This window comes from Gossypium hirsutum, chromosome D02, assembly GCF_007990345.1.
Source record: "Gossypium hirsutum isolate 1008001.06 chromosome D02, Gossypium_hirsutum_v2.1, whole genome shotgun sequence".
In the NCBI taxonomy this organism is placed as follows: Eukaryota; Viridiplantae; Streptophyta; class Magnoliopsida; order Malvales; family Malvaceae; genus Gossypium; species Gossypium hirsutum.
In genome coordinates, this window is record NC_053438.1 from 11,526,816 (window position 1) to 11,598,904 (window position 72,089).

General features: G+C 35.3%; 3 protein-coding genes and 2 long non-coding RNA genes across 8 annotated transcripts in view; 1 reads left to right on the forward strand and 4 right to left on the reverse strand.

Moving 5' to 3' along the window:
• Positions 1–10,667: 10,667 nt before the first annotated feature.
• LOC107910401 (uncharacterized) lies at positions 10,668–24,837 on the reverse strand. Of its 3 annotated transcripts, none has more exons than XR_005910194.1 (5): positions 23,872–24,837; positions 23,663–23,728; positions 23,445–23,543; positions 23,224–23,335; positions 10,668–10,968 (listed from the first exon to the last, which is right to left on the reverse strand). It is a non-coding gene; the product is annotated as an uncharacterized lncRNA (long non-coding RNA). The 3 variants fall into 3 exon arrangements; XR_001687629.2 differs by lacking the exon at positions 10,668–10,968 and adding an exon at positions 20,015–20,310; XR_001687628.2 differs by lacking the exon at positions 10,668–10,968 and having other exon boundaries at positions 22,893–23,335.
• Positions 20,124–20,733, forward strand: LOC107910402 (inosine-5'-monophosphate dehydrogenase 2-like). The gene is made up of 2 exons (XM_041088433.1): positions 20,124–20,351; positions 20,459–20,733. The coding sequence occupies exons 1-2, from the start codon at positions 20,124–20,126 to the stop codon at positions 20,528–20,530; spliced, it is 300 nt and encodes a 99-aa protein (XP_040944367.1). The 3' UTR covers positions 20,531–20,733.
• A 16,605-nt stretch (positions 24,838–41,442) lies between the features above and the next one.
• Positions 41,443–41,961, reverse strand: LOC107908028 (tropomyosin-like). Its single transcript, XM_016835307.1, has one exon. The coding sequence runs from the start codon at positions 41,959–41,961 to the stop codon at positions 41,443–41,445; it is 519 nt and encodes a 172-aa protein (XP_016690796.1).
• Positions 41,962–44,191: 2,230 nt separating this feature from the next.
• LOC121214614 (uncharacterized) lies at positions 44,192–44,777 on the reverse strand. Its single transcript, XR_005910195.1, has 2 exons — positions 44,745–44,777; positions 44,192–44,453 (listed from the first exon to the last, which is right to left on the reverse strand). It is a non-coding gene; the product is annotated as an uncharacterized lncRNA (long non-coding RNA).
• Positions 44,778–68,864: 24,087 nt separating this feature from the next.
• Positions 68,865–72,089, reverse strand: part of LOC107910400 (uncharacterized) — a 6,286-nt gene continuing 3,061 nt past the window's right edge. The window contains exons 4-8 of one of the 2 annotated variants that reach the window (XM_016838226.2): positions 71,300–71,502; positions 70,810–70,871; positions 70,265–70,313; positions 69,461–69,528; positions 68,865–69,217 (exon numbers count right to left, since the gene is read on the reverse strand). In XM_016838226.2, coding sequence (XP_016693715.1) covers positions 69,107–69,217; positions 69,461–69,528; positions 70,265–70,313; positions 70,810–70,871; positions 71,300–71,502 — 493 coding nt within the window. In that variant the 3' untranslated portion in view covers positions 68,865–69,106. The remainder of the gene's footprint in view (positions 69,218–69,460; positions 69,529–70,264; positions 70,314–70,809; positions 70,872–71,299; positions 71,503–72,089) is intronic. The other variant, XM_016838227.2, reaches the window with a different exon arrangement.

Consider the following 72,089-nt stretch of genomic DNA (forward strand, 5'->3'; position numbering starts at 1 on the left):
CGAATACCATATCCGCGAGTGCTCATCGTAGATTTCAAATTTTATCTACATTATAAATTTTTATGTATCAATTCAAGTATTTATTAGCAGATATTTTATGCATAAATAATCAGAAGTTCAAAAATATTTTTCGAGGTTTTAGTCTCTAACTAACTCAGTACAGTTTCAAAAAGTTCTATCTATAGTATTTTTAGAGTATTCTATCTAAATTTAAAATTGCTTACAGAATTGGTGCAGGACACTCGGTGTACCACATACTTTCTCAAATTATCCAAATGATTTGAAAATCAATTCTTTTTAAAACACAATTTTGAAACCCAAAATTCACAGCCCGAGTTTTGCAAATTGACTCTGATACCACTAAATGTAACACCCAGAACCCAGCCTAAACGTTATGGCCGAATCTGGTAATGTTACCATAAAGGAGTTTTGAAAATGGTGTAAATTCATTAAAGCTTTGTAACCCATTTTTGTTTATACAACTTTTATTGAAATATTATTTAATTAATTTATTTTGCCAGAACACAATTTATAGTGGAAGTTTAATAAATTTGTTATATTTAAGTAGTTCAGTTTGTATTTTTGGAAAAACTTTAGTTTTCGTAAAACTGCGACTTTAGTCAAATGTCGTAATAAAGGTTAAAAACACCTTTGAAACCACAAATAAAATTCAACAGTCTAAAAAGTCCAAAAATTATATAACTCTCAGAGAAACTCTACTTAAAATAATTAAAACCATTATTAAATCAATTTACATCTCGTGGTTACTGTGAGACTCCATTACACCGATCCACCTAAGTATGTGGATTACCTGAACAGAAGAGACAAATATATGTGAGTTTTTGTAAACTCAGTGTGTAACCCAACAGAAATAGACATACAATACATACAGAATTCACATATACAGTCAGATTCAGATTCGGACCTAAGTCCACATATACAAATCCCACCCCAAATACAGATATAGAAATAACAGATTTAACATACCTAACATGCTTGCTTAAATAGTACAGTCAGACATGCATTTAGTATCTTACTCATATCAGTCTATCAGAATACCATAGCACACAAAATAGGGTTTGGCTAGCCCTTACCGACCCTACAGTAAACCCGCAGTCAATCAGAACGACTCGTGCGACCCTAGAAAAAATTTAAAAAATAAGCACCACTAAAAAACGCCGCAAAAAACACCGCTAAATTTTGCGACATTTATGTAGAAAAATGCCGCTATAGAATATGACCTTGAGCGGTGCTTTTCTCACAAACGCCGTTAAAGAACATGACATTTAGCGTTGATTTTCCACAAATGACGCTATAGAACATGACCTTTAGCAGCATGTTTTGTAAAAAGCATCGCTAAAGAACATGACCTTTAAGGGAGTGGCACTTTCCCCACAGACGCCACTAAAGAACATGACATTTAGCGACGCTTTTACCAAAACCGCCGCTAAAGGTCATGTTCTTTAGCGGCATTTTTAGTAAAAGCGCCGCTAAAAATCATGTTTTTTTACTGCATTTGTTGAAAGCCGCCACTAATTAGCAAATTTTTAACAACCCATCTTCATTCATATAGAACCCCTATAATGTCAAATCCAACCAAAAACTACAAATCTAAATAATACTTCAAATCCAAAAGAAATATGCATATGATCTAAATTAATAAATGAAATGACAATATATTATATTCAAAAGTTATATTGTTAAAATATTCTTACTAAGATAGAATATATATACCTAATACAGCAAAATAGAACAAACACACATCAAACAATCACCTTTAACCATAGTAATAGTATATATATACCTAATACAGCAAAAGACCCAAATACAAACAAAAAAAATAATGATAGAATGCATACTTTAAGATCGGCAGTTAGCTCAAACAAGCGTCACTATGCATGAATTCAGCCCAAATTTTCTAAGACACCAGGAACATGAGACACCTAAGACAGTTGAGTGGATGTACTAGCAACAGACAAATTTTCTGTTCCAGGGGCACAACTAACTTCCGTTTGATTGTAATAATCATCCCATTGCTTGTAATGCTGCTGATAATGGAAAGAATTTGCACCTGCATTACCAGCGACATAAGCCCCACTTGAATCTTGAGTGTAGTTTGAATATCGATGAGTAGTATAATTTGAATAATTGCTCTCATTCTATGTGGTAGTCTGATGAGTGTAACTACTGCTTGGGCAACCTCCAGCTGTCTGATAATCACCAAGATTGTAGTAAGTGCTTGAATAACTTGTAGGCCTAGCATAAAACCCTGTATTCTGAAATGAGAAAATAGGCTGATATGGAGCACCTGTGTTTTGATATGCTCCTACTGGCTGAGTAAGAGGGGTTAGGTTGTTGCTGATAACCACTATAGTAACCTTGGTAACCTGCGCTCCCATGTGAATAGGTACCAGCAGAATTTGAGTATGAAGTATAGCCGCCATAGTCTAGTTGTGTATGTCTCTCCTAAGTTCGATGAAGTGGCAAGAGGTGTTGCATTAGACCCATCCTGAACGGTTCTCGAGGATGGCTCGCTGTGCTGCACATGGTGGTAAGTGGAATTTGAAAAACCTCCACTTTCTGCAGAGTGGTTTTCTACACTATACATGTTCCATGATGCAGCTTCTGAACCAGTTGTTGAGGGAACATATAAAAACGTTTGCCCTTGACTTGTATTAACAACATACCAATTCTGAGAAAAAGAAACAAAAGTTAATGAATAACATATTAAGGCAAGAACCAACCAAAATAATAGAATCAAATTCCAGTTATTATGAAAGTAGATAACTTATCTAAGATAAGGTTCTTCTAAACTCAAAATCCTAAACCAGATTAATAATAAAATATGCAATTAACTTGGATGTAGTATATAAAAGTAAAACCGAAAAAACTTTTTCTTCTTCAAAGAAAACTGTCGAAACCATTTTTATTTTTGGAAAAAAAACAAAAATTAGTTGTCGATAAAAATTTGGAGTCGCCACCAATATTTTATTAAAGTGTGATTAGGTCACCTAAAAACGACTTTGGTCTACGAATTTTAGAAAAACGGGTCCGCGAGTCGGTTACGTATGAGGAAGGATTTGCACCCTCATTACGCCCAAAATTTGGTACCTAATTAGTTAGTTAATGTCTTAATGTCGAAAATTTGAAAAATATAATCCTTAGCAAAACTTAAAAACGTTACGTATTAAGACCCTTATCATTTCAGAGGAAGAAAATGCCACACCCAATGCGTTAGGACACGACATTCTAATTTCCTCAAAAATGAATTAGGCCAAAATACCCGAGTAATAAAAAATTAAAAGAATATCCATTTATTCAAGATTTAAGAAATCGCGGCCCAATACGTTAGGGCACAATTCCTCCAAAATCCCAAACTCGGAATATTTCCTTTATTATTTTTTAGAAAAAATCTTCATTTCGAGAAATCAATGCGTCACGTCCAATACGTTAGGACACAACGTGTTGAATTCCCAATAATGAGTTCTTATTTTTTTAATTAAAGAGAAATGCTCGATTGTTAGATTTAACGAAGAAAATCGGAACCCAATACGTTAGGGCTCAAGTTCCTTGAAAATCCTAAATACAAGCATTATCTCAATTTTGAAAATTTTGAAATTGAGTAAAAAAAATGATATGATGCTACATTAAATATACAATGCAATAATAAATATTACGATGGCATAGAAATAATATGAATAAACAAAATCGATAACAATAATCCATGACATGCAAAGTATCAAATAAATGAACAAAATATAAATGAAAACATAAATCAATAAACAAATGAAGGACATAAAAAATAAAAAAAGTACAAAATATATACATTGAAATTATGAGGAATAAAAGACAAACATATGATTTACATATAAAATTTTGGATTATAGATTTATACAAACAAAATACATAAGAAAAATATATAAATATATATACATATAAAATATATTCATGCATTTACAAAAAAATGAAATATATAAGTATAATATAAAAACGTGGAAAATATTTATAATAAGCTTTGAATGGAGTATAAATATATGAGTACATATTACAAAAATGTATAAACATATAAAAATCATAGAATATGGTCAAATGTATAAATATTATGAAATATAAATGTGTATACATATATATATAAAACTATGAAAATAAAATAATAATAAAGTATGTATATAATATGTATATATATTAAAACGTTTAAAATATATATGTATAAATAAGTAAAAAAAATAATCGAAAAAAAAAAGTAAGCCACCTTTAAAAACTGCCAATCGTTCTCCCTTTTTTTTTCCTCCTTTTCTTTTTTTAAAATGAAGGGAGAGGCCTCTATTTATAGTTGAGCCTCCCCAAATCCAACGGTATAGATCAATTACATCAACGGCTAAGATTAAAGGGTATCTACAAATTAAATCTCTAAGATTACAAAATCATATCTTCTAAGATTGCATATCATATCCAAGATTGCATATATCATATCTAAGATTGCATATCATATCTAAGATCGCATATCCTTGAAGATTATGTTTTCATATGTGAGCCCGAGCTAAAATTGGGTATTACAAAAACATTGATGTAAACTCAAACCCAATTCACAATAAGAAAACTCGACTCCTAAAATATCACTGTAAGGTATCTAAACAACATAGAAACTTCAAACACAATTCATTACTCATTAAAAACAAATCCTTTCAGTTTAAGATTTCAACACTTCTATAATCCAACTGTAAACCGATCTAGTTCATAACAAGAAAATTCTGCCTAAAAAGAAAGCCTATGAAACACCCCATACCCGACCCGATCACTGGGTCTGAGTTACAGTGTGCTACATTCGTTGTCAAGGAAACTACAATAATTTTAGATACAATCACACGTCACAATCTGCATAAACTTACTTATGAGCATATAATAACACTATTAACCAAATTTAATATCTACTAATTTGATTCTCAAGTTCATATAAACATAAAGATATACTAACAGTGACTCAACTAGATAGGTACATGCCAACTAAAATAGTAAAAGTTTCACCAACTCAATGAGTGCAGTATTTTCTAATGGATGTTGAAAACAATAATTGTATATGATTGAACATAACTTGCACACGAAAAACAAACTGAACGTTGAGCAGCAACTTTATATTTATTCTTAGACAATAGTAGATTTAATTTTTAATTTCAATCATTAATTAAAACAAGTTGTTTTGAACAGCTTTTAATACATTTATTTGAACCACCTCATTATGCACAAAATGGACTGTCTGTTTATACACATCGAACAACATTATTGTTGACACCATTTTTTGGATGAAAACGGGGTCAACTTGGGTTTTGAAAAATGAAACGGGAGTCGCCACCAATCCTTTTTTATGAGGTGTGATTGGATCACCTCGAAAAATGGTTGTTTTTAATAAACGGTTTGATTTTATTAAAACAACAAGTTTGGTCCACAAAATTCAAAAAAACGGGTTCGGGAGTCGATTACGCACGAGGAAGGATTAGCACCCTCGATACGCCCAAAATTGGTACCTAGTTGATTACTTAATGTCTTAATGTCGAAAATTGAGAACTTTGAAGAATTTTAAAAATACGATTATTGTATTAAAACGTAAATTTTAGGGAAAAGTAGCATATTTTACGTTAATCGAGAAAAAGAATCGTATCCAGTGAGTTAGGACACAATGTCTCAAATTCTCGATACGCAAATAAAAATGATTATTTAAAATATAGTTAACTATCTTGGATTAAAAAAAGGGATCACGACCAGTAAGTTAGGGCACGATCCTTTTTTAATTCCCGATATCATTTAAAACTTGAGTTTGAAAAGATTCTTGCAATAAAGTTTAAAAGAATATTCAATTGTTTAAATCAAATGAAAAAAACGCAACCCAATACGTTAGGGCACAATTTCTCAAAATATTAAACATTGAATATTGCATTTATTTCGAAAAATCATCGTCTCGAGAAAACAACGTGTCACATCCAATGCGTTAGGACACAACGTATTGAATTCTCGATAACGAGCTTTTTATCATTTTTAAAAGAGTAATCTCGATTATTTAAATTCAACGAAGAAAATCGGAATCCAATACGTTAAGGCTCGATTCTCTCGAAGATCCAAAATACCGAATATTACTTATTTTTAAAATTTCTTTTTTGAAATCTAAATAAATAAAAAATGGGTGTAATGGAATGATGATAATAATAATACGAACAATAGCATTAAAGATAAGATAAAAAGACAAATTCATAATATACGAAACAAAAATACAAACCAATAATATTAAAACATAAAAATAAAGAAGCAATAATCATGAATAATAATAATAATAATAATAATAATAATAATAATAATAATAATAATAACAACGTAAATAAATGAATCAAGAAAAATGAATAAGATTATAACAATATAAAAAGATATATAAGTGCATATATGAAAATTAAAAGATATGTATATATATAAATTCAAGCATGTATATGTATTTATGAAAGTTAAAAAAATGTACATGAACATATAGACATGTGTATAAGTTAAAATGGGTATATATATATAGATGTACATGAATTAAAATATATGAATATATATATGTTTGTACATGTATGTAAAAATATGAGTCAAGAAATATATATATATTTATAACAAATAAAAATATATGCATATATATATAATAAAACTGGAAATCAAAAGAGTACATAGTAGTAATAATATAATATTAATGATGTTATGCAACGGTAGTAACAATATGAACTAATTTAGAAATAAAATAACAAGAATAACAAATGAAGGGTTAAGTTTAAACTTAAACGAAATTTGGGGCCAAAATCAAAGAAAACAAAACAAAAACGGGTTAAATCAGGTCGCACGGAAAAAGAGGAGGGCCAAATGGGAAATATTCCCATGTTGACTAAACGGTGCCGTTTCGGAGAAGTATGTGTGCATGGCCTATGGGTCAAATTGAAGCATAAACAAAATGTTATGGCCAAAATTAAATAAAAATTGAAAACTGCATTGAAAATGCTACAAAGTCAGAGGGGCCAATTGCGCAAATGACCCCATAACCAAAAACACGCAGATCCTTCCCTTAGGGTCGGGTCACCGCGCGGGTCAGGGCCGAAACGACGTCGTTTTGGCACCTGACCCCTAAGAGTAAAACGACGTCGTTTCATGTTTAGTATAAATATTAAAAAAAACCAAAACAACCAGTTTTTCATTTTCTTTAAAAAAACAGAGAGCAAGCTCTCTCCCTCTCTCGTTCTCTCCGGCCAAGGGGCCGGTCTAGGGCTCCGGCGAGCCTCCGCCGAAGCGCCACCGCGTGTGGCGGCCGGAGGCTCAAAATCGGACCTTTTTGGTCCCTTTTTGAAGCCTATCGCTTCTAGGCCACGGATCTGGGGCCGAAGCACGTGGAACAAAAGCCGAAGACCCGAGAATAGAGGGAAACTGCTCGCCTTCCTCCTCCTCCGGCGCGGCGCAGGTAGGGTGTTTTCTTTCTCTTTTTTTTTTTTATTTTTGTGCTCAAAGAAAATAGAAGAAATAAACTTGTAAGAAAAAAAACAGTAAGCAAAAGAAAAGAGAAAAGAAAATTCAGCAGATGGTTCAACCTTTTTCTTTTTTATTTCTTTTTTTTCTGTAATAATAAGGGCCGAACCCCTTTACATGATGTTTGAACGGCTTTTTATAGCCATTATTTACAAGTTTTTTTTCTTTTTTACTCCATTTTTACTTTTTTATGTTGAGTGTTAGGTAGAGCAGGTGAGGACGACGCGGTGGTGGCAGCTGCTAATGATGCGACAAGCGTGCGGCGCGGGTCAGAGGCAGATGAGGGTGCGGCGCTAGGGTAGTGGCAGAGACTAGGGTTCTGAAACCCTAGTTTCCATTGAGTTTGGATCCTGTTATGTGGGTTATTGGGCCGGTTTTAATTGGGGAGAAGGTTTGGGTTAAGTTTGTTTTAATTTTGGGTCTGGTTTGGTTTGATGAGGCCCGGGCTAAATTTGGGCTGTACAATTGTTATGTAATAAAAAAACAAGTCAACATTAACGCCACATATAACATCTAATTGCACAGCTTAATATACTCAATACATTAGCATAAATAACATCCCATTGAACAATGAATTTAACACATTCGAATAGATCAATTTTAAGCTCACTAACGGTTAATTTAGCATGTGAACAACATATACATGTTTTGCATTTACAGCATGGTTTAATCAACTTTAAGCAGGAAATTAAATGCTGCGAATTTCCAGCATTCAAGATCATATATGGACAACATTAATATGAGATTTTCGAGCACCTTAAAGACACATTTGGAAAATTTGAAGAACCATTCGAACAGCCACATTCGTACATCTTAAAGACAACTAAATTTTGTCTTGTTTTGGACAACCTTACGGGTCAGCAAGGAATCTATAAAACTACGCCTAACATGTTAATTTCATCATGCATTGAACAACAATAAACAACCATTAGGCATTATATTAAATCAACTCTTTAACACATTCGAACAACTTAAAATATATTGTTGACACCATTATTTTGATAAAACGGGGTCGACTTTGATTTTGAAAACGAAAACGAAAAAGAAAAATGGGAGTCGCTGCCGATCCTTTTTAATAAGGTGTGATTAGATCACCTCGAAAAGTGATTGTTTTTAATAAACGATTTGATTTTATTAAAACAATTATTTTGGTCCACAAAATTCAAAAAAATAGGTTCAGGAGTCGGTTACATACGAGGAAGGATTAGCACCCTCGTAATGCTCAAAAATTGGTACCTAGTTGATTAATTAATGTTTTAATGTCGAAAATTAAAAAATTCAAAGAGACTTAAAGTACGATCCTTAAAAAAAATCGAATGACATGGATTGAGATTTAAGAGAATATTTGCCTATTTGGTCAAACGGGAAATCGAAACCCAGCACATTAGCGCACACTTCCTCGAATTTCTAAACACAAAATATTGCCTTACTTTGAAATTTTAAAAGGATATTTGGCTATTTGGTCGAACGAGAAAAATCAAAACCCAGCACATTAGGGCACGTTTTCTCGAATTTCTAAACGCAAAATATTGCCTTACTTTGAAATTTTAAAAGAATATTTAGCTATTTGATCAAATGAAAAAATCGAAACCCAGCACATTAGGGCACATTTTCTCGAATTTTCAAACGCAAAATATTGCCTTACTTTGAAATTTTAAAAGAATATTTAGCTATTTAGTCAAATGAAAAAATCGAAACCTAGCACATTAGGGCACGGTTTCTCGAATTTCCAAATGCAAAATATTCCCTTACTTTGAAATTTTAAAAGGATATTTAGCTATTTGGTTGAACAAAAAAATCGGAACCCAACACATTAGGGCACGTTTTCTCGAATTTCCAAACGCAAAATATTACCTTATTTAGAAAAATTTTCCTTTTTTGAAGTAAGGTGTTAATATGCATAATGTAATAATAAATATGATAATATGAACAAAAATAATATGAGCAAAAACGAATAAGAATAAAAAAAGAAAAAATCATTCATGTATATACAATAACAAGTAAATAAAACTAAAACATTAAAAAAATAAACATATAAATAAATAAATAAATAAATGATCATCAAGTAAAACAATAATAACAATAAAGAAACTAGATAAAAAATATAAAATATAAAAATAGATATGTACACATAAGGGAAATATATATATGTATGTATATACATAAAATTATGAAAATATGAAAAATATATATTTTTTAAAATTATTAAATATAAAAGTTTATGAAGTATGTATATACATGTATATGTATATATAAAATTATGAAAAATATATAAGTATTTATATATATTTGTAAAAAAAATGTATATAGATGTATTTATATATATGTATTCGTGAAAGAAAAAAAATGTATATGGATATATATAGATATATATATAAAAATTATAAAACATATAAAAAAATGAGTATGTATGTATATATTAAATAAGCTATACAATATATACGTGTACATATATATAAGTAATTATATAATAATATAACATAATAATAAGACACATTGATTTTAATAACAAAATCAGCAAAATAACAAAAAAATGCTAAATTAAATTTTAAAACAAAGTTCGGCGCCAAACCTATAAATAAATAAAAGAGGCGGGACTTCGTTGAACGCGCAAATAACATAGAGGAACTAGAAGGGCAATTTTCCCTTTAACTCTAAAACGGTGTTGTTCGAATAGGACTAAATTGAAATCAAAAATAAACTAAAGGGGCAAATTTAAAAATACAAAAAAAACTGATTGAGAAAGCATTAAAAGGCGAAGGGGTTAAAAGTGAAATTTACCCCTCCGTATAAAAACACGCAGATCCTAGAGCAGGCGGGTCGAGTCGGTCCAATCCAGGTCAAAACGACGTCATTTTTGGTGTTTTGGAGCTAAGCCAAAACGGCGCCGTTTCGCAATGGTATAAATATTAGTGTTTTGAGAAAAAAATCATTTAAACACTTAAGAAGGAAAAAATACAAAAGAAAGGGTTTTTCCTCTGAACTAAGTCCAGATTTCGACCAAGGCCCGCCGCACCGGCATCGCGCAGGCACCTCGTCGACCACCGTGTACGGTGGCTGAAATTTTCAAAAAAGGTATTTTTTATAATTTTTTACGAATACAAGTTGTTCCTTAAAAAAAGAATAAAGAAAATAAAGATAAAAATAAATGAGTATAAAAAGAAAAGAAATGCAAAAATGAAAATCACCTTGGAGTGAATCTATTTGTTTGTTTTTGAATCTGATTTGCATTTTTCTTGCTAAAGTGTTCCTACAAAATCTATATAAAAAAAAGAACCCCCCAAATTACAGAAAAAATTGGCTTTTTATAGCCGATTCTCCGCATGTCCTTCTTTGCTCTATTGCCTTCTTTTATTACTTGCAAGTGACTGATGCGACAAGTGGGCAAGTGGTGGCAGATAATATGAAAATGGCAGTGGGTCGGTGGCGACTCCGCTGGGGATACAAAATAAAAGAGTCAAGCCATGAGTTGATTATTTTTTGTCAAAAATTAAAAACTTAGTTTAAATGTATGATCCTTTCGTTGCATTTTATCGATCTTTATTACAATTTTCATCGTTGAGGTTTATAATTGATGTGTTAGTTTAAGTTTTGGTATCTTTCTGCATTGCATTGCATGACCATTTGTCACACCCTTTTAAGTGGGAGTGAGAAGCTAATCCTTCGTGAGGTTTTCACCTCCATGCAGGATAGTGGATCGCTTTCGGGATACATCCGTACTTATCTCTTCGTAAGATTTTCATCTCCGTGCAGCCATAGGGAAATGTATTCCCCTGAACCAAACTCGGTCCGTATAAGCCTATAATGGGTGAGGATTGAAGAATCTGCTGGTTCGAGTACCTTTCCTTTAAAACCAAACCACATGTAGTGAGCCCTAAGAGCCCACCCTAGGTAGAGCCACTTCAAACCCTTAGTGGTTACCTCAATAGGTACTCTATTTTTCTTATTTGCTTTTGCTTTGTACTAACCCGTTTCGTTTTCATCATAAGAAAGAGGTGTTGATTCATGTTCATTTCATACATTTGAATTACATGACATCATGTGCATTAAGGACCATTAAAAGACCCTAATTGAGTAAAATTATTTCAGTTAATCTAGAAACCAAAAAGAATCCACCAACCAAATATTACTACGGTACTCACCGTACAACAAAAGCAATGGATTTGAGGTTAGAAAGATTGGAACAATTGCAAAAAGAGATACAAGATCAGATGCAGGAACGACTGGATAAAATCCAACAAGACATTCAAGAGTCTCAAAGAACTATGATGAGTCAATTGTCGCAGTTATTGGTTAGAGGGAATGATAAAAGAAAAAGCATTTTAGTTTATTCTGGGGTTGATCATGAGGGCCCTGTTTATCCTTCAGGTTTCACCCCGACGAGTACCCCGGCGCAATCAGAGATGTGCCCGCAAAGAATACTTGTCACTATCAGACCTCAATATCAGGCTGGTGTCTCGGCATCAATGAACTTTCAAACAGGCTTAGGTTCCAATCCGGAGGACAATCCAACCAATCCTGTAGTTCCTGATCTAAATGAAATAGAAAAAGTAAGTGGAACAGCCAAAACAACTTGAAGATCGGTACAAGTGGTTGGAGGAAAAACTTAAAGCAATGGAAATTGCTGACTACCATTACGGGGTTGACGCTAGGGATCTAAGTTTGGTCCCAGATTTAATACTGCCACCAAAATTTAATACTCCAGAATTTGAAAAGTACAATGAGACTAATTCTCCTGAAGCTCACATCAAGATGCTCTGTCGAATAATGACAGGATACGTTAATAACGATCAATTGTTAATTCATTGCTTCCAAGATAGTTTGGTCGGGTCGGTTGCCAAATGGTACAACCAGTTGAGCCGTGCTAACATCCACTCATGAAAGGACTTGGCACAGGCTTTTATGAAACAATATAGTTATGTAAAAGACATGACACCTGACAGAATTACACTGCAGAATATGGAAAAGAAGCCAAGTGAGAGCTTCAGACAATATGCCCAAAGATGGAAAGAGGTTGCGACACAAGTTCAGCCACCTCTTTTGGAGAAAGAAACCACAATGCTTTTCATCAACGCTCTGAAAGCACCGTTCATTAACCACGTGTTAGGAAGTGCTACCATTAGCTTCTCAGATGTAGTGATGTCTGGTGAGATGATTGAAAATGTAATAAGAAGTGGGAAGATAGATGCGTGAAAAGGCGTCAAGAGATCAACCCTAAAGAACAAGGAAAATGAGATGAATAACACGAGTACATATAACAAGGGTTATTCAAAATCAATTACGGTGAATCAGTTAAGAAAAATGGTCGCTAACCAACAAGGTTCATCAAGATAAGAATCTGGAACAAGACAAAACACTGAGAAGTTTCAGTTCACGCCAATTCTGATGTCGTATAAGGAGCTATATCAAAGCTTATTCAATGCGCACATTGTTGCCCCTTTTTACTCAAAACCCCCACAACCTCCGTACCCCAAATGGTACGACGCGAATGCACAATGCGATTATCATGCGAGAATTACGGGACATTCTATAAAAAATTACATTTCCTTTAAAAAAGTGGTTGAAAGGCTTATCAGCATGCGCGTTGTCAAAATTGATGATTCCTCCAGTGTAGAAAATTCGCTACCCAATCATGACTGATAATGGAGTGAATACAATGCATGAAGAAGTTAAGAAATGTTCACATCAATGTTGTTTGTGAAAAAACTACTGAAGAATGAACATTGTTAGATATTCGCCTTTATAAACCTGAGAGTATTCTAAATAATGGGACTGCAAAAGAGACCCTGTAGTATTTAGAGCCTACTTAGAGTAATATTCAAAACACACTTGTTGCTTTCAGCTTAAAGGCAACAAGAACTCTTTTGTGAAATAGGCTCATGTCTGAACGTCATTATTTTAATGAAATATATCTTTGCAATCATTTTTTAGCCAATATTCTTTCATTCTTTATTAATAATTTTTTTATTCTTTCATACTTTCTTCCAAATTATTTTTTCATTCATTCATAATCATACTGTACAGATAATTATTCTTAAATTCATACATTCCTTGTACTTACAATAGGTCCTTAGATATCAACGACATGAGTGACACTGCTACAGACTTAGAATCTCCTTTTAAGCAAGACATGTGTTTAGAGGGATCTCATGACGTTCAGACATGAGCCTATTTCACAAAAGAGTTCTTGTTGCCTCTAGGCTGAAAGCAACAAGTATGTTCTGAATATTACTCCAAGTAAGCTTTAAATACTACAGGGTCTCTTCTGCTGTCTCATTATTTAGAACACTCTTAGGTTTATAAGGGCGAATATCTAATAAGGTCTCTTCTTCAGTAGCTTTTTCACAAATAACATTGATATGAATATTTCTTAACTTCTTTATGCATTGTATTCTCTCCATTATCAGTCATGATTGGGTAGCATATTTTCTGCACTGGAGGAAACCACTTTTTTAAAGGCAACGCAATTTTCTATGGAATGCCCCGTAATTCTCGCATAATAATCGCATTATGCATTCGCGTCGTACCATTTGGGGTACGGAGGTTGTGGGGGTTTTGAGTAAAAAGGGGCAACAATGTGCTCATTGAATAAGATTTGATATAGCTCATTATACGACATCAGAATTGGCATGAACTGAAGCTTCTCAGTGTTTTGTCTTGTTCCAGATTCTTGTCTTAATGAACCTTATTGGTTAGCGACCATTTTTTTACCGATTCATCGTAATTGATTTTGAATAACCCTTTTTATATATACTCATGTTGTTCACCTCATTTTCCTTATTCTTTAGGGTTAATCTCTTGACGCCTTCTCCCGCATCTATCTTCCCACTTCTTATTGCATTTTTAATCATCTCACCAGATATAACTACATCTGAGAAGCTCATGGTAGCACTTCCTAACATGTGGTTAATGAACGGTGCTTTTAGAGTGTTGATGAAAAGTATCGTGGTTTTTTTCTCCAAAAGAGGTGGCTGAACTTGTGTCGCAACCTCTCTTCATCTTTGGGCATATTGTTTAAAGCTCTCACTTGGCTTTTTTTTTCATATTCTGCAGTGTAATTCTGTCAAGTATCATGTCTTTTACATGGCTGCATTGCTTCATAAAAGCCTGTGCCAAGTCCTTCCATTAGTGGATGTCAGCACGGCTCAACTGGCTGTACCATTTGGCAGTCGACCTGACCAAACTATCTTAGAAGCAATGAATTAACAATTGACCGTTATTAACGTATCCTATCATTCTTTGGCAGAACATCGTGATGTGAGCTTCAAGAAAACTAGTCTCATTATACTTTTCAAATTCTGGAGTCTTGAATTTTAGTGGGAGGATTAAATTTGGGACCAAACTCAGATCCCTAGCGTCAACCCCGTGATGGTAGTCAGTAATTTCTATTGCTCTAAGTTTTTCCTCCAACTACTTGTACCGATCTTCGAGTTGTTTTGGCAGTTCCACTCTTGCTTTTTCTATTTCATCTAGATCAGAAACTACATGATTGGTTGGATTGTTCACAGGATTGAAACTTGAGCCTGTTTGAAAGTTCATTAGTGCCGAGACACCAGCCTGATATTGAGGTCTGATAGTGACAGGTATTCTTTGCGGGCACATCTCTGGTTGCACCGGGGTACTTGTCGGGGTTTCAGGGCCCTTATTATCAACCCCAGAATCAACTACAGGGCTTTTTCCTTTATCATTCCCTCTAGCCAATAACTGCGACAATTGACTCATCATACTTCTTTGAGACTCTTGAATGTCTTGTTGGATTTTATCCGTTCCTGCATCTGATCTTACATCTCATTTTTGCAATTGTTCCAATCTTTCTAACCTCTGATCCATTGCTTTTGTTGTGCGGCGGGTACCGTAGTGATATTTGGTTGGTGGATTCTTGTTGGTTTCCAGATTAACTGAAATAATTTTACAAAATTAGGATCTTTTAATGGTCATTAATGCACATGATGTCATGTAATGCAAATGTATGAAATGAATGCAAAAACGAGACATTGATTCTTGGTTTAATTCTTATTAGAACAACTTTACTAAAAAAATAAATCTCTTTACATAAAACGGATGCATGTATGGCCTCGCCCTCATACTCCAAGAAACATCGATTTTTCCCTTTGTCCGGATGTTTAAGATAAATCTCACAAATTTTCAATGGATGCCACTACTAGCTCTTTCTTGCCTAATCTTGGTTGCAATCCATCGTTTGCCCATCCTCGTAATGCTCACCAATTTCTTTAAGGAAGTCAGAATATCGATGACTCAAATAATTAGCTTGAATCCTTGGGCCACGAAATAAAGTCATGTACTCTTCCATCGTCCTTCTTTTGCTGTGTTTCTTAGGGATATATTCGGGCAGCCGTATTGTAATCCACTTTATCAAGAAACCCATTTTCTTATGATAAGCTCTCTATTTAGCAACTTAACGTGAATCAACACCTCTTTTTTATGATGAAAATTCAATACAATCATAAACAAAACAAAACGAAACGGGTTAGTACAAAGCAAAAGCAAACAAGAAAAATAGAATACCTATTCAAGTAACCACTAAGGGTTTGAAATGGCTCTACCTAGGGTGGGCTCTTAGGGCTCACTACATGTGATTTGGTTCTAAAGCAAAAGTATCCAAACCAGCAGATTCCTCGATCCTCACCCATTATAAGCTTATACGGACCGAGTTCAGTTCAGGGGAATACATTTTCATATGGCTGCACGGAGATAAAAATCTCACGAAAATATAGGTACAGATGTATCCCGAAAGTAATTCACTATCCTGCACGAAGGTGAAAACCTTACGAAGGACTAACTTCTCACTCCCACTTAAAAGGGTGTGACCAATGATCATGCAATGTAATGCAAAAAGATACCAAAACTTAAACTAACACAGCAATTATAAACCCCAACGATGAAAATTATAATAAAGATCGATGATATGTAATGAAAAGATCATACATTTAAACCAAGTTTTTAATTTTCGACATTAAAACATTAATTAATCAACTAGGTACCAATTTTTGGGCGTTACGAGGGTGCTAATCCTTCCTCGTATGTAACCGACTCCCGAACATATTTTTCCGAATTTCGTGGAACAAAATCGTTGTTTTAATAAAATTAAATCGTTTATTAAAAACAACCACTTTTCTAGGTGATCCAATCACACCTAATTAAAAAGGATTTGTGGCGACTCCTGTTTTTCGTTTTCGTTTTTAAAATCCAAGTCGACCCCGTTTTATCAAAAAAATGGTGTCAACATACATCATTTGAATATCATAAATCACAACTTTCAGACACCATAATTGCAGCATTTAACACCTAAACTTTTAGCTTATTAACATCTTAAATTCATATCCATTTGGACATCATTAGTTAACATTTAACAATTTAGTTTCACATTGTTCAGACCATTTTAATTTCCTGGTCACTTGGATGATCTTTAATTATTATTTGGACAACAATAAACAACCATCGATCAGACCACCTAAATTGATAAGAAATTAGACAGCATGCATGCAAACTGCATGCTTCAACAGCTCCCTCGACAACTAGAAATTTCACTCAAATTTCAGTTAATTCCATCATTCGTACCAGCATAAAGATGCAACAAAACAACCAATGAAGAAAAGGTAAAGAACTCAGTATCATTTATTTAATTAATTAATTAACATATGCAATTGTTGCATTTTTAGCAAGTTGAAAACATCTTTAAACAAGGAAATTAAATGCTGAAAGTCTAACATTTGGACAGAGGCCAAAATTGGCATTTAACTTCTCATAATTCCCATTTATTTCAATCAGTAGCAGTCCATCTCCTCAACAAATTTAAGTATATTCAGTTCAACAATTTCATACTTAAAATTGAGAATTCTTAACAACGGTCATCAAAAATTAACTCAACATTTAATCTCTTTAGTTTTTCTTTTATCCTGAATAGCACATACATTAATTTCAAACAAAAGGTATAAGAATTTAGGAGAATACCAAGCTCCAAACGAGCCGTTGATCAAGTCTGTCAAGCTAAATTCATTTATCCAAAAAAAACAATATTTAGTTATCCAAATACCAGCTTCAGACATGATAATTTGCAGCATTTAAATGCCTAAAGTTTCAGCAGTCAGATAACATGGTTTACAACATATAACACTTTAGAGCATGTTTGGTTGGGTGTAATGGCATAGCCATTACATCCCTATTACATGGGCCTCACCTATTCATATGTTTGGTTGGGTGTAATGCTCTATTACATCCCTATTACATTACATATTTATTACTGCTATTACACCGACTTCTATTCCCTGCCCAAAGTTCAGTTTAGCTTCCATTTAGCCATCTTGATTTTTATGCCCTGTTTTACCCTCTCATTTTCCCAAGCCGAAAGCCACTTCCAGAACTCTCCCTCCCAACATCATTTTAAGTTGCCAGCAAAGTCACCTCCACCGCTTTCGTTTCACTTTCACCTCCACCACCACCGCTCCCTATTTTACGGGATTTTGTCGACCAAAAATAGACTTGTGTTCTTCAAATGCAGTGAGTAGGGAAGTCTCTTGTATCAATCCTAAGTATCTCCAAATAAACCCTCAACAAAACCTTTCCGATTCAATCAAGGTAAACATTGTCTGCCCTAACATTTTTATGTTTCTTTCAACGTGTTTTCCCTTTTATGTTTAATGTTTATGATGAAAGATTCAACATTTCTAGAAATTGAATCATGCATTCACCTTTAGTGGCATCTAAGGTTTCTGAAAACTAGGGCTTAAATCCCAATTTCAACGATGAAAGATTGCACTTTTTCGAAGTTATAATTCAACTCAGAAAAAAATTAGAAGTTTGAATCCCAATTTTCGTGATCAAATATTTAATATATTCATAAAATAAAACTTTAATTCATTTGATAAAGAATTAGAAGTTGTAATGGCTGCGAATGAGTTACAGGGGAGTTCTTCAAGTACGGTTAAGAGGAAATCTTCGAAGGGTAAAGGGAAAGCTGTTGTTTCTGGTTCTGAAAATAGGTTTGAGATTTTGAATGATGAATGTGAATTGGAACAGATTGATCAAGGTCAACTGGGAGACGATTTAGTTAATCCTTTTTTTGGAATGTAAGGGGTTTTAACAATTCCCTCAAATAGATTAGTGTTATGAATAGAATGAAGGAGTTGAGAGTTGTAGTTTGTTTGATTAAAACTAGAGTAAAGGAAAATAATGTGACTGTTATTGGAAAAGTGGTTTCAGGGTTGGAGGGGCATTAACAACTACAATGATGCTGAGAATGGAAGATTATGGTTTTTATGGATGGACTTTTTTGGAGGTTACAGAGGTTGTTAACACAAATCAGACTATCACATGCATGATTAAAAGCTCTAATCAATTCTGGTATGTTTCTAAGGTTTATGGAAGTACTGATGGTTGTGAAAGGAAGAGGTTATGGACTCATTTGGAGACTAAGCACAATGTTGGTGCTTCTCCTTAGTTAGTAGCTGGGCATTTCAACGTGATTGCCAATCCTCAAGAGAGCTCGGATATTTCAGGAATTTATAATTAAAGTACTGACATTAAAGAGATAGAAGTTGCTTGGAAGAGCTTGAGTTAGATGATTATATGTTTAGTGGGCCACTTTTCACTTAGACTAACAATCAACAGCAGAGCTTCTTGGCAAGGAAACTTGACAGAGTGCTTGTTAATTCTGCTTGGTTGCAGATACCAAATTACATTGTTGAATTTCTTGCGCCAGGTGTATCTGACCACTGTTGTTCATTTTTGAATTGGACAAGCTTAGTCACTCACCTCCTAAGCCTCTTTGATTCTTCAACTTTTGGTCAGCATCCTGATTTCCTAAGCATTGTTAAGAATTCATGGCAGCAACATGTTTAGGGAGATCCTATGGTATCTTCGTTTCTCAATCTCAAGAGGCTGAAAAATGAGCTTAGGAAATTTTACTTGAAGTGTTACAGAGATATTACTGGAAAGGATCAAAAAAAAAAGAAAGGAGTTGGAGGAGATACAACTAGCAACCCTGTCTGGTAGTGTCAATGATAAATTGGAGATACAAATTTATTTTCTTTGTTTTTGCTACCTCTCAGGCAACAGCTGTTTACAAGGTGTCATCTATTGCGGCACAGCATGGTGTGCCTGTTATTGCTGACGGTGGCATTTCAAACTCTGGACGTATTGTCAAGGCTTTGGTTTTAGGGGCATCTACTGTGATGATGGGAAGCTTTTTAGCCGAAAGCACCGAGGCTCCTGGAGCTTACGAGTATAAGGTATGATACTGCTTTTGTTTTCTGTAACTTTAGGCATTATAGTATAAATTATGGTGCACTGCTCACCAGACAGGAGTTAGTGGGAGTCTGATTCTTACATATGCGAGTCTTATCCAATGACAACTTTTCTTCTTTACTTTTGGTTCTTCTTTCATTGCCTTATGTAGTGTTATTGCTTTAGTCATCACTTGTTTCGCATATAACACACACTCTTTTCTACAAACACAAACACAAAGAAACATATATATATGCATTTCACATTTAATTTAAATCAATCCTTTTCTGCAAACCCTCATGTTTTGTTTTTATTAGAATGGTCAACGTGTCAAAAAATATCGTGGCATGGGCTCCCTAGAAGCAATGACTAAGGGAAGTGATCAAAGATGTTTGGGTGATACCGCGAAGTTGAAGATCGCACAAGGGGTTGTTGGAGCAGTCGCGGATAAAGGCTCTGTACTAAAATTTATACCTTACACAATGCAAGCAGTCAAGCAAGGATTCCAAGATCTCGGTGCTTCCTCTCTACCGTCTGCACATGAACACTTGAGATCAGGCACACTGAGGTTTGAGGTATGATTAATCTCCTTTATAAGATCCCATGTCTTTTTTTTTTCTAGTTTGTGATTTGATTATTGTTGCTTATGGTACACTATCATGTTGTCCTGAACCTGGAACAGGTTCGAACCGGTGCAGCACAAGCTGAAGGTGGAGTGCATGGTTTGGTTTCTTATGAAAAGAAGTCGTTTTGAGATTTTCCCGCAATTGTGCCATGTTGTTGATGGCATTCTGGTTTTCCATCTAACGTTTATAGAAACTTGGTTGATATGTTACCCTTTTGGGGCTAAGGTTGTTTATATGTACACATTTATTAGTATTGCTTTGAGTTAATTTTTATGAAATTCTTAAACTACTATTAATAATATGACTTTTAATATGTTTTTTTATGGGATAATATAATTTTTGGCCTTGAATTTGGCAACTAGGTTGGTTTCAGTACCTATAATTTTTTTTTGTTAACTTTGGTACTTGAATCTATTTTGATTATTGAACTTGAAAAATATAAACGTTTAATCAGATTTTTTAAGATTATTTTAAATTATTGCTTAAAAATTTAAAAATTTATATGAACTTTCAGGTAAAAAAGTGGTATAATTTTAGAGTGTCACATTCAATATTTTAATAATCAAATCCGCGATAGAATATGTCGAATATGTCAAAACAACTGTAGGTTCTTGTTTGGGAAAATGTTGGCAAAAATTATATTATTATTTTTAATTATTAGAGAAAGTTGAATTATTTGAGTTTAATCGGATGAGCCTCCTTTCCATCAGATATTTTTAGTTTATTCAATCATGCTCAAATGGAAATTTTTGATTTTTTTCTTAAAAACTAAATATGTAAAACGTTAAACTTAAGCATTTTCGGTTAACACTTGAATTCAATCTTTAATATAAAGAAGTTTTAAAGGATATTTTTATTAACATTTATGTATTTTATAATTCTCAAGTTATTTATTACTGCTAATATTTTTTTATTATAGAATAATTAAATTATTTGTTCCACTAATGATATTTTAGCACATTAAAATATGTATTGCAGTTTAAAAATAATAAAGTAGATTATAAATTATATTTAATAATTATTATTTTAAATTATATTTTATAGTATTATATATTATGATTTTAGTAAATTCATATAAGAATATTTAATATTAAGAATTTTATTAATTATATTAAATAATAATTATTAAAAATTATATTTTATAGTATTATATATTATGATTTTAGTAATTTCATATAATAATATTTAATACTAAAAATTTTATTAAATTATATATTTTTGTTAAATTATATTTAATAATAATTATTTTAAATTATATTTTATAGTACTATATATTATGATTTTAGTAAATTTATATATTTTATTAAATTATATATTATTATTAAATTATATTTAATAATAATTATGTTAAAATATGATTAAATTATTTATTATTTATTATTTATATTAATAATCTTATTAAAATTTAATAACAATAACAATAATCATCTACCAACCAAAAATTCTGCTAAAGGTATTCTAGTCATTTTTGTTTTTTTCCTTATGCCATACATTACACCTCTATTCCATTCAATCAAACACAAGAATACCATTACGCCTATATTCCATTCCATTCAACCAAACAAAAGAATTACCTATTACGCCTCTATTCCATTTCAACGAACCAAACGTGTTGTAAGTTTCCAGCTTTCAAACTTAATAAATTTCAGCATTTGAACATCATCTATTTACCATTCAGACATCATAATTTACAGTATATAGCACTCCAAATTTCTAGATTCCAAACATAACAAATTTCAGCATTTATTCAATAGCATATGCAAACTTTAAAAATTTCAACTGACCGTTTTCACACATCATAAAGTTCATTCATTTGCACCAAGTTAATTACCGATAAATTAACTCAATACTGCAATATTTAATCATCAATGTAATAGCCACAAACATCGGTTTTTTTTTTTTTTTTTGCATTTCTCTAGCTAGCAGCAATTTAAATTTCATACAATTTAATTCCTTACTTCTCTTCGACATATATAGCCTTTTTTTTTTCTAGCTTCAACATTAATGTTAAAACATTACAAAACCTGATTTTTTTTACAGCATTATGATCATGTCGAACAGCATGCATGTTAAATTCAACCATCATTTTATTGTGCTTATTTCACCACAATGCAATATACATGCAAGCCGAACAGTAACTCCACTTAAACAATATCATTAAATTCTCTTTATCAATCGACTAGCCAAGGTATAGTCCCAATAAACTTCCAGCCAAAATCAACAATTTTTAAGTAAATGAATGCACAAAAATTTTAAAGATTTGGATTCAAGAACTCACCAAAAATCATTCAATTTGGTAGCTAACTAATAAACTCATTCCTTCCCTCATCTATAGTTGCTATACTTCCCGTCCTTGGTCATGGTATTTGTTTGATATATAAAAGGCATTTTATGTGTGAAAAGAGGAAACCTTAAAACTGATAAAGTCCAACAAACTAAGAATAGAAGCATGCATCAGTTTGTAATCTAAGGAATCCTACAGCTAACAACTTCCAAAAAAGAGCTCTCAAATCATTATTATTACATTTCAATCATAATGGTTGTTCAAACAACTTCCAAAAAAGAGCTCTCAAATCATTATTATTACATTTCAATCATAATGGTTGTTCAAACAACTTCCAAAAAAGAGCTCTCAAATCATTATTATTATGACTAGTCTACTATTTAGCTCCCAAAGTCTAAGCACAACTAATCAATGAAGTTTTGTCACTTTTTGACAGTGACACGATGCAACAGACTGGTATGAATATAAGAATAAGTTAAAATACACAAGATACTGCAAAATATACTAGATGAGCACACAAAGATGATTAATACTGACCACATAAATTGCAGATAAACTTCATTCCCTAATCAATGAACTTCATGAAAGGATTTATGTAACCTTTGCAACGGGAACATCGAACATGACCACTTTCCCCAAAATCCAAAACCTATGGTAAGAAATGTTCAAAATATGACAAGCAGATCAAATTACAAAATCCATTTAAGAACCCGACAGATTGCATAACAAGCTAGAAGAACAAATACAGCTGGCATTACTTGAATAGGGTCCTCTGACGGATGAGGAAGAGCCATTGGTTGAACTAACAAAGCCAACTGCATAGACGATGTTGTCAAAAGGTCGGCTGTGCAAGGGATCTATTAAATGGAAAGAACAATCGATAAGCACTCAAAACATCACAAAGATTACTGGTGGTGAAACTGCAGTGCAAACAGACAGATGAACCAAAGACAGCAAAGAGAGAACAAAAAGTAACCCAAATTCCTCGTAGTTGCGTGAACAATGTGTCCTTTTTCCAGGAGCCTCTTGACAAGCGAAGAACCTAGGTAAGCGGCAGCACCCAAATTAAAAAAAACATTTGAACTACCCAAATTAAAATTTCTAAAATTTTAACACGATTGAAAACTAAAGGAAGTAAATTTTAACAAACCCAAACAAAAAAAAAACATCAAAAACCTCACATACTTTCTAAGACTGAGTTCGCTGCTGGGTAGTGTGGCTAGGCGTCGGAAAACTGGGTAAACTGTTGCTCGGTTACAGCCTCTGAGGAAAGGGGGCAAAAGTGGGTGTTTAGGGTTTCGGGAAATCAAAGAACAGACTGAGAAATAAAATAGAAGAACAAGTTGAGAGGAATTTCGGGTATAAAATAGAAGAACAGGTTGAGAAAGGCTGAGAAAGAAAAGGAAATTGGGAAAGAAAAGGAATCGGGGGAGAGAAATAAAACGGCGTCTTTTCAGTAAAATTAAAAATTAGCGCCTCCCTTATCTTTTGCGGTGATTATAAAAAAAACGCCACTAATGATATATTTGCGGCATTTTCGGTCTAAATGTCACTAAAAATATCACTAAAAGCTTATTTTATTGTAGTGACATTGTCCTCAATGTACAAACAGATAGGTACAGGATAAGCAAATTTTCATAAGGGAGGGAGAAAACTAAAATTGCTTTGAATTTGGATGAATTCGCAGGAATAGTGAAAATCGAAATCGTAAACGATTCTAAATAAAGTACATGTTACTGAACAAACTAATAAGAAAATAGAAAAAAAAATAAGATATAGAGATTACAAACTAGAAAAAAACAATTGAAAAAGTATAACAAAAAATGCATAATAAAATAAAATAAAATATATAAATCCAAAATCGGCTTCTACGGTGTTTTTCGAGTTGTTTTCTTGACTATTCTATGACGGCTCACTCCTATCTTCTTATTTTTGTCATATATAGTTCTCAAAATGCCCAAAAACCTAAAAATTACGTTTCCCGACAATTCAGAGTTCAAATTTGCTAAATTGACATGGTCTGCCACATAGTCATGTGACGGCCCGTGTGGCTCACACGGCCATGTGGAATGGTCCAGCTCGTGTGGCTCCTGTAATTCGCTCCGATTTTTAGGTTTAACATGTTGACACATATAGCCCATGCATGTCGACATGTACCCTACTCTAGATTTAACACGTGTTCATACAATGTTAATTCGGCTATAAGATGATGCGAACCTACATCGTGCAGTCTCATAGAATTATATGATGTGGGTTCGCCTATATGATGGTGCGAACCTACATCATGTGGTCTCATAGAATTATACGATGTAAATGTAACACCCCTAACCCGTGTCTGTCGTCGGATTAGGGTTACGAGGCTTTACCGATCAAAATACAACTCAGAACAGGCATTCATTTCAATTCAAGTACCAAAAAAAAATGTAATCAATTCAATACTATTCATCTAGTATAATTTTAAACCAAACTAACATGCTTCGATACTATAATTCATACTCTACCCAAATTAATATTCAAACATTATAACCAGTGAATCATAGCAATCGAATACTTAACTTATAACCAAGTATAATTCATTTCATATACAAATCATATATTAAGACATCTATTCATATAAATCTATTTCATTAAATATTTTCCAAAAGCACTTATAAATATGCACTTTTTCACATTTTACTAAGTCAAGCCAAACCACATGATTTATTAAACATTAATATTTATATATACGACATTAACAACTTCACATAATGGTCAAGTATAAAATTTGGTTTTACCAAATTATGGACATTTTACCAAAATAATAACTACCAATTTCACAATTCGAATCAAAGCTAATTGCACCATTTATAACCGTACCTAAATGATCATCAAATAAATTATAATATATGTTCATATTTTTACTATCACAAACTGTACTTTAACAATCAATATGCAAGCTATCACACATACATAACTTATGTGAGCATATGCATTATGTCAAAAACACATTATTTACCACTTTCAAACCTTTACACAAGACAAATTATACATCCAAAATGAGCTACTTTCATGGCCGATTATACATCATCTTTAACATTTCTCATTGCCGAATCATATAACCAACATCACAAATATATTTAACATGAAACATACATCCAAATTAAGCTTCTAACATGACCGAATATGTATACCAACATTAGTATCATGATCAAGCCATTTTCGCATGGCTATATACATATATACATATATACAAATTTCAAAATCAAACATCTCAAAACTAGCCTATACATGCCACATAACCAAAAACTCAAAGCTTATATTTACCGAAGCGATAACCGGATAGTGTGATGAGATCTCCTATGACTTCCAACCTGAGCAAGTCTCTGAAACTCTATAAACATAAGAAAAATAAACAGAGTAAGCTTTGAAAGCTTAGTAAGCCATAAGCAAATAAATCATCTCAATGATATTATAATTCAATTTGACTAGGCCGAATTTAGCAAATCTCAACCACACATACATTTATCATACTCGTAAATTCTCATGACCACATTAAGTAACTTCACTTATCTTATTTATCAATGAACATATAAACCATGCTTTCAAATTCAACCATTTCAATCTCATTTATCAATTCAAAATTCAAATTAACTACCATACATCAAAGTCATATTACACATGCTTCATAATTCCACTATTCAAACCATATATACTCCTCATTCAAATATATATCACATTCGGTCATACAAAACACATAACCAACAAATCAAAACATGCTTATTTAACTCTTTCACATATACATAACATATTTAATAGTTTAACATTATCAATAACATTTATCTAATCATCTTTCAAACTAAACTAACATACCTCAAACCCTGTTTCATGTTTCATAAATCCCATGTTCGAAACATAGGACCACAATTTCATGGTATTCGAACTCTTGAATATAATTAAGCTTATTTCATTACAATTTCATATAACGAGCATATGTATCACCACGTTCATTTATATACATTTATTTCATTCATTGTCATGTATTTCACATATTGTCGTTTGAAACATACTCACCTTTCATTCTTGAATATCGTATACACTTCGTACGTACCTGAATCGGATATACTTTCACATAGTCATTCATTTCTCAATATTGCCCGTTGAACCGTTAGGAATCAATAATGATACTCGGATAGTTCGGAAGCTCTTACAATGCCAACGTCCTAGACGTGGTCTTACATGTAATCAAATATCAATGCCACTGTCCCAGACAGGGTCTTACAAGAAATCGTATACGATGCCGATGTCCCAAATATGGTCTTACACGTAAATCTCAAATCGATGCCAACGTCCCGGACGTGGTCTTACACAAAATCACATATCGGAATCCTATGTCATGACATATGTATCCTAACTATTCCTATGGTTCGTACGGGACTTTCAAACGTCGTAATTTGATCGATTCAAGCTCGTATTTAATTCTCCGATGCTTATATCAATTCGACATGAATACATATAAACATAGTAATTTAATTCGACATATTTAATACATATACATTTAAATTTAACGACATTTATTCACTTATGAACTTACCTCGTACGGACACGAACTAACCGGACGACTATTCGAAAATTTTTGATTTTTCCCCGATCCAAATTCGATCTCCTCTTTTCTTGACCTAATTCAATTCAAATCTGGCTTGTTTAATAACATATTCATTCAATTTTATCCAAAAATACATAATTTGGGTATTTTGCATTTTAGCCCTTAACATTTTACATTTTTACAATAGTCCCTATTTCAAAATAACACAAATTACTCAAAATTTCCACAAACCCATGCTAGGCCGAATTTACCTTAGGTCCTTAGCAGCCCATTTATTCAATTTATTTCACAATTTGACCCTTCAATTTACAAATTTCACAATTTAATCCTTAATACACCTTTTTATCAAAAATCATTTAATTAAACATATTAATCTATTAACAATTATTTATTTTTCATCATCAAACAACAAAAACATCAAGCTATTATCAATGGCAAATCACAAATTCATCATAAATTCCAAAAATTAGGGCATGGGCTAGCTAGAATACGAAGCAACGATTTTAAAAACATAAAAATCATCAAAAACCGAGCAAAGAACATACCTAAATCAAGATTTAAAGGTGCCGAAATATTTAAGCAACGATGGTTTCTTTTTCCTTCAACTTTCGGCCAAAAAGATAAGAATGCATGGCTATTTTTTTATTTTGTTTATTTAATTAACCATTATTTATTTAATTACCAAAATGTCCATTAATAAAACATAAATAAAACACTTAATGGTGGTCCATCTTTGTCCACTCAATTATTCAATGGTCAAATCACAACATAAGGACCTCACTTTTAATTAACTAAAGCAAATAAGCACTTTAACTTATAGCATGCTACTTTTCAATTTTACGCGATTAAGTCCTTTTATCAAATTGAGCACACAAACGATAAAATTTTCACACGGAATTTTTACACATATTAATTCACATATTGTAAACACCAAAAGTAATTTTAAAATATTTTTTGACTCGAATTCGTGGTCCCGAAACCACTTTCTGACTAGGGTCTAAATCAGGCTGTTACAGTAAGTTTGCCTATATGACGATACGAACTTGCATTGTGCGGTCTCATAGAAGAGTAATCGAATTCAAAGTGCGAACTATGTAGAATATGGGTTAGGACCCAGTCGGGTAATGGGTCGGTAATAGTAACTATCATAACACCTATAATATTATTTAATTAATTAATTCAAATAAATTTAATTATTTCTCTCAATTAAGTATGAACTAATTAATTGTATATATAACCTAAAATGAAAAACAAACAATTAGCAGTAGTATGATCATCTCATACCTTATTGAGTTTTTGTTTTTTCTCTATATATTTTTATTGATACAAGGTTAGGGAGTTGGTTGTTGTGAGCAGTTTACATTGAGTCTATGGTGTTGAGACACACAAAGTGGGAGGTTTCTTTCTTTTTAAGAGAAAGTTTATCTCCTTTCTTAAGAAGGAACAATCATTTTACAAGCAAAACGCCTTGAGGGTTCTGTATGTAAGCCCTAGGAAATAGTGGCCCAGTTTTTTAGACCTACAATTAAGGTTAATGGGCCACGTGACTAGACAAGAATGGTTGTTCAATTGGTGGTTGATAGCAGGAGGCCATTGCTTGGGATGTGATAGATGTGATGAGATAGATCTTTGATATTGGGATTGATAGGGTCGTTCCGTAGGTGGGCGAACCTATGTATTAATGAGTCATTGTGCTGGATGGATGCTCTACGCCAAGCGGGGTTTGGTGAGCATCCCCTTTGCAGGGATGTCACAAAACAATTTTATAACTTATTAATTTTACTACAAGAAATACGATAATTCTCTTTTTATGAAAAGAATGTGATAGTGTTATGATTGAATACATATAGATAAAAAAAATTAAACATTTCAACTAGATGTATCCATGTGCTAGTCGAGCCAGGCCACAAGTCAATTTTAAAAAAAATTCTAAGCTTGAGCCCGAGCCCGACTTAGCCTAACTCATCAAGAAGCTCATGTTATTGTTAAAAAATATTAAAAAATAAAATTTTATATTAATAATTTATGTATCTATACTAGATATAAAGTGGTTGATTGAGTTGATTTCATAAGTCAACTCGATACCAGCTCAGATGTGAAATTATTAGAATACTCTTATATTAAAGTATAATTAATATTATTGTAAGGGTATTTTTATCTTTTCATGTTTTTTTCATAATTTTCAAATAAAACAACTGAAAAACATTATTTGAAAATTGAATACAAGACCAACAAATTCATATAATAAAACCCTTGCCACTCCACTAATCATCATCTATTAATATATTTTTTTAATATGAAATATTTTTGTTTGCCCACATTTTGGGTGTGATAAATTTTAGGCCTCGTTTGATAGACCATTGAAAATAAAAATCATTGAAAATTAATATTTTCAATAATTTAATTTTTTTAGGCATGTTTAATAATCTAAAATAAAATCAATGTGATAGAATTTTTCTAGAAAAAATGTGGAAAATAATTAGAGTTATCAATTGGTTGAGAATATTTTCAATTAATTCAATTTTAATTTATTTATTTTAATATTATATTATCCTATAAAAATTTATATTTAAAATTTGATTTTTGCGTAGAATAAGGTGAAATGTTTAAGAGTTAAAGGATAAAATGTACAATTTATTTATTTTACAATTTATAATTTATATTTATCAAACAATTTAATTATATTTCGTAATTAATTTTAAGTAATACATCAGATAATTTTATAACTTAAATTTAGTACTTAAATTTTTAATATTTAATTTTTAACCTTTATTTTTTTAATTTTATAATTTAATTTAAATTTGATTGATGTCACCCTAACTGAAAATAAAAAATCTTCACCATGACCTATGAATAGGTTTAACGTCAACTAAATCAATGATGCAATTACAAAAAAATTTCGTTATTTATCAAATCTGTAATTGACATTGGTTAATCATTAATTAAATTCTAAATATTATAACTAATCACATAATGCTTCATTTAACATTTAATAAATTATTTTTGATACAAACAAATACCATTTTTGTAAAAATTTTTGACAAATTACAATAACAGGGCAAAGCTCGAACAACAAATGCGGCAAATACGACTCAAACCCATGTCATACTTGGAACAATGAACACCCTTGAAAGAACTTGATAAAAGATTGAAAATATATCTAGCCAAACAGAAGGAAATAGAAAGAACAGAGAATAAACTTCTTTTCTTTGTATTCAAAATTGCTTGCTTATGAAATATCAATGTACAACATTTATAGACTTTGTTGACTAGTCTAAACTGAGCAACAACCTTACCAGACTCACAACTAACTAACAACTCCTATACTCTAATATTCATCTATCTTCTCCACAGGCAACACCCGTAGAAAACTCCTAAAATGAGTAAAACTCGATAGCGAAGGCGGCTTAGTAAGAACATCAGCGACTTGATCACACGCTGGAACTTCACCAACGGCAACAGTACCATCAGCAACCTTCTCACGAACAAAAAATAAATCTAACTCAACATGCTTAAATTTTGAATGGAGAACAAGATTGGCAGCAACCGCAACTGCCCCAGAACTGTCACACCAAATATTAGGAATACTATTAGACTGAACATGTAATTCTTGAAGTAACGATAAAAGCCACGCAACCTCACTAGTAACTGCGGCAAGACTTCGGTATTCTGCCTCAGCAATAGACCGAGCAACAACCTGTTGTTTCTTCGTACACCACGACACAAGTGTATGTCCGAAATAGACACAGTATCCAATAGTGGATCTCCGGTCATCAAAATCTAATCCCCAGTTTGCATCAGCATATCCAACTAAGGACAAACCTGTGGATGGACGAAACACAATCCCAAAATCAATCGTTCCACCTAGATATCTCAAAATGCGCTTTAGAGCGGTCATATGAATGGAGGTGGGACAATGCATAAACTGACATATTCGATTTATAGCATATGCAACATCAGGCCGCGTAAGAGTGACATACTATAAAGCTCCTGCAAGACTCCTATATTCAGTCAGATCATCTAACCGCTCACCATCATCTCTAGTCATAATAGAGGAACTAATCATCGGTGTATGAACACTCTTCGCATTTTCCATCGAACAACGTATAAGAATATCACGTATATACTTCTTTTGACAAAGAAAAAGATAGCCTGTCGAAGAACGAATAACCTCTATCCCAAGAAAGTAATGGAGATCACCCATGTCCTTAAGCGAGAACTCACTATTTAGCAATCTAACAAACCACTCTATAACAGAAGGCACATCACCAATAATAATGATATCATCAACGTACACAAGAACATACAATGTTGAAGCTGGTACCACTCGAACAAATAAGGAAGCATCAGACTTTGATACCACAAACCCCACAGAAACTAGAAATCCTTTTAACTTCTCAAACCAGGCACGAGGAGCCTGACGAAGACCATACAACGCTTTCTTCAGACGACACACCAAAGGTCTGCCATCTGAGCCATATTGAACATAACCGGGAGGTTGATGCATAAAGACTTCAGTGTTAAGATCGCCATTTAGAAACGCATTATTCACATCCACTTGCCGAAGCGACCACCCCCTAGACACAATAATAGAAAAAATAACTCTGATAGTAGCCGGTTTGACCACTGGACTAAACGTTTCCTTAAAATCACAACCTGAAACTTGAGAGCATCCTTTTGCGACTAAGCGAGCCTTATGTCAAGCAATAGTACCATCAAAATTCTTCTTGATTCTGAACAACCATTTGCACCCAATGATCTTACGATTAGACGGAGTAGGAACTAGCTCCCATTTGGAATTACGCATAAGAGCATCATACTCAGCTTGCGCAGCATCGCGCCACTCAACAGTAGCCAGAGCTTCTTAAATCGTAGTCGGTTCAACAGCTTCAACATTTAAAACCTTAGGCTTGTAAACCCCCGCTTTAGCTCGAGTGACCATTGGGTGAGTATTACCCGTAGGTGGCCTACTAATCTAACTATCAGATGCAGATGAAACACTTGCAGACATTCTCATAGTAGAATGAGAGTGAGCATTGTTATCACTTGATGATCCCGAGCCATGCACTGCTGGAAGATCACTCAACTCAATCCCATCATTAGCTGACGAACCATGAGCTCGAAGATTACCCGACCCAGTCCCAACATCAGCTAAAAAATAATGAGACTGAGACTGCTCCAAATCAACATCTAATACAGGATCAGTAGACTGAGATTGCAACCCTTGTAAAGATGGTGTCATCATACAAGGCTCAAGAGTTGAGGAATAAGATGGCCACATGAGAGGAACAACAGTCGAACTAGCCTGACTGGTCATCGACACAAACTTGTCTGGACTAGTCTCAGCAAACAGAAATCTCTGCTCATCAAATACCACATGCCTTGAAATTATAACTTTACCATCTGGTAAAAGACATTGATACCCCTTGTGACGAGGACTGTAGCCCAAAAATGTAGACGGCTAAGATCGAAATTCCAACTTATGACCTACAAACGGACATAAGTAAGAATAACAACAGCAGCCAAACACTCGAAGATGATCATAGGTCGGATCATGTCCATATAGTGCCTTAAACAGAGAACTGTTCTGAAGGACAATAGTAGGAAGTCGATTTATAAGATGAACCGCACAGCAAAACGCATACCCCTAGTATTCCATAGGTAAATTTGCGTGAGCCAACAATTTAATACCTACTTCAACAATGTGACGATGTTTACGCTCAGCTACTCCATTTTTTTCTGAAGTATACGAACATGTCAGTCGATGTATGATTCCTTGAGATTCTAAGACAGACGTAAAACCACGGTATTCGCCTCCCCAATCACTCTAGAACTGCTTAATAGACTTGCCAAACTGTGTCTTAATTAACTGTTGAAACTGAGTGAAGCATTCTAGTGCTTGAGCTTTTTGACGTAAAAGATAAACCCAAGTAAACCGAGTACACATATCAATAAACGAAACATAATATCTTTTATCACCATATGCAACAGGTGCAGGACCCCAAAGATCAGACACAACTAACTCAAAAGGACGATAACTAGTAGTCGAAGGTGAGAAAGGCAACTTATGTGACCTACCTTTTTGACATGTAGTACATATACCATCCAAACTATTTTTACTTGAAGTAACATTACATTTATTTAAAACTGTTTTGACCACAGAAGTTGATGGGTGGCCTAAACGATTATGCCATAAAGCAAACACATTATTATTTGAAACTATATGTGGAACTTGCGAATGAGTAACAAGTGGAGCAACCGTAGACGGAGTAGAACTCACTGGTACAGAAAACTGATATAGTCCATCATGAATGCGGCCCATCAGCAATGTCTCTCGATTCACCGTATCCTTAATAACACAATGGTTAGTGTTGACACCATTTTTTGATGAAAAATGAGGTCGACTTGGGTTTTGAAAACGAAAACGAAAATGGGAGTCGCCACCAATTATTTTTTGATAAGGTGTGATCGAATCACCTTGAAAAGTGGTTGTTTTTAATAAATGATTTAATTTTATTAAAACAACAATTTTGGTCCACGAAATTTAGAAAAACGGGTTCGAGAGTCGGTTACGCACGAGGAAGGATTAGCACCCTCGATACGCCCAAAATTGGTACCTAGTTGATTACCTAATGTCTTAGTGTCGAAAAACTGAAAACTTTAAAGAAATTTAAAATACGATCCTTAAAAAAACTCGAATAGCATGGATTGAAATTCAATAGGATATTTGGCAATTTGGTTAAACGAGAAATCAAAACCCAGCACCTTAGGGCACGTTCCTCGAATTTCCCAAACGCAAAACATTGCCTTATTTTGAAATTTTTGAAAGGCTATTTAGCTATTTGGTTGAACGAGAAAAAATCGACACCCAGCACCTTAGGGCATGTTTTCTCGAATTTCCAAACGCAAAACATTGCCTTATTTTAAAATTTTTAAAAGGATATTAAGCCATTTGGTTGAACGAGAGAAATCGACACCCAGCACCTTAAGGCATGTTTTCTCGAAATTCCAAACGCAAAACATTGCCTTATTTTAAAATTTTAAAAGGATATTAAGTCATTTGGTTGAACGAGAAAAAATCGACACCCAGCACCTTAGGGCATGTTTTCTCGAATTTCCAACCGCAAAACATTGCCTTATTTTAAAATTTTAAAAGGATATGAAGCCATTTGGTTGAACGAGAAAAATCGACACCCAGCACCTTAGGGCACGTTTTCTCGAATTTCCAAACGCTAAATATTGCCTCAATTAGAAATATTTTCCCCTTTTTGAAATATGATATTTATATGCATGATGGAATAATAAACATGATTATGTAAATAAAAAAATGAACAAAAACAAATAATAAATCAATCATGCATATACCATAGCAAATAAACAAACAAATCAACTAAAGCATAAAAATGAACATAAAAATAAGTACATAAATGAACATAAAATAAAAATAAGTACATAAATGAACATAAAAATAAAGGAAAACATATGAAAATTATAAAATAAAAAAATATGTATGTACATATGTGTATTTTAAGATTATTAAGTAAAATACATATATATAAGTATGTATACATATATTCATGAGAAAAAAAAGCATATAGATATACGTAGATAAGTATGCATATATAAAAAAGTATTTAGATATATATTAAATAAATTATATGTAATATATATATATATATAAACACTTATATAATAATGATAATATAACATGGCACATATATTTAAAAATATAAGTAATTATTAATGGAAATATAATGATAATAATATTAATAATAATAATAAAGGATGATGATAATAATAATAATAATAATAATAATAATAATAATAATAATAATAATAATAATAATAATAATAATAATGGTAACATTAAAAATAATAATGTTAACAATAATTGACTAAATAATAGAAGATGCTAAAAAAGGGATTAAATGCTAAAAAAGGGGATTAAATCGAAATGAAATAAAAAAATGTAGGGCCAATTCGAAATAAAAGAAAACGAAAAGGATCCAATTGCGACATGCGTAAAAAGGGAAGGACCGAAATAAAAAATAAACCAAAATCTCAAAACGCGGCGTTTCAGGGGACTAAAATGAAACAGAAATAAAAACTACGGGGATAAATTTAAAAAAATGAAATTGGTGAAAAGGGGCCGAATTGAGGCGCGTTGCAGGGTCGAGGGACTGTGTGCGCAATTATACCCTTTAAAGAGAACGCGCGGATCCTCCCCGGGTCGGGTCACCGCGTGGGTCAGAGAAGCCTAAAACGGCGCCGTTTGGATTGGGTATTTAAACCTAAAAAAACTGAAAAAAAAATCACTTCAGCCACCGAAGAAAAAAAATTTTGAGAAAAAAAATCCTCTTCCTCACAAAAGTCCGGCCTTTGGGTCATATCAGCGCCACCGTTGTGCCATCACAGACGGTGGCCGGCCTCGCGCAAAAGGGACGTTCTAGACCCCGTTTTAGACCCAATGAAAGGCTAGACTCACCTAGCCCGAAGGCCAAATAGAAGGGCCCCCCAACTCGACCTTTCGAGGCCAATTTCCTCGACGGACAAACTCCGACGGCGGCACAACTGAAAGGCGAAACGGTAAGTCTTCTTCCCTTCCTTTTAAATCATTTTTTAAGTATAGAGAAAGAAAATAAAAAAATATAAAATATAAAATATAAAAAACGAATAGATCTATGAGACCAAAAAAAAGTATCACCTTGAGTTTTTATTTCTGCTAGTATGCGTTTTTTGTTACAAAAATCACTAGAAAAAAAAGGAAGGAAATAAAAGGGTTACATATTCGGCTTTTATAGCCGATTCTTGCTGCTTGTGTTCTTGCTCTCTATTTCTTTATTTTGTTTCTTCCTTGTAGGTGACGGCGTAAGTGGTGGTGGTGACGTGACCGTGGCGGTGGCGACGTGACCATGGCAGTGGCAGGGCTAGGGCGGCGCCTGTTGGTCAGAAGACCCTAGGTGCGGCGCACCTAGGGTTTGTTTTTTTCTGATTTGTTTTTTTTGTTTTTGTTTGGGCCTGGGGCATTTGGGTTAGGGTCTTGTTTGGGTTTGTAATGGGCCCGGGCAAATGAAAATTAGGCTGTACAGCTACCCCTCTTTGCTCATTGTCGTGTAACGATAATAGAGCAAAGACTAAGAAATACCAATTTTTGTCCGGTCTCGTCGAGAAAATAAGATTCGCCGTTGCGACTTCAATCTTTAGTTGCAATGTCGGGAAAGCAAGATTTGCCATCGTAGCTTCAATCTTGTGAATTGCAATATTGGGGAAGTGATTCGCCGCCGTAGCTTCAATCTGTTCTGCTGCATCGCCTGGGAAGTAAGATTCACCGTTGTGGCTTCAATCTTTTAAATTGCACTGTCGGGGAAGTGAGATTCACCATCGTAGCTTCAATCTGTTCCGATGCATTGCTAGGGAAGTAAGATTCGCCGTTGTGGCTTCAATCTTTTAAATTGCACTGTCGGGGAAGTGAGATTAGCCATCGTAGCTTCAATCTATTCCGCTGCATCGCTAGGGAAATGAGATTTGTCGTTGTGACTTCAATCTTTTGAATTGCAATGTCGGGAAAGTGAGATTCGCCGTCGTAGCTTCAATCTGTTCTGCTACATTTCCTGAGAAATAAGATTCGCCGTTGTGGCTTCGATCTTTTAAATTGCAATGTCGGGGAAGTGAGATTCGCCGTCGTAGCTTCAATCTGTTCTGTTGCATCTCTTGGGAAATAAGATTCACCATTGTGGCTTCGATCTTCTGAATTGTAATGTCGGGGAAGTAAGATTCGCTGTTGTCGCTTCAATCTGTTACGCTGCATCGCCTGGAAGTAAGATTCACCGTTGTGGCTTCAATCTTTTAATTTGCAATGTATGGTTTCTTTGATCTGCTTCACTGTCAGCTCAGGAAAACAAGACCTGCCATCTTCATTGATCAATTCTTTGAGGAACATGACCTATATGAACCTATTTATGCCTAATGATCATGATCAAAATATCCTGGCTAAATGTGTATGCATGAATGCAAAATGAAAATGATCTTTCAATGTTTGAGTTGTTAATGCCCCTTGTTCAATAAGGCTTTATTGCTAACACGTCTGAATGCTATTTGTTCGGTTGGTAATGCTCATCTCTCATTTGGTCAGATTGCGCCTACTGTAATCTTCAAGGTTCAATCCACTAGATGCAAAATTTGAATCTCCTTTCTCCCTCTGTAACCCAAGGATAGAAGGATCTAGCCCTTTCTCGATCCTCTGTTATCATACAGAATGTGACACTCTTTGGTCTCCTACATCATTCCCAGGGTGTCATACTAACTGTTTATGCACAATCGCAAAATTTTCTCTTCCAAGAAACCTCTTCTTATCGTTTGGTAATCATTGAAGGTTTGTTACCAATATGACATCTTGTCATTTTGTTTAATCTAACAAAGTTTGAAAAGATAGTCCTGACTTAGGCTTTTCCTTTTTAGGCACTTTAAATTTGGTGTGTTCTAAACAACAGTCCTGTTTCAGGTTCCTTCATTATTTAGAAATTTCTAGAGTAATATGCAAAACCCCTTTTATTTGAACATTCAGTCCATTAATCATTATTTCAAATGTTTGAAAAAGATTATCATAATGGACAAACAAAATGTTATTGAGAATAAATCTCGAAATGAATAAGTTAAAAACAATATATAAGATGGAATTTTATTGGAGAGCAAAGCTTGAAATAAATACATTAATCAAGACAACAAATTTTGCCAAGATTCAAAATAAGATGACAATAGGTGCCTCAAATATCACAGTACGAGCTTCCCTGCATAAGTTTTTCTAAAGACCATTTATTACGTGTTTAGGGAATCTATAGTATTTTGTCGATGCCCCAAGATGTCGCCTACCCTTTTTTGTGATTCAGGTATAGTAAGACCACCACATGCCCCAGGTCTTGATCAAAATTTGAGTTGTTCCTTTCACCTCACGTTTCTTCAAAATTTGAGCCATCTTTTTCCGGTTTTCAACTCAAATCCCTTTTGGTCTCAAGGCGCCCTTTACGGGTTTTCACCTTGGCCTCTCATTTTTTCTCCCTTTTTTTTTGAAGTGCCCCCTTTTTTTTCAAGTGAAATATTTCTTGACTGAGTCTGAGTTTACATGATTTGGCAGGCTTTTACCATCCATCTCGCTCAAGATTAAAGCTCCTCCTGAAAATGCCTTTTTTACCACATAAGGACCTTTCCAATTTGGCATCCATTTTCCTCTAAAATCCTTTTGTAGAGGAAGAATCTTTTTCAAAACCAAGTCCCCCTCGTAAAATTCTCTGGGACGAACTTTTTTGTTATAGGCTCGCATCATTCGTTTCTGATACATCTGACCGTGACGAATAGCTTTTAACCTCTTTTCTTCTACCAAATTTAGCTGGTCATATCGAGATTGGATCCATTCAGCCTCATCTAACTTTAGTTCAGCTAATACTCGGAGAGAAGGGATTTCAACTTCTATGGGTAAAACTGCTTCCATCCCATAGACTAAAAAAAACGGTGTTGCCCTAGTAGAGGTCCTAACAGAGGTGCGATATGCCAGGAGGGCGAAAGGTAATTTTTCGTGCTAGTCTTTGTAGGTTTTAGTCATTTTTCCTACAATTTTCTTAATGTTTTTGTTAGCTGCTTCCATGGCACCATTCATTTTTGGACGGTACGATGACGAATTATGATGTCTGATCTTGAACTGACTACAAACTTCTACTATTAAGTTATTGTTCAAGTTCAGCGCATTATCGGATATGATCCTTTCAGGCATCCCGTATCGACATATGATCTCTTTTTTCAGAAACTTGCTAACCGCTGACTTCGTGACATTTGCATATGAAGCAGCCTCCACCTATTTAGTGAAGTAATCAATAACCACAAAGATAAAATGATGCCCATTAGAAGCCTTTGGAGATATTGGCCCGATGATATCCATTCCCCACATGGAGAAAGGCCATGGAGAAACCATAACATGAAGGGGAGACGGTGTGCGTGCGTTTTGTCGCTATAAATTTGACACTTATGGCACTTTTTGGCATAATTAATGCAATCCCCTTCCATGGTGGACCAATAATACCCAAATTTCATAATTTTTCTGGCCATCGTAAAGCCATTGGCATGCGTTCCATAGATACCTTCATGCACTTCTTCCAAAATTTTCTTGGCTTCGACAATGTCCACGTATCTCAACAATACTTGATCTTTTCCCTTAGTTCTCGCGTGATACTCGTATTGGGCGTTTGTGTCATACCACTTAGGGTATGGAGGTTGCATGGGTTTCAGATAAAAATAGGAGACCACATGGGCATCAAATAGATTTTGGTACAGCTCCTTGTAAGTTATCTGTATAGGTGTAAACTGGGGTCTTTCTGACTTCGAATTAGACTCCTGCCTCGGAGGGCCCTGATGATTGGTAGTTACTGTCTTTGGTGAGCCAACGGTGACAGACTTTGAATATCCTTTGTTGTATGTATTCACATTATTTATCTTACATTCCTTCTTCCTTGAGGTCGGTCTTCTAGAATTTTCCCCCGCATCTATTTTACCACTTTTTACCGCATTTTCAATCATTTCACCAGTCATCACTATGTCTGAGAAACTTTTAGTGGCACTTCATAACATATGATTGATGAATGAGGCCTTCAAAGTATTGATAAAGAGTATTGTGGTTTCTTTTTCCAGTAGAGGTGGCTGGACCCGAGTTGCCACCTCCCTCCACCTCTGGGCGTACTGTCTGAAGCTTTCATTTTGTTTATTCTCCATGTTTTGTAATGTGATCCTATCGGGCGTCATGTCCGCTACGTGGCTATAATGTCTCATAAAGGCTTGTACCAAATCTTTCCAAGAACAAATTTGGGTACGACTCAGCTGATTGTACCATTTGGTAGCAGCTCCTATCAGACTGTCCTAGAAACAGTGAATTAACAATTGATCATTGTCAATATATCCCGTCATCCTCCGACAGAATATGGTGATATGGGCTTCGGGACAGTTAGTTCCGTTGTACTTCTCGAATTCGGGCATTTTAAACTTATGCGGAAGAACTAAGTCAGGGACCAGACTCAAGTCTTTGGCATCGATCTTGCAACGGTAATCAGCATTTTTCATTACTCTGAACTTTTCTTCTAACCACCTACACCTATCTTCAAGTTGTTTCGGTAAATCTACTCTTGCCTTTTCTGCTTCCGCCACATCGTTCAGATCAGGAATGACAGGGTTAGCCGGATTATCTATTGGGTTAGAACCCAAGCCTATCTGAAAATTTATTGGTGTCAAGGTATCAACCTGGCATTGAGGTCTAATGTGAACACGTGCTCCTTGTTGACACATATCCGGTTGTGCCTGAGTACTCGTTGGGGCAAAACCTGGAGGATAAACAGGGTCCTCCTGATCAACTCCTGAATTGATGGCAGGGCCTTTTCCTTTATCAGCCAATAATTGTGTCAATTGGCTCATCATGGCTCTTTGAGATTCCAACACATCCAATTGTTCTTGCATCTTATCTTGCATTCTTTCTGCATTTGTTCCAATCGTTCTATCCGTTGATCCATTACTTTTGTTTGTTTTCTTGTGCCATAAGGATGTTCCAGGATAACTGAAATAATTTTATTTAATTAGGGTCCTTTAATGGTTGTTAATGCATATAATGTGATGCAATGCATGAAATGAATGCAAAAAGAGAAAAGACATTGACTCTGATTCAATTCTATTTAGAAAACTTTACTAGAAAAAACAAAATTCTTTACATAAGACAGATTACATATACGGTTTTGCCCTAATGCTCAAAATTCTAATCTTCTTAAGTAATGAAGCTAGTTCTTTTCCTCGGTTTGATTCCAGCTCATACTTCACACTTAGCGTATCAGCTTGCACTGCCAACGTCTGCAGGTGATCCACAACCTCTCGAATTTAAGCCACAGATTCTCTTATAATGTAATCTCTATCTCTGACTTGGTTCTGAAAGTAGTGTAACTGCTCAATTTGACGATTTCATTAGCTTCCAAATACACAATCCGAATCTCGCAATTTCGCAATGCTGCTTCTAACTCTTCAATTCTTTCTTTCATTTCTTCAATTCTACTTAGGCTTGCCCTCAATTCTATCACAGAATTCCGATTTCGGTGCAAATGGAGAGATCCTTCTAATTCAGTCACTCTGTTCTCTAGCTCCCCTTTTTCTTTCTAATTCTCTGACAAACTCCTCTTTAGAGTCTCATTCTGTGCTTGAATTTCTTGGAACCTCCTTTCCCATTCATCAGCCTTGTTCTTTTCTTCTTGAATCTCCTTACGCCACTGTTCAGAAGTCTTTCCCAACCCGGCAGTCCTCATTGATAATCGTAACTTCTTGTAATCTGTTTTCAAACTATCAAGGTCTTCTTCAGCCCTAGCTTTCCCTTTTCTTAGTCGCTCCGCCTCAAGCTTCTGAACATCTGCATCCAGTCTTAAGTTCATTTTTTCTTCCTCTATTTGCTCTATCTGCTTTTCCAACTCTGCATTTCTTCTTTCAAAGACTTGCTTTAATATTTCTAGTTCAGAAGGAACGACCCGTAAATGCTCCTCTATTAGCTGACTGCCTTCACGACTCAGCTTGGGAATATTGTCGTTAATCCTCTTACTTCGCCACCCATGATACTCAGGAGTTATCATTGCCCCAACGGTAAATCTTTTTATCCGGTGAGTTTGTTTCCAAGCGTTAGACATTTTTCAAATCTTTTCTTTGTAGTTATTACCTCTATAAGAAAATTCACCCTCAGCCAGTCATTGTGTTGTCGGTATGAACTGTCTTGATCTATATTGTCTTAATATGAGCAGAGGGGTATATCCGACAGCTCCCCAAATTGCGAGTAAAGGAACGCAATCTAAATCTCCACATCGATACAAAATCTCATCAGGCACCATCCAAGGAGCTTTCCATTCAACATCCTCATCTCGGAGATTTTGAAGGATCGCCATCCACCTTTCTCCAGTAATATCGTCACGTCTTGGTGTTGCTGCTAATTCTTTCAAAGGAGAATACTTTTCAGAGAATACTCTGTAAGAAACCTTATCCACTTTCTAGAAGTGGCTATGGAACCAAACTAACAGGAGCTGTGCACAACCAATTAATCTCCCTTCACCTGCTCTCCGACACGCACTCAAAGATCTGAACGTTTCAGCTAAAATTGTTGGGACGGGTGTAATCCTCCTGTCAAGTTGATTGAACAAATCTGTGACTGTTTCATCAATATGTCCTAATGCCTTGGGGAAAATAACCAGCCCATAGATACTCAAAGCGAGAACATCGACTTTCTTCTTTGTATCAGGGTGTGCCAAAATCTGACCTCGCAAACTTTTCCAAAGGATACATTTGTTTTCTTTTTTTTGTTTAATTCGTGCCGTAACCCATTGCTCGTTCATTCTGGTGATTTTGGCTAACTTCTTTGTAAATTGGTAGTTCTAGAATAAACTTTATCTACTTGGATTCTTAGACAACGAAGTAAAGCTGTATACTCCTCCATAGTAGGCACCATGTCTACCTCCCCAAAGGTGAAGCATCTGTAAGCAGAATTCCAAAATTGGGCCAGAGCTCGAAATAAATGCTCATCCACCTTGATGTCAAGCAAGTAGGGCAAATCACCATAATTACAGTAAAAAAACTGCTTGACCTTGTCATCCCATTGAGCCCAAATTTCTCTCAACTATTAGAGATTATTCTGAGTTACGTTAATACAAGTGAAGTCCCATAACTTTGATGTGTACCCCTCCGTCAAACTATCGCCTTTCTCGAGTTACGTTTTTTCTGACCATGTTTGGACAACCGCATTATTTTCCACCTTATCAAGAAATTCGTTTTCCATGATAAGCTTTCTGTCTAGAAACCGAATGTGAATCAACGCCTTTTATAATGAAATGCCATGCAGTTGAAATGTCATGCATCCAAAGTAAAATAGAAAAGATCAGTATCAGATATAAACATATAATCCAAAACAATTCAAAAAAATAAAAGCACATATCAGGGTATCTACTAGGATTTAGTGTAGTTCTACCTAGGGTGAATTCCTAAGGACCACTACATGTGGTTTGGCTCTAAAGAGGTACTCGAACCAGCAGATTCATCGATCTTCACCTACAGTAGGCTCATATAGACCGAGTTCGGTTCAGGGGAATACATTTTCCTATGACTGCACGGAGATGAAAATCTCACGAAAACATAGGTACAGATGTATCCCGGAAGCGATCCACTATCCTGCACGGAGGTGAAAACCTCACGAAGGAGTAGTTTTACACTCCCACTTAGAAGGCTGTGACCGAAGGTCATGCAATGCAATATGCAGCAAGATACCGAAATTTAAATCACCACAACAATTACAACGATGAGAATCATGATAAAACGAATGAAATGAAATGAAAGGATCGTATACTTAAATCAAGTTTTCAATTTTCAACAAAAAGACAAAAGGTAATCAACTCGTGGCTCGACTCACTTATTTTGGAAAGGTCCCCACTGGAGTCGCCAAGCTGTTGACACCAATTTTTTTATGAAAAACGGGGTCGACTTGGGTTTTGAAAACGAAAACGAAAACGGGAGTCGCTACCAATCCTTTTTTGATAAGGTGTATCGGATCACCTTGAAAAGTGGTTGTTTTTAATAAACAATTTAATTTTATTAAAATAACGATTTTGGTCCACGAAATTTAGAAAAACGGGTTCGGGAGTCGGTTACGCACGAAAAAGGATTAGCACCCTCAATACGCCCAAAATTGGTACCTAGTTGATTACCTAATGTCTTAGTGTCGAAAAACTGAAAACTTTAAAGAAATTTAAAATATGATCCTTAAAAAAACTCGAATAGCATGGATTGAAATTCAAGAGGATATTTGGTAATTTGGTTAAACGAGAAATCGAAACTCAGCACCTTAGGGCACGTTCCTCGAATTTCCCAAACGCAAAATGTACGGGCCCAATTCTACCCTGACCTTAAACACAAAACACACAATAATAAACAAAATTAAAACAAAATCCGTAGCCCAAATAAAAACACAACAGAGGCCCAAGATGGCAAAACCCTAGCCCAATTCAGCTCACAACCAGCAGCCTTAGTGCGCCGTACGTCTCCTCGTGCATTGGCAGCGCACTCAACGCCCGAAGCACGACCAGTTTTGCACCAAAAAGGCTAGGTTTATTCTTCCAATACCCGTTGACTTCACCAGTACCTACAAGCAAAGCAAAGAAAGGGGAACAACAGCAGCAACAGTAGCAATATTGGACAGAAATGATAAAAATAAAATAGGAAATAGATTTTTAGGAATATCTTTTGGCTATAAAAGCCACCAAAATCTGTATTCAAAAAAAAAAGGGAGCAGATCAAAAAAATTAAAAAGGTTGACTCCAAATTTCTTTCTCTGTTCTTAATAATTTTTTTATATATTCTTCTATTTTCTGTTTTTTTACTACTCTTTGAAACTAAAAAAACAAAACGAAAAAGAAAGAAAAGGGACACTTACCGGTCTCGAAAGCCCATCGCCGGAGACCATCTTTGTAACACCCCGTACCCGAGACCGTTGCCGGAGTCGAACGCGAGGTGCTAACAGACTTAATTACTTTGTTTTCACAGTCCATAAAAAAAAATTCCAGACAAGCTGGCTAACCGCGTCACTGTCGCCTTAAAAATCATATCTCGAGTTCAAAAACTCAAAAACTGATTCCGTAAATTTTCCCCAAAATTAGACTCATATATCCATCTGTGGATTTATTTCTAGAATTTTTGGTTGGGCCAATTAGTACAGTTTATTAGTTAAAGTCTCCCCTGATTCTGGGTTCGACTACTCTGACCTTCATGTATTCTGTCTTGGATATCTCCCTGTACAGAGCTTCAATACTCATGCCGTTTGTTTCTATAGAAACTATACTCAGAGAGGAATCCATACATGTAAGGCATGACTTCTAATTATCTCTGGATAATTTATGGTGAATTATCAAAATCGAAACAGGAGATCCAGAAACCGTTCTGGCCCTGTTTCACAAGAACTTTAATATCTCTTAATATACTGTTCATATGATTGTTTCGTTACTTTCATATGAAAATAGATTCATCAAGGTTCGATTACATAATTTATTCACTATTTAATTCCATTCTTACAAATTTTTGTGATTTTTCGAATCTACACCACTGCTGCTGTCAGCAGCTGTTTTCAATGTAAACTTTACCTATTTCGTGGTTACCATGGACCAACTAGGGTTTTGTCATACATAGGTCCACATATGATCATATTTAGCCATTCCAATGGCTGATCATTTGCCCAACACTTCCATTCCAATCCATAGTCACATCATGAAACCATATATACATACATAAACACAAATGGTCTAATGCCATACTCCACTTCTACGAGCCATTTTCGCATGGCTGTACACACATACATCACAAAAAGTACTTAAAACAACAAGGGGTAGTCCTATACATGCCATATCCAGAGTTCAACTAAAAGAGTACCAAAAGAGCTTTGATAGTGTGGATGACTTCGACTTCGATGATCCCGAATCCGATAGTTAACGAACAATATCTATAAAACAGAGAGCCAAAGCAACGGGGTAAGCATTTTAAAGCTTAGTAAGTTTCAAGTAATGAAATCGGCTTTGACTAAAGTATTACATTCACATAGCTAAATGAATCACTTTATTAATTCACATTCTCATAATCATACTTACTTCACACTTCATCAACATATACACACACAAGGTATTAACCTATCTAAAAGCCGAAAGTTCGTTAGTCGATTGAACGAATATTATTTAAAACGAATCGACTTTTTCGAAGCACATGCAAACATACCTTATCGTTTGGGTTTGTCGAGCGTATTAATTGAATTTATTACAGCACAAAACGCTCACATTCAAACCCAAGTTTATTTGGAATTTAGCCGGATATAACCACAAGCTCAATTGCCTTCGGGTCTTAACCCGGGTATAGCAACTCGCACGAATGCCTTCGGGTCTTAGCCCGGATATATCAACTTGCACAATTGCCTTCGGGTCTTAGCCCGGATATATCAACTTGCACAAATGCCTTCGGGTCTTAGCCCGTACATATCAACTCGCACAAATGCCTTCGGGTCTTAGCCCGGATATATCAACTTGCACAAATGCCTTCGGGTCTTAGCCCGGATATATCAACTTGCACAAATGCCTTCGGGTCTTAGCCCGGATGTATTCAAATGCTCATGCACACATATATCAATAATCATAACACACCCATATCTTATTTTCGTTACTAAGGCTCAAACACAAAACATTTATTAAACCTTTCCAATTTCGGCTCAATAGCCACACACAAAGAGCATGATTTCGATTGGCTTTATAACATAGTCTCTATGCACATTCGACTATCCGTCATAGTATGACTAATCATTTCAATATAATTCAAGTAGGATCATTACTCGAAGACTTACCTCGGATGTTGTCGAACGACTTCAATGGCTATTCAATTACTTTTTCCTTCCCTTTATCGGATTTAGTTCCCCTTTGCTCTTGAGCTTAAGTTCAACAAATTTTAAAATAGTCATTAATCGACTATTCAAGTATTACTTTCAGAATAATATATATATTGATTCGACTTCCACACACATAGATTATAGTAAGCTTTATAAAAATCAATAAATAATTCATTAGCAAATTTTCATTAATGTTTACAACATAATCACATATTCACTACGAGCTGTTTTCCTGAGCAGCAGTCACTAAATTATTTATAACTGGAGCTACAAAACTCCAAATCACTTTCCGTTAATTTTCCCTGAATATATACTTGTATATCTTCCATCCATAAAATTTTCAGAATTTTAGGCTTGGCCAATCAATACCAGATTTTTCTTAAAGTTTCCCCTGTTTCACTGTTTGACTAATCTGACCACTCTTCACTACGAATCAAATTTCTCATTTTACAGAATTCAAAATGTGTTGTATTTGATTTCATTTGAAACTAGACTCATTAAGGAGTTTAAGCATATAAATTTTATCTTATAATCATTTTTGTACAATTTATAATGATTTTCTAAAACCAGAACAGGAAATCTAGTAGTCATTTTGACTCAGCCCCACAATACTTCAAATATCTCAAGATCGGTAACTCTTTTGTTTTTATAGTTTCTTTTGTAAGAAAATAGACTCTTCAAGCTTTAATGACATAATTTACTCAGCTTCTAATTCAACTCCTACAAATTATGGCGATTTTCCAAAATCACCTTACTGCTGCTGTCCCCAAGCAGATTATTACCAAATCAAATACTAACATTAGCAAACCTTAATTTAACATATAATTCACACATATCACATTCCAAGCATTCACTCTATTCTATCACTTAAGGTACAAACATTACTCAATAACTTCCTAATTCAAGTACACATTCGGCCTTGGTACATAATGAGGTAGTCGATTCCTTTCCCTTTAGCACCCATTGCTCACATATGATTATTTGTATAGCTCAAACACTCATCTATCTTTGCTCATCTAAATTTATCATGAAACAACAAAATTTACCATTGTCAAATACCATAGCCGAAAGCCCTAGTCCATAACACAAATCAAAATTTCTACATGGGTTTCCAAAGTAGCTTGATATCTTACTCAAGCTTAACCAAAATTTCATGAACTAATATAAATTTCTTACCTTGCTATCAGCCTAGGATGACCGAATGCCTCCCTCCTATCTTCCTCTTTACAATCGGCCAAGAAGAACCAAAGATACAAGCTTTGTTTTCATTACCTTTCTTTTTTTATTCTTTCTTTTATTTATTATAACTCCAATAACCCAATTTCTTATTATAATATCAAATTCAACAAATATATTGCCCATCATCAATCCATCTTGGCCGGCCACTATAAGGGAATTGGGCAATTTGACATGCAAGTCCACCCTTGTGTTGACATGCACTAATAAGCCCTTTAAAATTAGCCTATCATATTTCACCATGTCTCATGTTGATCCCTGTTTAATAATTCCTCATGCAATTGGCAAAATTAGGAAATGAAACTTCCACATATGCATGTACACACATAATAAACATAGAATATAACAATTAATTATTTTCATAACTCGGTTTTGTGGTCCCGAAACCACTTTCCGACTAGGGTCACATTAGAGCTGTCACAATCTTCGGTGTTGGAATCGGACCGAGAAGGAGACGAAAGGTCTCTCCTTGTTTCGGCTTGTTTGGTCTGGAGGACCGGGCCTTAAGGTGGAGGTCGAGAACGGGGTTAAAAAGCCCTCCTTTTCTCGCTCCGACCACCGCTCGTGAAGGAGCTTTGGCCTTTGGAACCGCCGCTCGCCGGCGTGGGCCATGTTTGGCTGCTGGGAACCTTGAAAGGGAGAGGATAGGTTCAGTTTTTTTTCTTTAAAACACTGATAAAATGAAGTTATAAATTTTTTTTTTGTTTTAAATGGGGATAAGTGAAACGGCGCCATTTGGTGGGGGGGAATCTGTGCATGCTTTGCCTTAATGGGTAATTTATGCATTTAGTCCCTCCATCTTGCGTGGAAGTGCAATCCAACTTCCTATTTCTTTTCGATTTGGGCCGCAAACTTTATTTCTACTCCAATCAGGTCCTTTGACCATATATAGTCCTCTGCGTTGGAACATTGCACTCTAGGACTGGGGTATATTGCCCAATTAGTCCTTCTTTCTTTGTGCGAGCGCCATTTTAATCCCTAAGTGACCTTTTTATGGTTTTTGCAATTAAAACCCCCAGATTCGATTTGGTTTCAGTATCGTCCCTAGTCCATTTATTTTATTTTATTTTTTTTATCATTTTAAAATAGGGTTTCCTTTATTATTATTTGTTTTGAGTTTCTTATTTATTGTTTATTATAAATTGTTTTTGCATACTATTTATTTAATTCTTTTAATATATTATATATTTTAAATCATTATATGTATAAACTCTTTTAGATTCCTATATATATACATTTTTATAATCTATATGTACACACGCATATATATTTATCTAGTAACTTATTTAATAGATACATACATATTCATATATTTTTATTTATATACATATCTATACTTATATATCTATATACATTTTTTCTATATAGATATATATCTATATACATTTTTTTCTTCCTGTTTTTCTCACGAATATGTCCATACATACTTATATATATATATTACGTATTAAAATATGAATACCTTCATATATATATATTATATATTTTATATGTACTTATATATTTTCATATTTTATAATTTTTTTACCTATTTTCTTTATTTTTTTTCATTTATTTAATTATTTATATGTCCATTTATTTAATGCTTTAATTTTTTATTTACTTGTTATTGTATATTCATGAGTGATTTGTTTTTTATTTATTATTCATTTTTGTGCTCATATTATTTTTTTTAGTCGCGTTATTTTATTTATTATCCCATCATGCATATAAATACCATATTTCAAAAAAAGGAGAATATTTCAAATTGAGGCAATATTTAGCATTTGGAAATTCGAGAAAACACGCTCTAAGGTGTTGGGTGTCGATTTTTCTCGTTCAAATGGCTTAATATCCTTCATAAAAATTTCAAAATAAGGCAATATTTTGCGTTTGGAAATTCGAGGAACGTGCCCTAAGGTGCTGGGTTTCGATTTCTCGTTTAACCAAATTGCCAAGTTTCCTCTTGAATTTTAATCCATGCCATTCGAGTTTTTTTTTTAAGGATCGTACTTTAAATTTCTTTAAAGTTTTCAATCTTCGACACTAAGACATTAAGTAATCAACTAGGTACCAATTTTGGGCGTATCGAGGGTGCTAATCCTTCCTCGTGCGTAATCGACTCCCGAACCCGTTTTCTGAGTTTCGTGGACCAAACTTGTTGTTTTAATAAAATCAAACCTTTTATTAAAAACAACCACTTTTCGAGGTGATCCAATCACATCTTATAAAAAAGGATTGGTGGCGACTCCCGTTTTCGTTTTCATTTTCAAAAACCCAAGTTGACACCGTTTTCCATCCAAAAAAATGGTGTCAACAGCTTGGCGACTCCACTGGGGAATTCAAAAAATAAGAGAGTCAAGCCACGTGTTGATCATTTCTTGTGTTTTTGTCGAAATTTGAAAATGTGATTTAAATATACGATCCTCTCATTGCATTGGTTTTGAGTTATAGTTTTCATCACGTTTTGTATTCTAAACTTTAGTATCTTTCTGCACATTGCATTGCATGACCGTTGGTCACACCTTTTAAGTGGGAGTGAGAAGCTATTTCCTTCGTGAGGTTTTCACCTCCGTGCAGGATAGTGGATCGCTTTCGGGATACATCCGTACCTATGTCTTCGTGAGATTTTCATCTCCGTGTAGCCATAGGGAAATGTGTTCCCCTGAACCGAACTCGGTCTATATGAGCCTATAATGGGTGAAGATCGAGGAATCTGCTGGTTCGGGTACCTTATCTTTAGAACCAAACCACATATAGTGAACCCTAGGAACCCAGCCTAGATAGAACCACTTCAAATAGGTGCTTTATTATTTCTTGCTTGTCTCGGATTTTTAATTTTGATACTAACTTATTTTGTTTTGATTACATGGCATTTTGTCTGCATGGCATTTCATTGTAAAAGGCATTGATTCACATTCGATTACTAGATAGAAAAGCCAATCATGGAAAGTGAATTTCTTAGCAAGGTGGAAGATAATGCGGTTATCCGAATATGGTCAGAAAAGTCGCAACTCGAGAAAGGTGATAGTCTAAAAATGGGGTTTGCATCAGAGTTATGGGATTACACTAGCATCAATGTGACTCAGAACAATCTTCAAGAGTTGAAAGAAATTTGGGCTCAATGGGAGGATGAAGTCAAACAATTGTTTTACTATAATTATGGTGATTTACCCTACTTGCTTGACATCAATGTAGATGAACATTTATTTCGAGCTTTGGCCCAATTTTGGAATTTCGCTTATAGCTGCTTCACATTTGGGGAGGTAGACATGGTGCCTACTGTGGAGGAGTATACAACTTTACTTCGTTGTCCAAGAATCCAAGTGGATAAAGTTTATTCTAGAACTGCTAATGTTTCGACTTTTACAAAGAAGTTAACGAGAATTACCGGAATGAGTGAGCAATGGGTCACCGCACGAATCAAACAAAAGGGAGAAAATAGATGTATCCCTTGGAGAAGTTTGCGAGATCAGATTTTGGCACACCCGGATACGAAGAAAAAGGTTGATGTTTTTGCTTTGAGTATGTATGGGCTGGTTATTTTTCCTAAAGTGTTGGGGCATATAGACGAAGCTGTTACAGATTTGTTTGATCAACTTGATAGGAGGGTCACACCCGTTCCAACAATTTTGGCCGAAACGTTTAGGTCTTTAAGTGCATGTCGAAGAACGGGGGAGGGAAGATTCGTTGGTTGTGCACAACTCCTGTTGGTTTGGTTTCACAGCCACTTCTGGAAGGTGGATAAAATTTCTTATCAAGTTTTCTCAGAAAATTACTCGTCTTTGAAGGAATTGGCAGCAACACCAAGACGTAATGACATCACGGAGGAAAAGTGGATGACGATCCTTCATAATCTACGAGACGAAGATGTTGAATGGAGAGCTTCTTGGATGGTGCCCGACGAGATTTTGTACCGATGTGGGGACTTTGACTGGGTCCCTTTGCTTGGAATTTGGGGAGCTGTCGGATATGACCCTTTGCTCGTGTTAAGGCAATATAAGTCAAGGCAGTTCATACCGGCAACGCAAGGGCTAGCCGAGTGTGAGTTTTCTTATAAAGGTAATAACTACAAGGGAAAGATCCGAGAGATGTTTAACGCTTGGAAACGAATTCACCGGATGAAAAGAATTACCGTAGGAGCAACGACAACTCCCAAATATCACGGGTGACAGAGTAAGAGGATCGACGATAAGATCCCAAAGCCAAGAGAAGAATGTAGTCGTCCTATAGAAGAGCATTTACGAATAGTCCCTTCAGAACTAGAGATTATCAAGCAAGACTTCGAAAAAAGAAGTTCAGAGTTTGGAAAGAGGATAGAACAGCTGAAAGAGGAAAAGATGCGTTTGGGACTAGATGTTGATATCCACAAGTTGGAAGCTGAAAAGTTAAGAAAAGGGAAAAATAAGGCTGAAGAGGATTTAGATAGTTTAAAAACAGATTATAAGAGGCTACGATTGTCAATGCGAACTGCGGGTTTGGGGAAAACATCGGAACAATGGAAACAGGAGATCGAGGAAGAAATGACCAAAGCTGATCAGTGGGAAAAGAAATTTCAAGGTGCCCGAGCTCGAGAAAGCGCATTGGAAAAAAGTTTATTAGAATGCCAAAATGAAGAAGCAAGATTGAAAGATCGATAGCGGAGTTAGAAAGGTCGCTTCACTTGTGGCGTAATCGCAACTCTGTGATCGAGCTAAAAGCAAGTTTGAATAACATCGAAGAATTGAAAAAAAATAGGAGAACTTGAAGATGCACTGCAAAACTCTGAATCGCGAGAGGAACTTCTTGAAAGGCGTAACGAACAATGCCAAGAGCAGCTCCTCCATTCTCAAAATCATATTAGAGATAGGGATTACGTGATGGGTGAAGCTATATCTCAAATTCGGGAAGTAGCTGATCATTTGGAAACTTTAGCAGTTCAGGCCGATGTATTGAGTTTGAAATATGAATTGGAATCAAGTCGGGGTCGAGAGTTAGCTTGGCTCCTTAGGAGAGTTAAGGCTTTGAGCATAAAGGCAAATCCGTATATGTAATCCACTTTATGTAAAAAAAATTTGTTTTCTAGTTGAGTTTTTCTAATGAAGTTGAATTAGAATCACTGCCTCTTTTTGCATTCTTTTCATGCATTGCATCACATCATATGCATTAATGACCATTAAAGAACCCTAATCAAATAAAATTATTTCAGTTAACCTAGAAAACCAACAAGGTTACGGCACTCAAGCTAAGTCAAAAATTATGGACCAAAGGCTGGAAAAGCTAGAACGACTTCAAAAGGAAATGCAAGACCAGTTGCAGGCGCAAATGAATGAGCAGATAGAAAAGATTCAGCATGACATAGAACAAAAGATGCGGGAGTCTCAAAACGATCTGATAACTAAGATGACACAATTATTGAAGGGAGTAGATAAGGGGAAAGGACCTGTGATTGTTAATGAGGAAGAAAACAATAGCGAACCACTTTATCCTCTAGGTTTCACGCCTCCGCACGCGCAGGTTCAAACTGAGCTGCATCCACGAAGACCCTTTGTGTCGGTTAGGCCTCAGCAGTTCCAAGGCGATGCTTCCACACCAATGAATTTTCAACCCGGAGCGGGCTCTAATCCTGGAGATAGCCCGAATAATATTGCTATCCCAGATCTTGACGAGATGGCCGAAAAGGACAAGGCGAAGGAGGAGCTTCTAAAACAACTTGAGGAGAAATGGAAATGGATAGAAGAGAAGTTTAGGGCAATAGAAAGCATTGAAAGCTATCATGGCATAAACGCAAAAGACCTGAGCTTGGTTCCGGACTTGGTGCTACCTTACAAATTTAGAATGCTGGAATTTGAGAAATATAACGGGACCAGTTGCCCAGAAGCCCATATTACTATGTTTTGCAGAAGAATGACGGGGTATATTAATAATGATCAATTATTAATACATTGCTTTCAGGAAAGCCTTACAGGAGCGGTGTCAAAGTGGTATAATCAGCTGAGCAGAACAAAAATTACTACTTGGAAAGATTTGGCACAGGCTTTCATGAGACAATACGATCATGTCTCGGAAATGATGCCTGACAGGATAACTTTGTAGAATTTAGAAAAAAAATCGAACGAAAGCTTCAGACAGTACGCGCAAAGGTGGAGAGAGGTGGCGGTTCAGGTACAACCACCGCTTTTAGAAAAAGAGATGACGACGCTTTTTATTAATACATTGAAGGCCCCATTCATTACTCACATGTTGGGAAGCGCTTCAAAGAATTTCTCGGATATAATCATGAATGGTGAAATGATTGAGCATGCCATTAAAAGTGGAAGAATAGATGGAGGGGAAAATAATAGAAGGGCAGCCCCGAGGAAAAGAGAAAATGAAGTGAATAATGTGAATGCCTACGGTAGGTCAATTACTGTGAATCAACCAAAGAAAGCGGTTGCTAATCAACCGGGATCGTCAAGACAAGAATCGAGAGCTAGGCAAACTACTGAAAAGCCCCAATTCACGCCAATCCCAATGTCATACAAGGAATTGTATCAGACTTTATTCAATGCACATATTGTTGCTCCTCGTTACTTGAGTCCTCTACAACCCCCGTATCCAAAATGGTATGACACGAATGCACAATGTGATTATCACGCGGGAATTTCAGGGCACTCAATAGAAAATTGTACAGCTTTCAAGAAGGTAGTGGAAGGACTTATCAAATTAGGTGTTGTTAAACTTGACGACTCACCTAACTCAGAAAATCCGTTACCTAATCACGCTGATAAGGGGGTGAATATGGTGAGCGAAGGTACGAGAAGAGAAGTCAAGTCTGACATTGCTGAAGTAAAAACTCCGTTGAAACGGGTCTGGAAAGAGATGGCAAAGAGAGGGTTAGTTATTTTAAATTTTAAGGAAGGGTACGAGCTGGAAAATTTTTGTGAATTCCACCATAAAACAGGGCACAAAATCCAAGAATGTGAAGGATTCAGTGCTTTGGTTCAAAGCATGATGGATAACAAAGAGATGATGTTTTATGAAGAGGCGGAAGAAAGGAGGAGCATATGCGCGACAGAGTCAGGAACAGGAACTCCGAAAATAAATCATCCTGTGGTCGTTATCTCACGCCCTAAGGGTAATGAAACTAGGGCTCAGGTAACACCGAAAGTTGTAATTCAAAAACCATCAAATTTCTTGTATAAGGATAGCAAAATGGTACCGTGGAATTATGGGTGCAATGTGACCATCTTGGAAAAAAAAAGCGGAAAAAAGCCAGGAAATAGGTTCTTACACACGCAATAGGAAACGATATGACACTCAAGCAGAGTCGTCCAGGGAAGAGAATTGGAAGAAAGAACAGAGGAAAGGAAAAGCAGCAGGAGTTGAGCCATTGGTTAATGAACTAATAAAAGAAGATGAGGCAAAAGAGTTTTTGAAGTTTCTGAAGCACAGTGAATACAGTGTTGTGGAGCAACTGCACAAACAGCCAGCCCGCATTTCTGTATTAGCTTTACTTCTAAGCTCAGAAATACATCGGAATGCGCTTCTGAAGGTACTAAACGAAACATATGTGGCCGACGATATATCGGTAAACAAGCTAGATCGGTTGATCAACAACATAGGCGCTGACAATTTTATCTTCTTCAATGATGACGAAATACCATCCGGAGGAAGGGGTTCTACTAAAGCCCTGCACGTTACTGTCCGATGCAAAGGATACACACTCCCGGGAGCCCTGGTTGATAATGGATCTGCACTGAATGTATTGCCTCTATCCACTCTTGGTTGATTACCGGTGGACAGTTCGCACATGAAAGCACGCCAGAGTATAGTAAGGGCATTTGATGGAACAGAAAAGAAGGTTATGGGGAGAATTGAGGTACCGTTAAGGATTGGCCCAATCACTTATGAGGTGGACTTCTTGGTAATGGATATTAGACCTTCCTACAACTGTTTATTGGGAAGACCGTGGATACACTCATCGGGGGCAGTACCTTCTTCATTACATCAGAAGGTGAAGTTGGTATCGAGGGGTCGGTTGGTAACAATAGATGCAGAGGAAGATATTATCGCAATGATGACTAGTGATGCACCTTATGTGGACATCAACGATGATGCACTGGAATGTTCTTTTTGGTCGTTAGAATTTTTGAACGCGATGTTTATTGCGAAGGGAAGCAGAATTCTAATACCGAAAATATCCAGGACCACCGAAATGGGGTTGCGATTGATGGTAGGAAGAGGAGCCGCACCAGGGAAAGGACTGGGAAAATATATTCAGGGAAGGATTGAAGCTCCAATGTTGAAGGAAAAGTTCGATAGTTTTGGCTTAGGATACAAGCCAGACATGAAGCAGAAAAAGAAAGAAATAGAGAAGAGACAAGAGAAAAGAAGGGCACGTTTGAGCGGATATGAAGCTAAGTGGGAGCCTTTAACCTTTCCCCACATATCTATATCCTTTGTGTCGGGAGGATTTATTCATTCTGAGTGCGGAGTGTCCGGTAGCAAAGGCATTGAAGGAATGTTGGAAAATGTTCATATCAACACTGTGGAAGCAGCGGAAAAAAGGGCCTTGTTGGAGATCCGCCCTCATGAGCCGGGGAGCGAGCTAAACAATTGGACTGCTGAAGAAATCCCTGTAGTCTTTAGGGCTTATTCAGAGTAATGCTCAAAACATTCCTGTTGTTTTGGCCTAGGAACGATATGAAATCTTTTGTGAAATAGGCTTTGGGCCTAAATATCATCATTTTAATGAAATACATATCTACATTCATCTCGATCAGTCACTTTTTTCCTTTACATATAAATAAATACTTTCTATTTGATTAATTGTCTTATAAATAATTCTTTCATTTGTAATTCTTTTGCACAAATATTCATTCATAAATTTATATATTCTTGGTATACTCTTTGGTATGCCTTCATAGGTCTTCAGATATCAACGACATGAGTGATGCTGCTTCAAACACGGAGCCTATTTTTGAGCAAGAAATGTGTTTGGAGGGATCTCACGACTTTGAAAATGACGAAGATTATGGTGTGTCTCTGGACTTGCTAAGAATGGTGGAAGAAGAGGATAAACAGATCCTACCTCATGGGGAATTATTAGAAATCGTGAGCCTAGAGGATGGAAAAGAGGTGAAAATTGGCATTGAAATCATTGCAAAGACAAAACAAGACCTCATTAATTTGCTCCGAAAGTTCAAAGATGTTTTCGCGTGGTCATACCAAGATATGCCCGGGCTAAGCACTAACATTGTTGTGCATCGTCTACCCATAAAAGAAGATTGTAAACCCGTTCAGCAGAAGCTCAGGAGAATGAGACCTGATATTGTGTTGAAAATAAAAGAAGAACTCAAAAGGCAATTCGACGCTGGATTCTTACAAGAGGTCAAGTATTCGGATTGGGTAGCAAACATCGTCCCTGTTCCCAAAAAGATGGAAAGGTACGAATGTGTGTGGATTATAGGGATTTGAACAATGCGAGTCTAAAAGATAATTTTCCACTGCCTCACATTGATACCTTGGTAGATAACACGGCGGGCTATTCATTGTTTTTTTTCATGGATGGCTTCTCCGGGTACAATCAAATAAAGATGCATCCTGAAGACATGAGGAAAACCACATTCATTACCTTATGGGGAACATTTTGTTACAAGGTAATGCCCTTCGGATTGAAAAATACGGGAGCAACATATCAAAGAGCTATGGTGACTTTGTTTCACGACAAGATGCACAAGGAGATCGAAGTCTATGTGGATGATATGATTGCGAATTCTAGAACGGAAGAAGAGCACGTTCAAGTCTTGAAAAATTTATTTTTGAGATTGAGAAAATTTCAGCTCAAGCTTAACCCGGCAAAATGCACATTTGGAGCCAGATCAGGGAAGTTATTAGGCTTCATAGTTAGCAAAAAAGGGATTGAGGTTGACCCAGACAAAGTAAAAGCAATACGAGATTTACCTCCCCCGCGCACGCAGAAGGAAGTTCGAGGTTTCCTAGGGAGATTGAATTACATTGCTCGATTCATCTCACAACTGACGGAGAAATGTGATCCGGTATTCCGTCTCTTAAAGAAGCATAATCCGGGTGAATGGGATGAAGAATGCCAGAGAGCTTTCGATAAGATAAAGCAGTACTTGGTTAATACTCCAGTCTTATTGCCACCAAGTCTAGATAGGCCATTGATATTATATCTAACAGTGTTGGAGAATTCCATGGGATGCGTATTAGGCCAACATGATGAGACGGGAAAGAAAGAAAAGGCAATATACTATCTCAGCAAGAAATTTACTGATTGCGAAATGAGATACTCATCAGTTGAGAAATTGTGTTGCGCTTTAATCTGGGCAACCCGAAGACTAAGGCAGTATATGTTGTATCATACGACTTGGCTGATTTCAAAGTTGGATCCTTTAAAGTATATGATGGAATCTACTGCTTTAAACGGGAGAATGGCTAGATGACAGATCCTGCTCTCGGAATTTGACATAGTATATGTAAGTCAGAAGGCCATAAAGGGAAGTGCGATAGCTGACTTCTTAGCTAGTAGAGCCCTGGAATACTACGAGTCTTTGAACTTCGACTTTCCAAATGAGGACTTGAAGTATGTGGCGAACACTGAAGAGAATCCTCAAATGGGTAGCGTATGGAGGTTAAATTTTGATGGAGCTTCGAATGCTACGGGTAATGGAATTGGGGCAATCTTGGTATCCCCAAATGGAGATCATTATCCTGTTGCTAGCAAGTTGGACTTCGATTGTACTAATAATATGGCAAAATATGAAGCATGCATTATGGGCATTCGTGCAGCCATTGAATGAAACATCAAAGTGCTAAGAGTATATGGGGATTCTGCATTGGTGATATACCAACTAAAAGGGGAATGGGAAACTAGGGACCCTAAGCTAATTGATTATAGAAAACTAGTTCTCGAATTGGCTGGTGAGTTTGATGATATCACCTTCTGTTATCTCCCACGAGAGGAAAACCAAATGGCTGACGCATTAGCTACTCTAGCTTCGATGATTCAGGTGAATAGACTCGAGGCAATGAGGCCTATTCAGATGAGTATCTATGAGACCCCAGTTCATTGCTGCAATATTGAAGAGAAGGGAAAAGATGATTGTCCTTGGTATTAGAATATCCTACAGTACGTGAAAGATCGGGAGTACCCCAATCAAGCGACAGAGCATGACAAAAGAACTCTGAGAAGAATAGCCATTGAATATGTCCTAGATGGGAAAGTGTTATACAAAAGAAGGAAGGATCAAGTATTGTTAAGATGTGTGGACGCCGTGGAAGCCAAGAAAATATTGGAGGAAGTACATGAGGGTATTTGTGGGACGTACGCCAATGGTTTTATGATGGCCAGACAAATCATGAGATTTAGGTACTATTGGCCTACCCTGGAAGGAGATTGCATAGATTACGCCAAGAAATGCCACAAATGCCAAATTTACGGAGACAAAATACATGCGCCTCCTTCACCTCTTCACGTCATGACCTTTCCTTGGCCGTTTTCTATGTGGGGTATGGATGTTATTGGGCCAATATCACCAAAGGCTTCTAATGGGCATCGCTTCATCTTTGTGGTCATTGATTACTTTACCAAATGGGCAGAGGCTGCTTCATATGCAAATGTCACGAAGTCAGCAATTAGCAAATTCTTGAAGAAAGAGATTATTTGTCGATATGGAATGCCTGAGAAAATTATATCCGACAATGCATTAAATTTGAATAATAGCACAATAGCTGAGGTTTGCAGCCAATTTAAAATCAAACATCATAACTCATCGCCATATCGTCTAAAAATGAATGGTGCAGTGGAAGCGGCTAATAAGAACATCAAAAGGATCGTGGGGAAAATGACTGAAACTTACAAGGATTGGCATGAGAAGTTATCATTTGCTCTCCTTGCCTATCAAACATCTGTTAGAACTTCTACCAGAGCAACACCTTTTTCTCTGGTATATGGAATGGAGGCGGTATTACCCATTGAAGTTGAAATCCCCTCTCTAAGGGTACTATCTGATCTACAGTTGGACAAAGCCGATTGGGTCCAATCTCGGTACGATCAGTTGAACCTAATAGAAGAAAAGAGACTTAGAGCTATTCGTCATGGGCAAATGTACCAAAAACAAATGATGCGAGCCTATAATAAAAAGGTCCGCCCCAGAGAGTTTCGTGAAGGAGACTTGGTGCTAAAAAAGATTCTCCCCATGCAAAATGATTCGAGAGGAAAATGGATGCCAAATTGGGAAGGTCCCTATGTTGTAAAGAAGGCATTTTCCGGTGGGGCTTTAATCCTATGTGAGATGGATGGCAAAAGTTTGCCAAACCCTGTAAACGCAGACTCCGTCAAGAAATATTTCACTTGAAAGAAAAGAGAACCAAAGTGAAAACCCGCAAATGGCGCTTTGCTTCCAAAAAAAAACTTTGGAGAGGCCAGGGTGAAAACCCGCAAAGGGCACCTTGAGGCCAAAGAGGGCTTAAGTCGAAAACCCGGAAAGGGTGGCTCAAGTATTGATCGAGTTGGGGCATAAGGTGATTTGAGCAGATCAAATTCTGATCAGGGGCATGTGAAGATCTTGCTTTACCCGAACCAACAAGAAATGATATGCGACGTCTTGGATCATTGGCAGAGTATTGCAGATCTCCTAAACACATGTCAAACTCCGAATGGTCTTCAGAAAGTTTGAGCAGAGAAATTCAAGCTGCGATAACTGGGGCACCTAGTTCTTATTCTATTTATATGTATATTCTTGAAAATACGTTTTTCTTTTTGCTAAGATACACATTCTCAATCCACTTCTTTGTCGTCTTTCTTTCACTATCTTCAATGTTTTATTTATTTTTGATTTATGATCAGAACCAGCTTTATTCTTATCCATTGTTATGACCTTTTTGCAAATATGTTGTATGGACTAATAAAACTTTCACAAAGGAAGTTTTACACACTACTCTGGAAAGTTTCTAAATAATAAAGGAGCCTGAAGCAGGACTATTGTTTAGAACACACCAAATTTAAAGGTTAGAAATTTGGAAAGGAATAGTCTAAATTTAGATTTTCTCTTTGAATTTTTGTTGTCAAATGCGTTGATTGACAAAATGCCATGTTGGTGACAAAGCTTACACAAACAAGCAAGCAATGACCATCAGGCAATAGGAAGAGGTTACCTTAGAGAAGAGAGCCTTCATTTGCACATGAATACGACACCTTGAGAATGGTGTAAGAAACCAGAACGATTTAGATCCTGTATCCTTGATTTCTGATAAGATAGGATTGAGATGAAAGCTGCATATTTTTACTATTGGATTACAGTGGGATAATGATGGCACAAATTGTGAGCCCAAATGGATTAAACTTTGAGGTTTATAGTGGGGACAACTTGGCTAAATGTTTTATCAGAAAATCCAGTCAAGCAAAAATGGTGCTGTAACACGTCGATCACAAAGCTTTAATAAACTTCGAGTAATGACAACCTAAGCGAGATCATTCTCGGAAATATAAAATTCTGCATTCATGCAAACACCATTCACACATGTCAAGTTAGGAGCATTTGATTCATTTTTGATCGTGCCATCCTAATCATTAGGCATAATTAGGTTCATTATACAGGCCATGTTCCCTAGAGAACAGACCGGTGAATATTAGAGATCTTATCTTCCTGAGATTACGGTGGAGCAGATCGTATCAAGTCTCATCTCCCTGAGACTACAGAGGAGCAGATCGGAGCCACAAACCTTATCTCCCTGAAGTTACAGTGGGGCAAGTTGAATATACAAGTCTTATCTCCCTGAGGTTACAGTGGAGTAGACCGAAGAATTTCAGGTCTTATCTCCCTGAGGTTACAGTGGAGCAGATTGAAGCCAGAAATCTTATCTTCCTGAGTTTACAGCGGAGCAGATCGAAGACACTATCCTATCTCCCTGAAGTTACAGTGGAGTGGATCTTATCTCTCTGAAGTTACAGCAGAGTAGATTGCATCAGGTCTTATCTCCTTGAGGTTACGGTGGAGTAGACCGAAGAATTTCAGATCTTATCTCCCTAAGGTTATAGTGGAGCAGATTGAAGCCAGGGATCTTATCTCCCTGAGATTACAGCAGAGCAGATCGAAGACACTATCCTATCTCCTTGAAGTTACAGTGGAGCGGATTAAAACAAAGATCTTATCTCTCTAAAGATGTAGTAGAGCAGATTGCATCCAGTCTTATCTCCCTGAAGTTACAGTGGAACAGACTAAAACCACAAACATCGTCCCCCAGAAGTTGCGGCGAAGAAAATTAAAGCTACAAGTCAGATCTTTTTGAAATGCAGTGGAGTGGATTGAAGCAACAAGACACAATGGACTGGAACGAAGTTATTTGAAGAAAAGAAATAGTAGAAGAAGTCAAGACTCGGTGAGACCGGGCAAAATTGGCCCTTTTGAAGTCTTTGCTCTGTTCTCGTTACACGACAACGAGCAAAGAGGGGCAGCTGTACGGGCCCAATTCTACCCTGACCTTAAACACAAAACATACAATAATAAACAAAATTAAAACAAAATCCGTAGCCCAAATAAAAACACAACAGAGGCCCAAGATGGCAAAACCCTAGCCCAATTCAGCTCACAACCAGCAGCCTCAGTGCGCCGTACGTCTCCTCGTGCATTTGCAGCGCACTCAACGCCCGAAGCACGACCAGTTTTGCACCAAAAAGGCTAGGTTTATTCTTCCAATACCCGTTGACTTCACCAGTACCTGCAAGCAAAGCAAAGAAAGGGGAACAACAGCAGCAACAGTAGCAATATTGGACAGAAATGATAAAAATAAAATAGGAAATAGATTTTTAGGATTATCTTTTGGCTATAAAAGCCACCAAAATCTGTATTCAAAAAAAAAGGGAGTAGATCAAAAAAATTGAAAAGGTTGACTCCAAATTTCTTTCTCTGTTCTTAATAATTTTTTTTATATATTCTTCTATTTTCTGTTTTTTTTACTACTCTTTGAAACTAAAAAAACAAAACGAAAAAGAAAGAAAAGGGACACTTACCGGTCTCGAAAGCCCGTCACCGGAGACCATCTTCGGTGTTGGAATTGGACCGAGAAGGAGACGAAAGGTCTCTCCTTGTTTCGGCTTGTTTGGTCTAGAGGACCGGGCCTTAAGGTGGAGGTCGAGAACGGGGTTAAAAAGCCCTCCTTTTCTCGCTCCGACCACCGCTCGTGAAGGAGCTTTGGCCTTTGGAACCGCCGCTCGCCGGCGTGGGCCATGTTTGGCTGCTGGGAACCTTGAAAGGGAGAGGATAGGTTCCGTTTTTTTTCTTTAAAACACTGATAAAATGAAGTTATAAATTTTTTTTTGTTTTAAATGGGGATAAGTGAAACGGCGCCATTTGGTGGGGGGGAATCTGTGCATGCTTTGCCTTAATGGGTAATTTATGCATTTAGTCCCTCCATCTTGCGTGGAAGTGCAATCCAACTTCCTATTTCTTTTCGATTTGGGCCGCAAACTTTATTTCTACTCCAATCAGGTCCTTTGACCATATATAGTCCTCTGCGCTGGAACATTGCACTCTAGGACTGGGGTATATTGCCCAATTAGTCCTTCTTTCTTTGTGCGAGCGCCATTTTAATCCCTAAGTGACCTGTTTATGGTTTTTGCAATTAAAACCCCCAGATTCGATTTGGTTTCAGTATCGTCCCTAGACCATTTATTTTATTTTATTTTATTATCATTTTAAAATAGGGTTTCCTTTATTATTATTTGTTTTGAGTTTCTTATTTATTGTTTATTATAAATTTTTTTGCATACTATTTATTTAATTCTTTTAATATATTATATATTTTAAATCATTATATGTATAAACTCTTTTAGATTCCTATATATATATACATTTTTATAATCTATATGTATACACGCATATATATTTATCTAGTAACTTATTTAATAGATACATACATATTCATATATTTTTTATTTATATACATATCTATACTTATATATCTATATACATTTTTTTCTATATAGATATATATCTATATACATTTTTTTCTTCCTGTTTTTCTCACGAATATGTCCATACATACTTATATATATATATTACGTATTAAAATATGAATACCTTCATATATATATATATATATTATATATTTTATATGTACTTATATATTTTCATATTTTATAATTTTTTTATCTATTTTCTTTATTTTTTTTCATTTATTTAATTATTTATATGTCCATTTATTTAATGCTTTAATTTTTTTTATTTACTTGTTATTGTATATTCATGAGTGATTTGTTTTTTATTTATTATTCATTTTTGTGCTCATATTATTTTTTTTAGTCGCGTTATTTTATTTATTATCCCATCATGCATATAAATACCATATTTCAAAAAAAGGAGAATATTTCAAATTGAGGCAATATTTAGCATTTGGAAATTCGAGAAAACACGCTCTAAGGTGCTGGGTGTCGATTTTTCTCGTTCAAATGGCTTAATATCCTTCATAAAAATTTCAAAATAAGGCAATATTTTGCGTTTGGAAATTCGAGGAACGTGCCCTAAGGTGCTGGGTTTCGATTTCTCGTTTAACCAAATTGCCAAGTTTCCTCTTGAATTTTAATCCATGCCATTCGAGTTTTTTTTTTAAGGATCGTACTTTAAATTTCTTTAAAGTTTTCAATCTTCGACACTAAGACATTAAGTAATCAACTAGGTACCAATTTTGGGCGTATCGAGGGTGCTAATCCTTCCTCGTGCGTAATCGACTCCCGAACCCGTTTTCTGAGTTTCGTGGACCAAACTTGTTGTTTTAATAAAATCAAACCTTTTATTAAAAACAACCACTTTTCGAGGTGATCCAATCACATCTTATAAAAAAGGATTGGTGGCGACTCCCATTTTCGTTTTCATTTTCAAAAACCCAAGTCGACCCCGTTTTCCATCCAAAAAAATGGTGTCAACACAAAACATTGCCTTATTTTAAAATTTTTGAAAGGCTATTTAGCTATTTGGTTGAACGAGAAAAAATTGACACCCAGCACCTTAGGGCATGTTTTCTCGAATTTTCAAACGCAAAACATTGCTTTATTTTAAAATTTTTAAAAGGATATTAAGCCATTTGGTTGAACGAGAGAAATCGACACCCAGCACCTTAAGGCATGTTTTCTTGAATTTCCAAACGCAAAACATTGCCTTATTTTAAAATTTTAAAAGGATATTAAGCCATTTGGTTGAATGAGAAAAATCAACACCCAGCACCTTAGGGCACATTTTCTCGAATTTCCAAACGCTAAATATTGCCTCAATTAGAAATATTTTCCCTTTTTTGAAATATGATATTTATATGCATGATGGAATAATAAACATGATTATGTAAATAAAAAAATGAACAAAAACGAATAATAAATCAATCATGCATATACCATAGCAAATAAACAAATAAATAAACTAAAGCATAAAAATGAACATATAAATAAGTACATAAATGAACATAAAAATAAAGGAAAATATATGAAAATTATAAAATAAAAAAAATATGTATGTACATATGTGTATTTTAAGATTATTAAGTAAAATACATATATATAAGTATGTATACATATATTCATGAGAAAAAAAAGCATATAGATATACGTACATAAGTATGCATATATAAAAAAGTATTTAGATATATATTAAATAAATTATATGTAATATATATATAAACACTTATATAATAAAGATAATATAACATGGCACATATATTTAAAAATATAAGTAATTATTAATGGAAATATAATGATAATAATAATATTATTAATAATAATAAAGATGATGATGATAATAATAATAATAATAATAATAATAATAATGTTAACAATAATTGACTAAATAATAAAAGATGCTAAAAAAGGGATTAAATCGAAATGAAATAAAAAATGTAGGGCCAATTCGAAATAAAGGAAAACGAAAAGGATCCAATTGCGACATGCGTAAAAAGGGAAGGACTGAAACAGAAAATAAACCAAAATCTCAAAACGCGGCGTTTCAGGGGACTAAAATGAAACAAAAATAAAACTACGGGGCTAAATTTAAAAAAATGAAATTGGTGAAAAGGGGCCGAATTGAGGCGCATTGCAGGGTCGAGGGACTGTGTGCGCAATTATACCCTTTAAAGAGAACGCGTGGATCCTTCCCGAGTCGGGTCACCGCGCGGGTCAGAGAAGCCTAAAACGGCGCCGTTTGGATTGGGTATTTAAACCCAAAAAAATTGAAAAAAAACATTTCTGACACCGAAGAAAAAAAAATTTGAGAAAAAAAAATCCTTTTCCTCTCAAAAGTCCGGCCTTTGGGTCATATCAGCGCCACCGTTGTGCCACCACAGACGGTGGCCGGCCTCGCACAAAAGGGGCGTTCTAGACCCCGTTTTAAACCCAATGAAAGGCAAGACTCACCTAGCCCGAAGGCCAAATAGAAGGGCCCCCCAACTCGACCTTTCGGGGCCGATTCCTCGACGGATAGACTCCGACGGCGGCGCAACCGAAAGGCGAAACGGTAAGTTTTCTTCCCTTCCTTTTAAATCGTTTTTTTAAGTATAGAGAAAGAAAATAAAAAAATAAAAAAAAATAAAATATAAAAAAAACGAATAGATCTATGAGACCCAAAAAAGTATCACCTTGAGTTTTTATTTATGCTAATATGCGTTTTTTGTTACAAAAATCACTAGAAAAAAAAAGGAAGGAAATAAAAGGGTTACATATTCGGCTTTTATAACTGATTCTTGCTGCTTGTGTTCTTGCTCTTGGTTTCTTTGTTTTGTTTCTTCCTTGCAGGTGACGACGCAAGTGGTGGTGGTGACGTGATCGTGGCGGTGGCGACATGACCGTGGCAATGGCAGGGCTAGGGCGGCGCCTGTTGGTCAGAAGACCCTAGGTGCGGCGCACCTAGGGTTTGTTTTTTTTTTCTGATTTGTTTTTTTGTTTTTGTTTGGGCCTGGGGCATTTGGGTTAGGGTCTTGTTTGGGTTTGTAATGGGCCCGGGCAAATGAAAATTGGGCTGTACAGTTAGGATGAAACTCAAAAAACACACCATTATCACGAGCAAACTGTGAGACGGATAAGAGGTTTTTCCGTATACTTGGCACACATAAGACATTTGATAATCGTAACGGTTTATACTGAGTAGGTAAAATAGCAGTACCAATTGACGAAATTACCGCAGGAGTACCATCACCCATTAAAAGAGATGACGTACCTGAATATGGAGTGACATCACGTAAAGCTGACACATCACGACAGACATGATGACTCGCTCCCGAGTCAGGATACCAAGATGTGGTGCCAACTCGCACTGGAACGTACGGAGCATCATTACTAGTACTAAATCCAAGTTGAGCAGTATTGACATGAGAGCCGGATTCTGAAGGATCAGAATAATCAGATGCACGTAAGTCCCCTAGCCGAGGGAGCCCAATACACGGTTCGGACCCAGTATAAACCCAAGCACGCGGTTTGGTAAATTGCAGAACTCGATCAACACTAATCGATTCAGGTGAACCGAGATCACTTTGATCAACTTGAACAAAATTAGATGACGGAACCCCATTTACATTTGGGTCAATATTCGGCCCATGAGTGGAATTTACCACATTCGGCCCTTGCAACCCACGCCGTCCATTTCCAGCAACAAAATCCAATGGGGCATTTCCATTAAACCCATTGCTATTAAAACCAGGCCCATTATCATGACCAAACAGACGCAAACTTGACTTAAAATTATTTCCATATGGCCGGCCATATTCATTTGCATATGACACCTGTGGCCCATGTGCCAATTTCTCACTTTGCATGCCAGCACTTTAATTTTGACCACCATTTCTATTTTGACTTGCATAGTACCATTGGCCATAAATTGTTCACTGACTTTTGGGATAAGGAGCCACATATTTTTCTTCTTCTTCTTGCGCACACGGTCCAAATTTGGCTCGCTAAACACCCGACGGAACCCCTTGACAAGAGGCCGATGACACCACGGACGAGGTATTTGAGTCTTTATGATAACAGTAGTAGCACTTCTGAGCCACATGACCAAATCGACTACAGATCTGGCATTGAATGTGAGATCGGAAGGTTCTGCCACGGCCACGAACAGACGTACGACCGCCACGACTGCCTCCTTCAACCGACGGCGCATCCTCAACCAGATTTGCATTCAAATTTACCTCCTGCAACACTTGAGCTTGACGACTCTCACAATCAACTAAAGCATCAACCAAACGTTGTAACGGCAGAAATCCAGTCGACAGCCTAGCAAAGGAGATAACCGCCTCAAAATCTGACGGCAATCCCGCGAGCATCACCTCAATCTTCTCTTCATCAGAGAGACGAGAACTAGAGGCATCTAACATAGCACACAAATCTTTAATTTAGCAACATAAGCTTTAATGGAAAGGTTACCTTTCTTCAAAGAATGAAGCTCATGTCGAATTCGTGACTGCTTAGCACCAGTGTCAGCCGCAAACAGATTAATAGCCGTGTTCCATATATCACACACCGTGCACGCATCATCAAATGACGATTGAAGAGATGTACTTACAGTTGATAATAGCCATGAAGTCAGAAGCCTATCTTGCTGCATGAACACCTGTGCCGCTGGATTTAGAGCACGAGATCCATCGGGCAGAGACACAAACCCCGATGGCGGAACAACAGTGCCATCTAAAAATCCTGTAAGTCCATATCCATCCACTATTAATTTGATCTGTTTGCGCCACTGAATATAGGTTCCTTCATCGAGCTTAACCACTTCATACCGAGGAAGACCGGTCGTGACATGATCGCTAGAGAACACACTAGAGCTAGACTCACCAGTAGCAAAATCAGCGGAAGCCATGATAGACAAGATCCAGAATCAAATGGCGAATGATACCATGAAAGAACTTGATAAAAGATTGAAAATATATCTAGCCAAACAGTAGGAAATAGAGAGAACAGAGAATAAACTTCTTTTCTTTGTATTCAAAATTGCTTGCTTCTGAAATCTCAACGTACAGTATTTATAGACTTTGTTGACTAGTCTAAACTGAGCAACAACCTTACCAAACTCACAACTAACTAACAACTCCTATACTCTAATAACCCTTAATCATCAAATCATAAAAAAACATCATTATTTTAATATCCCATCCCATAGATGAATTGGGATCATGAATTTTATTTTACAAATTGATGGCCAAAGTTAAGCAAACTTCATCTTAGAAGCATGTCTCAGCTTTTCCTTTCGCAGCCGTTGCGCCTTTAAAACCACCCGAAATGCGATTACCTTTCTCCTGAACCACCCTATCTCCTTCTGAACAACAAATGAATTACTATTATACCAAATTCGATAAATTATAAAATAACTTTCAGATTTGAGCATATCCTACTGGTTTATATGTATTATTTTGATCTTCAGTTGGTACTAAATAATTTAGATTATGTTCGAGTTAAAATTTCAATGCATTTCGATTTATTTTTATCATTATTAACTTATATCGTATCGGATAATAATAAAATTTACTTTTTTAAATAAGATAATTATGAAATCTTATACCCATGTCTCCGGTTTGATCTTCTCTAACTCGTCAAAGACCAAAGGAAGGACGACGTTGAGCAACTCCTCTGAATTATATGTTCAAAACAACTAGCATGTTAGTTTAAATATTATAATTAACTAATACATGTAAAATTCTTAATTACTGTAAAATTAATACCTTTTTTCATTAGAGAAGTAAACTATGTATATAAAAATACTAAAAATATCATAAGGTTGATTATATCATGCAACCCAAATTTTGAATAACAACTTAAATTAATTTTAAAACATTATAATTAAGTTCTTTAAAGTACTAGTATAGTATCAATAAGAGTTTTGTTTTTAATCTCGTCATTAGTTTAGACATTAAATGTCAACTTATATTTAGTATGGAATATATTTAAAATACATAAATAAATTATAAATATGCATATACCTTTTGCGTAGGCAAATTAGATATGCCATGCTAAAAAAGATAACCTTTATAAGTTTTATTGATATTATCTTGTTTTTTTAACATATCAAACCAAAGTTGTCCATGTGTAGGTATACACATATCTATATTTAATCCACATATTTTAAATATGCTCAATGCCAAATTCGAACGACATTTAACGCTTAAATTGACTGCTAGAGTGATAAAAAGATTGATTAATACAATATTAATACTTCGAAGACTTAATTTTATATTTTAAAATTTATATACCAATTGAAAGTCTAGATGGGTTAAATTTATTTCTTCTTTCACACCAATGTTGTGTAAATATTTACTCAAAATCATAAGAAAAGGATTGATATGAACGATATGTAAAGATCATATACCATCGCTATATGCTTTTCTCTTTGGGAAGCAACCTGTCTGAATAGTATCCTGCTTAGAAGAAAGATTACCACAATAAAAGTAGAGTTTTTTAATCATATGACACCACAACAAATTGTAGCATTAGAGGCATTTTTTTTTCACATACAGCGGTATGCCTCTGAAAAAGTAATGGTGTTTGCATAAACGCCGTCAACGTCAAAGGGAAACTATTGGCGACAATCCCAGAAAAAAGTCCCTAACTCCTTCGCATGTTCCAGCTTTTTTATTTTGAGTGATCAAAATGAAATTATCTTAAAAATTGGATGACTAACTAGATAGTTTATCTATAATATTATACTATTTTTTATTGGATTGAATCTAATAAAAAATTTTAGTTGAAGTGATAAAATCGAATATTTAAATATCTTAATATTAAATTTAAATAAAATCTTAAATAATAATATAGATATATATTATTTACCATTATAAAATAATGTATGAACCTATTTATAAATAAATTTTAAATTTAAATAAGGTATGTTCTGAAATCATATGCCTAATTTACCTGTTTGCGCTTCTGCAATATCCTTTCATAGGTCAAAAGAATTTTGATTTTGCGCAAGTCCTCTGAATCATATGTTCAAAACAACTAGGAGGTTAGTTCTGCTCAGGTTTTAATTGAATCGTTAAATTAGTAGTATCGTATCAATTAAATTTTTTATTAATATAATTATTAAGTTAAGTGTTAAATGTCAACTTAAATATGATATAAAGAGAAAAAGATATAACTATTGAAAATTTTATCGATACTATTTATTTGTTTATAACATGTTAGACCCGAATATACACATTTATCTATAATTTGATTCACGTCATATTCAGTTCAAACTGAAAGTGATTATTAAACTGATGGAATGACAAAATTAATATAATACTACTAATATTTTGAGGATATACATTTGGAGTAATTGACCTAATATCATTCTTATCATTTTGACTTTCACTTAAAATGATAAGAAAAGGATTGATATGAAAGATGAGTAAAGATGAAATACCATTGGTGTTATTGGCTTGAAAGTTGGATTGGAGTACGGGTCGTGCTTTGTAGTAAATATAAAACAGCTTTTTTATGGCAGTAATATCTGCTTCTCTTTGAGCATCCGCTCTCAAAATTTCCAAAACAATGCTATCTTGAAATGAGGTAACCTCCTTGCAAGGTATCTTATCAAGGTAAAACTGCAAATCCTGTCTAAGCTTCCTGTTAAGATTTGCAAGTGATTGATTATTCACTTAGTTGGCATGCTAAGTTACACCATGAATAATAATACGAAAAAAAAAATCATTAAAAGTTTGCATAGATGTTTATTAGATAATTAAAAGAAATTTGATTATTAGAATTTTATTAATTGAAGGGGTTTTTATTTATATATACAACATTAGGTGTAGAGGATAGGGTAACACAGTTTGAACCTGTACTAAACCGGCGTTTAACAACTTTAACTATCGCTCTATACAAGTCAAGACAACCTCACTAGTTGAAGTTGAGATTGAATCTTTTGTACTTTTGAAATGAATATGGAATCATTCACCCACCATGTGAAACGTTTTGATATTATATGATTTTGATAGATGCATTTACAAAATAATACATGTTTATTATCAACTTGAAATTTATATTTTGTGAGATTATTTACTCAAATAAGTAGATTAATAACAAAAATTTCAAATTATGCAATGCAGACAATTCTTTTTTGTTGATGTTGGTGAGATTATATTTCAAACTTTTGTTTAGGAACATAAATGTTCAATTTAAAAAAAAAGTTGATATAAAAGTTTAAAAATTAA

What these genes read in the sequence shown, in the direction of transcription:
- LOC107910402 (XM_041088433.1), top strand. Translation starts at nt 20,124, where the DNA reads ATGGGCTCCCTAGAAGCAATGACTAAGGGAAGTGATCAAAGATGTTTG. An exon ending in CAGGCACACTGAGGTTTGAG is followed by an intron (nt 20,352 to 20,458) that starts GTATGATTAATC and finishes AACCTGGAACAG; the next exon opens with GTTCGAACCGGTGCAGCACA.
- LOC107908028 (XM_016835307.1), bottom strand. Translation starts at nt 41,961, where the DNA reads ATGTCTAACGCTTGGAAACAAACTCACCGGATAAAAAGATTTACCGTT.